The sequence below is a fragment of the Grammomys surdaster genome, unplaced genomic scaffold, assembly GCF_004785775.1.
Source record: "Grammomys surdaster isolate TR1022 unplaced genomic scaffold, NIH_TR_1.0 206, whole genome shotgun sequence".
NCBI classification, from domain to species: Eukaryota; Metazoa; Chordata; class Mammalia; order Rodentia; family Muridae; genus Grammomys; species Grammomys surdaster.
This window is the reverse complement of record NW_021604651.1, coordinates 2,259,071-2,331,159: the sequence shown is the minus strand read 5'-3', so window position 1 is coordinate 2,331,159 and position 72,089 is coordinate 2,259,071. Positions and strand designations below refer to the sequence as shown.

At 38.5% G+C, this 72,089-nt stretch overlaps 2 protein-coding genes across 2 annotated transcripts; one reads left to right on the top strand and one right to left on the bottom strand.

Moving 5' to 3' along the window:
- Window positions 1–31,262: 31,262 nt before the first annotated feature.
- Aasdhppt (aminoadipate-semialdehyde dehydrogenase-phosphopantetheinyl transferase) lies at window positions 31,263–40,964 on the bottom strand. Its single transcript, XM_028771381.1, has 6 exons — window positions 40,764–40,964; window positions 40,158–40,383; window positions 35,590–35,711; window positions 34,967–35,128; window positions 33,951–34,022; window positions 31,263–31,711 (listed from the first exon to the last, which is right to left on the bottom strand). The coding sequence occupies exons 1-6, from the start codon at window positions 40,944–40,946 to the stop codon at window positions 31,547–31,549; spliced, it is 930 nt and encodes a 309-aa protein (XP_028627214.1). The 5' UTR covers window positions 40,947–40,964; the 3' UTR covers window positions 31,263–31,546.
- A 287-nt stretch (window positions 40,965–41,251) lies between these two features.
- Window positions 41,252–54,568, top strand: Kbtbd3 (kelch repeat and BTB domain containing 3). Its single transcript, XM_028771348.1, has 3 exons — window positions 41,252–41,441; window positions 48,460–48,704; window positions 52,868–54,568. Exons 2-3 carry the CDS (start codon window positions 48,478–48,480, stop codon window positions 54,468–54,470), a joined length of 1,830 nt encoding a protein of 609 aa, XP_028627181.1. The 5' UTR covers window positions 41,252–41,441; window positions 48,460–48,477; the 3' UTR covers window positions 54,471–54,568.
- Window positions 54,569–72,089: the final 17,521 nt, after the last annotated feature.

The following is a 72,089-nucleotide window of genomic DNA, read 5'->3' as shown; positions in this document are numbered from 1 at the left end:
AAGGCAGAATCTCTTCATTTAACCTGGATCTCATTTCTTAGGCTAGCCTCGCTGGCCAATGAGTGCCATGGAATTTCCTGTCTTTGCCCATCTAGCCTGTGGCTGTAGTTACTGGAGACCATATCTAGCTTTTTACCTAGGCACTGAGGTTCTTTGCTTATAGCTTATGCTTGTATGACAAACAACCAAATCTCAAGACTTTAATCCAAGGAGACTTATTTGTAGGTCTTTTATGCTATAGAACATAGTCCAGGAGCCATTACTCAGGCAGCTCTGGTTTACTTTTTTATCTTTGTCCCCTGGGGGTTCAAATTACACATAAGAAATTCCTTTCTGAAGTATGCAGTTTGAGGAAGTGGCTCCAGGTATGCTTGGGTATTGTAAACAAACAATCAAGCATGGGCGTGCTGGGTGGAGTTTGCACATTTAGAGTAATGGTAAGTGCTAGGTCAGCATTAAAGAAACGTTGTAAATAAGAAAACCAGTTAACTGTGTATAATACAAATTAGATGCAACAACAATACAATTGCTCCATAGAATTTTTATGGCCCTAGTAGTTTACATTAGATTTTTAACATTCAAACGTCAATAAACAAATACCTTGAGTTGCAAGCACCATTGGATATCCAACATCTTCCTTGCGTTTTACTGATATAAATAAGAAGTATATAAGGCTGGGCATGGTATGCATAGATTAAACTTTAGACCAGAAAGTGCTTTCTATTTTCACTTACTAAATTTTCTCACCTCCAAAGAAACCCTTGTTATGATCTTTTAGTTTTGTAAATAATTATAAAGGTTTGCATGAAGCCACATAAATGTTCTTTGGAACAAATGTCTAACCTAAGGCCTGGAGAAATGGTAAACAGAAAATGTGACCACCTCCAATTACCTCAGTGTTCAGAGGAATGTTTTATCAATGGATCATTTCATCTTCTTCAACAACTCTAATTTTGTTTAGTTTCTCCAATTTAGTCCCATGAAATCTTCCTTCTCAATTCACAAAATTCAGACAATGGATTAAGGAAGATTTTTGAGTAATAGTAAATTTTGTTACTTATCAGAGTAATCCACAGATTAAAATTCTCCCAATTGCTTCCTAGTGTGCGTAAATAAAATTATAACACCCCATCTTAATATACCATTGATGAACACACTGCCCAGCACTCATTACTCCTTGAAGCCCTTCTCCCAGATTCATTGAAACCCTGAGAAGGTAGTTATTCTTCCAATCTACCCACTCTTAACAAACAGCCAGTGTCTCAAGATGTTTCCCACCTCATACCTCTGCTACCATCTCCCCTGAGGAAAAAAATCAATAAACAAATAATCAAACAAACAAACAACTCCAATATGTGTTGCTCATATAATCACTGGAGCATGGTAAATCTCCCAGGGTCTATCCTGTTAAAGAAAAGTGAGTTATTCCCTATCCCCAGCCCCACCAGTAGCCATCAGTTGTAGTGAGCTATACTTCAGCATTTTTAAGAGTTCTCTTCGACGGCTTCCAGTCTAGGTTGTTACTTTGGGGTAGGATGAGGGCAATCAGTGGAATTGTCACAGAAGCCCTCTATGTCTCTTTCTCAATTCATCAGTACCCTGCAAAAGAAACTTCCCTGCCCTTTACAGTCAACAGTAGCACAGATTATAGACTTCCACATGGTATTTGAAGACATAGTATGGACCAAGGAAGTCCACCTGGCCTCCAGTCATCACACACTATGGGTTTCAGAATTGTCTCCAGTGACAATCTTGCCAACAGACATCAACATGGATTCCAGAGGCAACACAGACCATGGCTTTTGGTGGTAACTTAACTATGGACATTATTTCAGCATTCAGCTGGAGCAGGACCATGAACCCCAATATGACCCTCAGCAAAGCACAGGCCGTAGACATCAATATGGCCCCCAGATGCAATGGGACCACAGACCCAGACATACCCTTTATTTGCCCTTCAAATTATTTTTATGATGGATTACATTGACAGGTTTTCATATGTTGAGTAATCCCTGCCTCACTAAGATGAAGCCTACTTGATCATAGTGGGTGATCTTTTTGATGGGTTCTTAGATTCAATTTGCAAGTATTTTATTGAGAATTTTTGCACCAACGCTCATGAGAGAGATTGGTCTGAAATTCTCTTTGTTGAGTCGTTGTGTGGTCTAAGTATCAGGATGACTGTAGCCTCATAGAATGAATTGACTGTGTTCCTTCTGTTTCTATTTTGTAGAATAATTTGAGGGGTATAGCTCTTCCTTAAAAGTCTGATAGAATACAGTTCTAAAACCAACTTGCCTAAACTTTGTTTGGTTGGAAGACTTTTAATGATTGCTTCTATTTCCTTAGGAGATTGAGTTCTATTTAGATTGTTTATCTAATCATGATTTAACTTTGATAAGTTGTGTCTATCAAGAAGATTGTCCATTTCTTTTAGATTTTCCAATTTTATGATACACAGGTTTTTGTGTTTTTTTTCATAATTTATTTTTTATTCACATTACATCCTAATTGCAGTGCCCCTCTCTCTTCTTCTCCCAGTTCTACCCTTACAAAGCCCTCCTCTTCTCATTATCTCCTCCCCTACTCAGCAAAAAAGGGAAAGCTCTGCTTAGTTACCTACTACACACTGGTACATCTAGTCACAGCAGGACTAAGCACCGTCTCTCCCACTGAGTCCCAACCAGGCAGTTAAGGTAGGAGAAGGAGATTCAATGTCAGGCAACAGAGTCAGAGACAGCCCCTAATCCAGTTGTTAGGGAACCCACACCAAAAGCAAGCTGCTCATCTCCTACAAAGTTCCTCTCTTTATCCACCTCTGACGACTATTTCCCCCTCTGAGTGAAATTTAATCATCCTCCCATAGGAATACCTTTGCACCCTGTTTCTTTGGTCTGTGGATTGTAGCATGGTTATCCAGCACTTTATGGCTAATGCTCAATTATAAATGAGTACATACAATGCATGTCTTTCTGGATCTGCATTATCTCACTCAGCATGATATTCTCAATTCCCATTTTTTTTTTGCCTGCAGAAATTCATTATGTTTTTATTTTTAATAGCTGAACAGCATTTCATTATGTAGATGTACCACATTTTCTTTAGCCATTCTTTAGTTGAGAGACATCTAGGTTGTTTCCAGTTTCTGGCTATTACAATAAAGCTTCTATGAATACAGTGGCACACATGTCCTTGTGGTATGGTGCAACATCTTTTGGGTATGTGCTCAGGAGTAGTATAGCTAGTCCCAGTTTTCTGAGAAACCTCCAAATTGATTTCAAAAGTGGCTGTCCAAGTTTGCACTCCCATCAGGAATGGAGGAGTGTTCCCCTTACTCTACATCCTCAAGAGCATGTACTATCATTTCTTGACTTTTTGATCTTAGCCATTCTAACAGGTATAAGGTAGAATCTCAGGGTCATTTTGATTTTCATTTCCCTGATGACTAAGAACATTGAACATTTCTTTAACTGCTTCTTGACTATTTGAGATTTCTCTGTTGAGAATTCTGTTTTGCTTAGTAGCCCATTTTTTTAATTGGGTTATTTGGGTTGTTGATGTTTATTTCCTTGAGATCTTTCTATCTTTTGGATATTAGTTCTCTATCTGATGTAGGGTTGGTGAATATCCTTTCCCACTCTGTATGCTGCTTTTTTTGTCCCATTGAGGGTGTTCTTAGCATTGTAAAACCTTTTAGTATCATGAGGTCTCATCTATTAACTGTTGATCTTAGTGCCTAAGCTATTGGTGAAGGAATTGAACAAAACCATCCAGGATCTAAAAATGGAAATAGAAACGGTAAAGATATCACAAAGGGAGACAACCCTGGAGATAGAAAACCTAGGAAAGAGATCAGGAGTCATAGACGCAAGTATCACCAACAATGCTTCTATCTCAATTCAGAACATCTATGCTCCAAATGCTAGGACACACACATTCATACAAGAAACTTTGCTAATGATCAAAGCACACATTGAACCTCACACAATAATAGTGGAAGACTTCAACACCCCTGTGTTCAAGTTATTCTGAATCTACCATTTACTCTCTATGTACATTCAAAGTTTCTGGATCATGTAATCTGTTAAAATGGATATTATAATAGCATGTACTCTGTGGGATTGACATAGTATGTATATTTTAAACAAATAAGGCATTGATATAGTAAACCATATAAATACTCATATTTTTATTTTAATAAACATGATTTGAATCCACTCATAGATGAAAATCTCTTTGGTAGAATGTTATACTACAAAAGGAAAATAGACAAACTGTTAACTAAACAACATTAAAGGTAATATCTCAGAAATCTGGCAAGTTGATACATTCCTTTAATCACAGCACTCGGGAGACAGAGACAGACAAATCTCTGTGAGTTTGAGGTCAACATGATCTAAAAATCAAGTCTCTGTCTCAAAAGATAAATAAATAAATAAATAAATAAATAAATAAATAATCAAAAGATAAATAATAAATAAACAAAAGACCATCTCACAAGAATTATAAAAATATAAAGCCATTCAAACTTTCAACAGTGAATTATTGAAGCTGTATTCAAAGAGAAATACAATAAGGGAAGGAGGAGGAGGAGGAGGAGGGGGAGGAGGAGGAGGAGGAAGAGGAGGAGGAGGAGGAGACAGTGAGCAATTACTAGATGCTGATTTGTTGATTTATTTAGTGATTTACATAAATACTGTTTGTATGATGTTTTTCCAAACATGATTTCACTTCTTACCTGGATCAAAAAGACCTGAAGAAAGAGATGAAACAATAAGCCATTGTCATTAACAACATTCTGACTGCCAGTAAACATCTGTAAAATCTTGCTTGCTTGTTCATCCGTTCTGGAAGCCTGCCTCGCCTGGAATGGGTTGAAGTAGAACACAGAGTTGGACGTAGAGGTAGCTTTAAAGACTGATAATCTCTATATGTAATTTTAAAGACTTATGGTCTCAGAGGTAGCTTCAAAGACTGATGGTCTCCAGCCTTCTAGCTCTCTAACTATACTGAATGCTTGCTGATAACTTCTAAAAAAAATCATAAAAACTTTGTTGCTCATTCTGAGGGTTAAAACTTGCTGGCTTGGGTGACTAACAATTATAGTCTAACAGCAGGAGATTAAGTAATTAATTAATTACTAATTAAGCTCTAATTGCTAGAGCTTTTTCTCTTTTGCCCAGAAGCCTCATCTACTGCTTGTCAGGGTGAAGAAAGGTTTGGAGCAATAAATTTTTATTGAACCAGAAGAGAGTTATGCATGCAGAAGGAAAATCTTTTACACAAGTAAATAAGCATAAACTCACTTAAAGTCATATACAAATTCATGCATATATATTCATACATCTTCATGCAAACCAGTTGGGCTCAACTTGTCTTAAGGTTTTACTGCTGTGAATATACACCATGCCCAATGCAAGTCTTATAAAGAACAACATTTAATTGGGGCTGGCTTGCAGGTTCAGAGGTTCAATCCATTATCATCAAGGTAGAAGCATGGCAGTGTCCAGGCAGGCATGCTGCAGGCAGAGCTGAGAGTTCTACATCTTCATCTGAAGGCTGCTAGCAGAATATTTCAGGTAGCTAGGGTGAGGGTCTTAAGTCCACACCTACAGTGATACATCTACTCCAACAAGGCCACACCTTCTAATAGTGCCACTCCCTGGGCCAAGCATTTACATTCCATCACACAGCTACATGCTTATCGCATAATGACATACTTACATATTCATAATTATCCATGCATACAGAGCAAAAGACCAAGTGCCAATGCAGAAATAATTCACTCATCGTGGATGAAAAATGAGCTACAATCTTTATTGCATAAAGAAAAAAAGCTTTCACCCTTTTATTGTTAAATGAATTAAACACAAGTCTTTAAGAAGAAAAATCGTCCTCTTTAATAAGACTAAACCTGCCTTGCAATTAAGAAAATACCTGTTCTGTCCCATGGCAAGGGTAAGCCTGCCTGCTCTTTCTGCTCTTTCTGCAGCTTTTTCTTTGTCCCTCTTTCCCTCTGAATTCTGCATATTGCTCTCTTAATTTCTAAGTTTCTTTTGAATTTTGCCTTCTTCTTCCTATCTTGCTCTCTCCTCCTGCTCTGATGTAATAATGCCCTTTCTTCAAATGCAATATCATCATTCCTAGTTTCTCATATCTTTTCAAGAGGAATAGATTATATCATTTTCCCAAGCATCTTTTTTTCTTTTTTCTTAAGAAAAATTCACTAGAAGTTCAACCAAATTCAAATCATAAGTTGAATGAGAAGTTTACAGCAAAGAATGTTTACATATGTATCCACTAAGACTAGGCACTCACTATCTGTCACTAGCTTTACAGCTCCATGGAGACATAAAGACCATAATTATTTAACAATAAAATAGTGAAAGCTTTTTTTTCTTTATGTAATAAAGACTGTAGCTCGTTTTTCATCCACGATGAGTGAGTTCTTTCTGCATTGGCACTTGGTCTTTTGCTCTGTATGCATGGATAATTATGGATGTGTAAGTATGTCATCATGGAAGTTTTGTATAAATAAACCCAGTCAATAATTTAGCTTCTATCCTTGAACCTACAATAAATCATTAGTTCCCTTTTTATGACCTTTGGTTAATTGTTTTACTAAATCTTGGAATGTATTCTATCTCAGAAGCAATTAACTAATGAAACTTGAAGACTAGCAGAGCTCTCATTGCAGTTTTAACATCAGAAAGGATTTAATGGCACTCCTATGTTGAGGATTGGTTCTAATACTTTGAATTAATCAGTCCACACAGATTGGAAATCTGTGTGTCCAAACACTGAAGGTCCTTGTCCCTAATTGGTTTTCTGATCAATCGGTAAAGAACCAATGGAAAATGGCTGGGCAGGTAGACTGAGGCAGAACATTGAGATTTAGGTGGGTTAGGAACCAGGAGAAAGGAAGGAGGCAGAGATTGCCAAGAAGAGGAAGAAGAAAGACCAGAAATAAAGACCCACTGACAGGTGAGAATCAGGGAAAGTGGCCACATGAGCCACTTCTCCAATTGTGTTTGAAGTAGCAGAAGTGAAATATAGATTTTAAAAGATGTTAACTCAGGCATATGGGAGGGGAGTGTTTGCTAGCAGCGGTAAGGATTAGAAAGCTCAGGCATTAAGCTAGTCAAGGCATATTAAAATTAACTAGTGTGTGAGTGTGTGTGTGTGTGTGTGTGTGTGTGTGTGCCTTTCATTTGTGAATCCAGATAGCTCTTGGGCAGATGTGCAAGTGTAACCCCTCAGGGTCACAGAGTGGTTAACTAATTAATGATACAGCCCTATTATAAAAGAGCTTAATAATTACTAATATAATTTTAAGAATTCTTATAGAACCATCATTATGAATTAAGAAATCGCCGGACGCTGGTGGCGCACGCCTTTAATCCCAGCACTTGGGAGGCAGAGGCAGGCGGATTTCTGAGTTCGAGGCCAGCCTGGTCTACAGAGTGAGTTCCAGGACAGCCTAGGCTACACAGAGAAACCCTGTCTCGAAAAAAAAAACCAAAAAAAAAAAAAAGAACTAAGAAATCATCTATTTGTCTATATAGTATCATCTTCATCGTTCTGCAGAAAATCTGCTCAAAGTGGTAGGCTGGCAGGAATCTTTTCACAAATGTAATCTCCTTGGCCTTGCCTAAAGGAGTGAATCCATCATAGCTTTACAGTCCAAGGTGGAACCATCTAAGGAAGATTACCTGCTAGCTTTTTAGCTCTTTCCAGATGACTCCTGGCACATCCCACCTTGTGGTTTCAGAATGTGAAATGAGAATACTAGCTGGAACCTGAATCGACGCTTTGAAGGAGCTATCCTAGCTTATTTCCACCAGTGACATCTCTCTTCCACTTTCATTGGTGTAGAGTGATTATTCCAGAAAAGTTCCCACAACAAAAGCAAGAGGAACACAGGTACTAGCAAGTAGATCATAGTCTCCATTCTCTTGAAGCTAACTTTTTAAATGGGAGAAAGAATATACAAATATACATGTAACATTACCTGATTTATCTGATCATAATAACAGGAAAATGAGGAAATAGAGATGGGATAAAACTAAAGAAAAACACTGTGATTTTTATCAGGTAGCTTAGGGATTTCTTGATGAAACCATATTCTCAGAATATACAAGCAGTAAGGGGAAAATGCAAGTATGTCAGGATGAAGACTATTAGAGTTTTAAATGTATATGTATTTACATGTAATACACACACACACACACACACACACACACACACACACGAATGAGATGGAAACTTACATATTTTTCAAGAATAGAAAAATGACCACGGGCTGGAGAGATGGCTCAGTGGTTAAGAGCACTGACTGCTCTTCCAGAGGTCCTGAGTTCAAATCCCAGCAACCACATGGTGGCTCACAACCATCTGTAATGAGATTTGATGCCCTCTTCTGGTGTGTCTGAAGACAGCTACAGTGTACTCATAAATAAAATAAATAAATCTTTAAAAAAAAAAAAAAAAAAAAGAAAAATGACCACTATAATCAGAGGAGAATAATAGAGAGAGAGGAGGGAGATACAGAGACAGAGACACAGAAATAGATAAGAGAGCAAAAAATAGTAAAAGAAAGATATGAAGATGGGAGCCCCAGGAGGAATAGGGAAAAAAAACCAACTTATTGGTGGTTTTGTCTTATATCAGACAGAGGCAGAGCAGATGGCAGTCCTTTATTCATCTTAACTTTGATGCTTGACTTGGTAACCAAAGCCATTTTATGCCTAGGACACATAAAAATCAAATCAAGTCAAATCTAGGCAGTGCAGCACAGGAGATGGAAGAGAGAGACTTTTGTTCCACCATGCCATGTGGTTTGGGTGGGGAAAGATGTCCACGGTGTGCTCTCTGCCCCATGGCTCAGGTAAGCCATCAACACACAAAGCCGCACCTGTCATCATGCAGTTCCAGCCCAGGAGGGGGAAGACAGAGATGTGCAGAGCATCATGCTACTCACTACTTGCTCTCCAGTACACAGAGCAGGCAGGCCTTAGACACACAGTTGCTATCATGCTATGCAGCGCAGATGGAGGATGTCACCTAGGGACCCACCAGCTGCATAGCTAGCCTGTAGCAGGAGCCACCGCAAAGTATGTGTAGTCAGATAGTAGAGAAAGAGTAGTAGAGCATCTAGATCATTATGAAGAAAAATGGAACTGAAGACTGGAGGGTGGTGAGCAGTAGCCTGATGTGACTGCCCAGCCCCACCATCTGTGGCCATGGTGCGGTCTCAGACTAATGTCATTGAGGGCCATGTCTGAATCCATGGCTACACAGTGGCAGTGACCAGTGTCAATGTCTGTGCTTCATACTACCACTAAAACACATGGAGATTCCCTTCGTTGAGGCAGCCGTTGTGGACCACAAGGATGTCCAGGGGCTAAGAAGAACTCTCCCTGCCCCTCATTAGCAGCAGCACTTGGGAGAAAAGGCTATGCACCTTGCCCAGCTAGCACAGTGGATCTGGCTCTGGGAGTGTGAGGAGCAGGCCCCAAGGATGTGAATGTGGGAAAGCTGACCTTGCCATGGTGAAGCCCCCCCCCCCCTATTGCCACCTCCAGCAGTCTGGAAAGATGCCCACAGGGTCATGAGCATGGGAAGCTCTCTCTGACCCTCACCAGCTGCAACACTCGGGAGAGCAGGCCCTGATCTAGGGGGTACAGGTGAGACAACCCTAAGTGTGTAGGAGAGCTTGTTCCACCACTAGTCTGGTCTGCCAAAAGGTGGTGTAGATGTGGGGATGGTGCCCTCCTTACCACCTCCTTACCACCTCCTTACCACCTGCAGCAATTGGGAGAGTGAACCCTGGAATCATGAGAGTGAATTAGCTGGCCCTGCCCCTTGAGGTTGCAGCACTCAGCCTCTCTCATAGGCAGCATAGTGGAGCTGGCCATGATGGTGAAGGCATGGGTAAGCTAGCACCAAGTGAATGAGAGCAGATGAGCTGTCCCAGATTCTCATAGGCTGCAGAACTTGGGAGACTGGTCCCTGTGCTTTGACTGGGCAGCCCAGTGGAGCTGGTTCTTTAAGCATGGATGCAGGTGAACTATCCCTGAGGGCATGAGAGCCGGAGAATTGATCCTGTCTGCTGCCAATAGCAGCATTAGGTGGCCTAGCCAGAGAAGTGCTAAAGAGCTTGCCCTGCTGCTGTGGATAAGGGAGAGCAGGCATGCTGAATAGCTCAGGTACCACTGGGCCCAGATCTCTGTGTTGGCCCACCCTCAAAATCTGTATCATCTTCGAATGATTGAGAGATGTGAAAGAGCCAGTCCTGCTGAACCAAAGCTCCAAGAACACAGAGCAACAATAGGATAACTGGGAGGAATCTCAATGAGGAACCAATATTGATGGTGTCACAGAAGCCAGAAACCTTAAAGCAGACCAATGACTCATTGCAGTGAACATCTGCCAGTGAAGATGTGTGGACAGAGGGATATACTGTGGGACACTGTGGGGCAGTGGACCATGCCAACACAGAGAACTGGTAAGGTAGTAGCAAAGTTCAGATCCCCAGTAACACTCATAATTGAGAATGCCAAGAGTTCGAACTAGCTCCAGACCAAATTCCTGTCCTGCAGCATGTGACCATGACACCCCAATAAGAGGACCATAACAATCAGCCAGGTACCATAGAACCTAGAGTTCTCCATGCTAATGAGATTTCTCAGGCCAAGTGTGTAACCAATTAGCATATCTTTCTAGGCATCCCTTCCTGCAAAATGTATTTAATCTCTAGTTCACCCTGAGAAAATGATACGCATTTTTATCCACCATGAATAAAGCAGTGTGGACAAACAAGTACTGTCTCTTTCATTAAGGACCACCGTGGGAGGAAACCTTCATACAGGTTTCCTAAGTCTCCTGCAAAGGCCCTTCTGAACTCTTGGCACTCACTCTGAGTTAAGCCAGATTCCCAATCCACCCACCCGCCACCCCCATCGCAGGTTCACTGTAGGCCTGAAGGCCCATTTCCATCTCCTCTAGGTCCCCATCAAGGTCTGGGTACCCTGGAGTTTGAGAACCACAGCCTCCATACCAGCTCCCACCATTTCTCACTCAGAAAAACATAGGCTCAAACCTCTGTCTTAGACTGCATTTCACCTCCATGAGCAATGTGTTAGTCTACCATGAGACTGGCACCCCAACTTCAAGGAAGAAATGCAGATTCGTGCCCCTGCCTCCGACTGGCATATCTGCAACATTCATAACACCCCAGTGGTAAGGATAAACTCAGACCTACAGGACACACTGACATATACAGCTTCTACAATGAGATATTTTGTATGTTTGTGTGTGTGTGTGTGTGTGTGTGTGTGTGTGTGTGTTATTGGGGGGGCGGTAAGAGCAAAGAGTGAACATAAGAGGATAGAGAGATGAGAAGGGTGCTTGATAGGAAATTCACAAAGAATCAATAATAAAGTTTAAAAATTAAGATGAAGAGAGTGGGGCAAAAATGAGGACAGCTAATATATATCTCCTTGCAAGTCATAATAGTGACCTTGTTTTTTAAATGTGAGAGAGTTTAAAGACCATAGAGTGTTTTAAGATAAAAGGGCCATTTAATCAGATATAGAATTATTTGTTTTTATCAAGAAATAAAATTATATATTAAACCAATGGAAATAAAAAAAGTAATGAGGCCAATGGTACCTTGACTCAAATAACTATGGGGATTAAAGGTATCAGTCTCACTTAGGCACATTTATTAAGGTAAAAGCAATAGTATCTATTAACAGATTAGAAGAGAGTGTTAGGGTATAAGTCAAAGAGAATCCAAATTTTTGTAATAAAAGTGTCTAAAGAAATAGAATTTGCATCTAATAGATTCAGAAGATTTTAGGTAAAAGCAATAGTAGCTATTAACAAATTAGAAGAAAGAGTTGGGGTATAAGTCAAATAGGTTTCAAGTTTTTTGTTTTGTTGTTGCTTTGTTTTTAACAAAAGCATCTAAAGAAATAGAATTTGCATTTAATAGATTCAGAAGATTTCAGGGAGATAAATACTTTCATTTTGGATATATTTAAGATGTTTGTTAGGTATCCAAGTAAAGATGTCAAGAGAAATATGATCCTGCAGTTTGGGTGAAAAATAGGGGCTGTGAGGCATGGACTGGGAGCTAATGGTACATAATATATTTAGAGTGAGCATAGGAAGAAGTATGAGAGTTGAATCTGGGACCTGCTAACGTTTAGGTCTGCAGAAGCCCTAAAAGACACTTAATGATTGATACAGTGTCCTGACGAAGCTGTAACCAGAAGGAGAGCATCTGCAATGAGCTAAATTCTATTGTCTAATGTAAGGCAACAACTCCCCAAGGACATAGTAATGTGAAGAACGGTGGTGACCCTTAGTAATGAAATGGGCCAAGAAGACTGAAGGGTGGTGGCTTCTAGAACTAAAGGAAGCTGGTGGTTGACATTATCTCCTTGTTTTGCAGAAAAGGGGAACATAATAATGAGACAGTATCCATGAAAAAAAGACAGTGTCAAGCAAGATTCCTTTGTTGTTTTTAAGATGGTAAAAGGAATGAAACTGTAAAATCAACGAACTGTTTTGTTGGCCTCCAGATGGCTCAGTGGGTAAAGGCAGTTGCTGTCAAGCCTGATGATTTGAGTTCTATTCCAGAGCCCACACAGAGGAAGGATAAAACCAACTATGGCAACTTGTCTTCTGACTTCTACATTCACGTGCTGTGCTAACTAACTTTACATCAACTTGACAAAGCTAGAGTATCTGAAAGAAAGAGAACCAGAACTAAGAAAACGCCTCCATAAGATCTCACTTTAAAGCACTTTCTTAATTAATGACTGATGGCAGAGGGCATAGCTCATTGTGAGTGATGCCATTCCTCAGGTGCTGGTCCTGGGTTCTATAAGAAAGCAGCCTTGAAACCACCATTTTTCCATGGCCTCCTCATCACCTCTTGCCTCAGGTTCCTGCGAGTTCCTGTCCTAACATCATTTACTGTACTGTGCTGTGGAAGTATAAGCCAAATAAACCCTTTCCTTCTCAAGTTGCTTTGATCATGGTGTTTAGTTACCCTAAGACAGACACAAGTGGAATGTGCACATTCTATGCACAAACACACACAGAGAGACAGAGAGAGATGGAGAGACAGAGAGAGAGAGAGAGAGAGAGAGAGAGAGAGAGAGAGAGAGAGAGAAAACCTAAATCCTTTTTCAAGAAAAAAAGGAACCAGGTGGTTTTTTCCAATGTCACATGGAAATAAGGGTGAGGAAATTGAATCTATTGTACAGGTAAAGAGGCTGACATAGCACATAATCACAAACAGAGAGGCTGACTGTGCAGTAGGTCACATGGGGAAAGGTTCTTTTCAGTGGGTAGGGAGTGGGGTCAACAGCAAATAGCAAAACATATATATACTATTTGATATTTGTGGTTATGACTAACTGAGACCAGTAAGTTGAGAAAGTGAAATGTAGAAAAGGCAGAGAGAGCGTGAGTTATGGTTTATGGGCAATGAGGAGAAGGGGTAGCTAAAGAGTGACAGTGGGATGAGCAAAACTAAGCTCAGTAAGCATGCTGAGGATTCTATTCCTGAGCCTAGAGTAAAGTGGGACTAATCTTGTTTTTATGTAAACCAATGGCACAATTTAATTAGATTTGCAAGAAAGACAATTCTGTAGGTAAGAATAGGATAAACTAAGCAATTATTTATGGATATATGAATTTCATCGAACTTAAAACTTCTTGGAACCAGAAAAGTTTGCTCTATAAAACTAACTAAAAGACTCTAACATAATATTGTTTGAAGGATCTGAACTCACCAGGAGTCCCTTATGAAGCTTCTTACCATAATGTACTTCTTAATTTTCCTTCATTCCCCCAGAAGTGTAAATACTACATGTTGAAATAAATGCAGAGCTTTTTCCTTGTCTCAAGGTCAACAGAAAGAAAATCATATTATCTTATGACTGGGTATGTCAAATAGAAAAAGAAAGAGGAAAAAATGTCTATTTGAAATAAGTGAGCAATTTCTTGGGACAGGAAAAGATTATTTTGGACATAATACATAGTATTTGTTTCTGACTGACCCAAAAATTAGTTAGGCTTTTAAATGATAAAATAACACAGTCACAAATACATTAAAAATAGCACAAAATGAACGCGATTAGAATATAGCCTCAGGAACTCAAGGCATAAAAGATTCAATCTCTGGTAAAATGGAAAATAACAGCTCTAAGAACATTTTTCTATTTTGATAGTCACACAAGTAAATTTATCTTGATTTATAGTTTATCAACTGTTTTGAGGGGAAAAAAACACAATAATGCTGAGGGCAAATGTGTGTAAAGCCTGGGAAGAAGTAAATAATTTTTCTCTTGGTAAATTAATCATGCCCTAAATTAAGGGAATGCCAGTTTTGCAAAATGCAATTTCAACAAATGCTGTGCTTGGCATTGAAGCCCAGGGAACATGACTCTTAGATTTAGAATCATAGAACTTCTGCTTGACTCAAAGTGATCTTCAAAGAATTACATTTATCCTCATTTTAAAAATCTTTTTATTTTTTTATATTTTTATATTTTATTTTATTTTTGCTTGAGATAGTATCTCGCTATGAAGCTCTTGCTGGCCTGGAGTACACAACATAGCCCGGGTTGATTCTGAACTCAGAGCCATCAATCCTGTCTTTCTTGTGTGTTGGTAGTCCAGGTATAATCCACTGTTCCCATCCCTTAGTTGCAATGCTAGGAGTTAAATACTAGGAATTCATATACACTTTTTTTTCCTTAAGAAAAATCAAACATTCAAAGTGTTTTCATTGGGCTTTTCTAGGCCTTCCTTTAATTCATTTGTCTCAAGTTTATTAAGCAGAACCCAAACTACCTAAATAGAATTTCATATTTACTCTTTGATCATTAAAGATAAACAAGTCACCAATAATGAAATAAATCAAATTTTGCTAGGCAGCATGCTATTTTCCTAAGTGGGTAAAAGATCTCTTTCAATTAACTTCATGGTTGGCTGCATTTACTAAATGTCTAGAAAAACGGACAGGAATTTATGATTAACAATTGGGGTTTTATTTGTCATTAACTGAAAGCATTTCATTTTTTACAGGTTTATTCTTAAAAATATATTTTTTTAAAATCACTAAATACCTCTTTTCAAGTATACTATCACCTAAGTCTTCAGCTTGTTCACAGTGGTCATCTGCTTTGAATAAAATTAATTTCTATAAAGTGGCTTATTCTTTTTAGGAGCTATTGATACACAGATATAAAACATCAAAAATCTTGTTTTTTGTTTTATTTCACTTTTGTTTTGAGATAGGGTTTCTCTTCATAGCCCCGAATGTTCTAGAAATCAGGTCTGTAAACCAGGCTGGCTGGCTGTAAACTCAGAGATCTACCTGCCTCTGCCTCTCAAGTGCTGCGACTATAGTTGTGAGTCACCACTACCCTTTTTTTTAATCATTTTTATTCATTTAATGTATGAGTGCTCTGTTTCATATACATCTGCAGGCCAGAAGAGGGCATCAGATCACCTTATAGATGGTTTTGAACAACTATGTGGCTGCTGGGAATTGAACTAAGGATCTCTGGAAGAAAGGACAATTCTTCTAACCACTAAACCATCTTTTCTGCCCATCAAAAAAACCTTTAAACATGGCCTATGAGTCAAAATAAACACCATCTCTGTTCTCTTCCTCACTTCATTGATTTAAAATCCATAATTAGATAGCCATCTGATTATCAACTACAAACACAAGGCAGTGGTTTGGAAATAGTGAAAGCCAGAGTTCACCAATTCTAAGTAATCACAACTACAGCCTATTGAATTTCCATTCATGTGTCAAAGTAAGAATTCTCAGCTATTTTCCTGGCAAAGTTAATGATTTCTCAACTAGTATAAGCTTTTCAATTCAACTGTGGTACTCATATGTATGTATATGTACATGTAAACTTATGTATACGATACAAATAATATACATAAGCATATCTATATATATGAACATACATTCAAATATATGAATAACATCCATGCTCAGCCTAAAATAGAAAATACTGTAACTGAAGACACAATTTGTTGCTTAATAAATAATCTACAGGAAGAAAAAACTATATAGACATATATATAGACATCTAAGCATAATAGTGTTCTGAAGTCAACTCTTGTTTTAAGGAATAAAACTGTCATTGTATTAAGAAGTTATGTTAGAATTTTCGAACAAAAGCAATGACCTTCTCATCTCTATTTTAAAATAAGATTATATTCATTGCTCTAGAATTATGAATTCACTGTATGACACTATAATGAGGAAACAAACAATGTTCTTGGCTGCTAACTTTTTCAAAGGGAAGAATAATGTACACTACAAAGAACAGATATTCCAGCAGTACAAAACTCAACCTATTTCTCCCTTCTAAACTAACTCCATTTCATGGGCCACCAGACATGCTTCAAAGGCAGCTTCAAGCCTATGTGGCAAGATTACAGTTTTACACCATTACTTTGAATAAAAGTATGGTATGTAAAGAAACGAATAGGTTTTTGGGCCAACACTGCCCTCTTGCCTTCCTTCACATATGCATACAACAACACACACACACCATGCACATGTGATATAGGCATTAATAAATTCAAAGAAACTGAGAGTCCAAAAGAGGAAAAAGGAGGTAGATACTATGAAATTATTATAAATGTATAAAGTGACAAATAAGAACTAGGATAAAAAAAGATTAGCTACAAAAAATTATGTGATCAATATAATAAATACTGAAATATATAAATAATGAAGAACGAATTGCAGGGGAATCAGAGGAAGTGTAAACAAGAATTAGAACCATGTTATTTTTTATATACCATTTAATTCTTGTATTCGTATTGTAACTCTTGTGTACCTGAAAATACATAAGGAGATTGGGCAATTCAGTGTTAAATTAGGTCACTAGGACAGCTATCATCAAAGTAGGACGAGCATCCCTCTCATGGTTTGACTGGGAAATACAATACCCCTTTCCCCAACTCATATGGTGGGACTATTTGGAAAGGCTGTCATCTTTATGGGCCAGAGACTGGCTGGAAGAAACAGAGCTTGTCTACAGACCTTCTCCTCCTCCTTTACCTCCTGACCCTTGTCCCTTAGGTGAAGAATTGCTACTCTTTCTGCTTCCTTGAGTTTTCCATGACGCCAACCATCCATGGACCAAATCCCTTGAAACCATGAGGTAAAATAAAGCCTTTTGGCCCAGAACTCAAGAGGCAGAGTCAAACAGATCTCTGTGAGTTCAAGGCCAGTTTGGTCTACAGAGCAAGTTCCAGGGCAGAAAGAAACTGCACAAAGAAACTGTCTCAAAAAACAAAACAAGACAAAACAAAACAAACAAAAAAAGGAATTAGTACATATAGAGACAAACAAATTATTTGGGAACACAAGGATAAGGTTAGATATACAAGTCAGTGGGAGGAGGTGTCTCAAAACCAACCTTGCTGCAGGCTGGAACTCAAAATCCCATTCTTCAGCAATGAGGGAAGTTTTCTGCTGTTGAACGAACGGTCTTTAGATTTTGTTTCCCCCACTAGGACAGCTCTAGAAAACCAATACAAAATCCCCATAATTGCTCATTCAACTGTTACTGAACTTCTGGATATAGAAAAGTAGGAGTAAACAAAAGCATTCCAGAGCCCTCAATGGAATAGAGCCATTAAGAGGGAAGAAAGTCACATGTCATGTTATAGTGCTAAGAAACAGGAGTAAAAATAGAAGCAAGATCAGAATGTTGGCAATAATAAAGATGGTAGTGTACCAATTTTGATAGAATGAGACACACTTAAGAGATGACATTTGAATGAAGACTTAACAAAAATAATAGTGGACTATGTAAACAAGTATATACAACATTCTATACGGGGGTAAGAGTGTGAATGAAAGTTCAAAAAAAAAAGGGAATTGGTGAGTAACTAGAAAGATCATGAGGCAAAAACAATAGAAGTTGTGTCAAGGAAGTAACCAAACCCAGTCCACACAAAGTTGTTATGGGTGGTAGGGAGACTCTGGCTTTTCCTACAGACGAGGAGACAGTGCAAGCTGAGTCCAGTCCTGAGGAGTCTGTGGTAACCATCCAGGTAAGAAAGCAGCTTAGATGAGAATGATAGCATTAAACATGGTTTGATGGATCTGCTTGAATATTATGTGCATATGTGTTGTTTTGGAGACAGGTTCTTGGCATGGCTTATTACAAGTCAGGGAGGTCTTCAACTTGTGTCAATACTCTCGACTTCAACCCTTGATTGCCAGGACTGCAGATGTGAGCCCCTATCCTGGTCCAAATCACGTATTTTTGCACATATTTATTGTACAGTTATGAGTTTCCTAACGCTCATGGCACTTTCATTAGTCTATAATGTAGTACCCCCAAACTTCTGCTTTTTTTGTTCACATACCACACTCTAATGTGCACACACACCTCCGCCCTCACACACACACTAAATCTAGGCTCTATGTACAAGAGCAAAATGTATTATGCAATTTTCTATGAAGACATTAATAAATATCTATTCATCCCACATAGGGCAGATCAAAGAAATGACTCCATCCAAGTGTAGGTTAGTGGACCAGGAAGTTTATTAGTTACTTAAGAGTGTTCATGTTTTCCCTTCGGCCCCTGCCTGGTCCCTTGGGCTGGAACAGACACAGAGTCGGTCTGCTCCTGTCCTGTGGAGAAACTGAATCCTGAGTCATCCAGGAGCCACTGCACTCAGAGCAGCTGGTAAGAACTCCATCTCACTCCCTAAGCCCCAGAGATGCATCTGGGAGCCAGGGACAGTCAGGGCACAGCAGCTACCCAAACCCCGCCCCTCCGGAATTCCACTTCCCTTTGGCCCCTGCCTGGTCCCATGGGCTGGAGCAGACACAGAGTCTGTCTGCTCCTGTCCTGTGGAGAAACTGAATCCTGAGTCATCCAGGAGCCACTGCACTCAGAGCAGCTGGTAAGAACTCCATCTCACTCCCTAAGCCCCAGAAATACATCTGGGAGCCAGGGACATTCAGGGCACAGCAGCTACCCAAACCCCGCCCCTCCGGAATTCCACTTCCCTTCGGCCCCTGCCTGGTCCCTTGGGCTGGAGCAGACACAGAGTTGGTCTGCTCCTGTCCTGTGGAGAAACTGAATCCTGAGTCATCGAGAAGCCAATGCACTCAGAGCAGCTGAAACTGAATCCTGAGTCATCGAGGACCCACTGCACTCAGAGCAGCCGAGGAGCCACTGCACTCAGAGCAGAAGGATTTCCAGATCCAAGAGGTGGCCTGAGTCCCAGGAGTTCTTCCACCCAGGAGATTAGGGGCATAAGACCACAGAGACCTCTGGACTCCGAGGAGCTCTGCAATAAGCATGATAACTGGAAATACAGATTCCAATCTTACACAGTGAGGGCAGGTACCACTAGAGTTACCCAGATGGCGAAAGGCAAGCGCAAGAACATAAGCAACAGAAACCAAAGTTTCTTGGCATCATCAGTGCCCAGTTCTCCCAGTATAGCAAGCCCTGAACACCCGATCACACCTGAAAAGCAGGATTCAGAATTAAAATCACTTCTCATGATGATGATAGAGGATTGTAAGAAGGAATTAAGTAACTCCCTTAAAGAAATACAGGAGAGTACAAGTAAACAGATAGAAACCCTTAAAGAGGAATCACAGAAATCCCTTAAAGAAATGCAAGAAAACACAAAGAAGGAATTAAACAAAAACATTCAGGATCTGAAACTGGAAATAGAAACAATACAGAAAGTTCAAAGGGAGACAACCATGGAGATAGAAAACCTAAGAAAGAGATCAGGAGTCACAGACGCAAGCATCACCAACCGAATACAAGAGATAGAAGAGAGAATCTCAAATGCAGAAGATACTGTGGAAAATATTGACACAGTTGTCAAAGAAAATGAAAAACGCAAAAAACTCCTAACTCAAAACATCCAGGAAATCCAGGACACAATGAGAAGACCAAACCTAAGGATAATAGGTATAGATGAGAATGAAGATTCCCAATTTAAAGGGCCAGTAAATATCTTCAACAAAATCATTGAGGAAAACTTCCCTAACCTAAAGAACAAGATGCCCATAAACATACAAGAAGCCTACAGAACACCAAATAGACTAGACCTGAAAAGAAATACCTCCCGTCACATAATAATCAAAACATCAGATGCACAAAACAAAGAAAAAATACTAAAAGCAGTAAGGGAAAAAGGTCAAGTAACATATAAAGGCAGACCTATAAGAATTACACCAGACTTCTCACCAGAGACTATAAAAGCCAGAAGAGCCTGGACGGACATCATACAGACCCTAAGAGAACACAATTGCCAGCCCAGATTACTATACCCAGCAAAACTCTCAATCAATATAGATGGTGAAACCAAGCTATTCCATGACAAAACCAAATTTGCACAATATCTTCCCACAAACCCAGCACTTCAAAGGATAATTGATGGAAAACGCCAACACAAGGAGGGAAACTACAACCTAGAAAAAGCAAGGAAGTAATCTTCCAACAACCCCAAAAGAAGATAACTATACAAACATAACTTTACCTCTAATAACAAAAATAACAGGAAGCCACAATCATTTTTCCTTAATATCTCTTAACATCAATGGTCTCAATTCCCCAATAAAAAGACGCAGACTAGCAGACTGGATACACAAACAAGACCCAGAATTTTGCTGCATACAAGAAACGCACCTCAGTGACAAAGACAGACACTACCTCAGAATAAAAGGGTGGAAAACAATTTTCCAAGCCAATGGTCCCAAGAAACAAGCTGGAGTAGCCATTCTAATATCAAATAAAATCGACTTTCATCCAAAATTAATCAAAATTGATAAGGAAGGACACTTCATACTCAGCAAAGGAAAAATCTACCAAGGTGAACTCTCAATTCTGAACATCTATGCCCCAAATGCAAGGGCACCTACATACATAAAAGAAACTTTACTAAAGCTCAAAACACACATTACACCTCACACAATAATAGTGGGGGATTTCAACACCCCACTCTCAGCAATGGACAGATCATGGAAACAGAAACTAAACCGAGACACTTTGACATTAACAGAAGTTATGAACCGAATGGACTTAACAGACATCTATAGAACATTTCATCCTAAAACAAAAGAATATACCTTTTTCTCAGCACCTCATGGTACCTTCTCCAAAATAGACCATATAATTGGTCACAAAACAAGCCTCTACAGATACAAAAAGATTGAAATAATCCCTTGCATCTTATCAGATCACCACGGAATAAGACTGGTCTTTAATAATGACAAAACCAATGGAAAACCCATGTGCCCATGGAAACTGAACAACTCTCTACTCAACGATGACTTGCTCAAGGAAGAAATAAAGAAAGAAATTAAAGACTTTTTAGAATTCAATGAAAATGAGGACACATCATATCAAAACTTGTGGGACTCCATGAAGGCAGTGCTAAGAGGAAAACTCATAGCTCTAAGTGCCTACAAAAAGAAACTGGAAAGAGCACACACTGACAAGTTGACTGCACAACTAAAAGCTCTAGAACAAAAAGAAGCAAATACACCCAGGAGGAGTAGAAGGCAGGAAATAATCAAACTCAGGGCTGAAATCAACCAAATAGAATCAGAAAGTACAATACAAAATATCAATAAAACCAGGAGTTGGTTCTTTGAGAAAATCAACAAGATAGATAAACCCTTAGCCAGATTAACCAGAGGGCACAGAGACAGTATCCAAATTAATAAAATCAGAACTGAAAAGGGAGACATAACAACAGAAACGGAAGAAATTAAAAAAATCATCAGATCCTACTACAAAGACCTATACTCAACAAAACTGGAAAACCTGGATGAAATGGACAATTTCCTAGACAGATACCAGGTACCGAAGTTAAACCAGGAGCAGATAAACCATCTAAATAGTCCCATAACCCCTCAGGAAATAGCAGCAGTCATTAAAAGTCTCCCCACTAAAAAAAGCCAAGGACCAGATGGTTTTAGTGCTGAATTCTATCAGACCTTCAAGGAAGACCTAATACCAATTCTCTTCAAACTATTCCACAAAATAGAGACAGAAGGAACACTACCCAATTCGTTCTATGAAGCTACAATTACACTCATACCCAAACCCCACAAGGACCCGACAAAGAAAGAGAACTTCAGACCAATCTCCCTTATGAACATCGATGCAAAAATACTCAATAAAATTCTAGCAAACCGAATCCAAGACCACATCAAAACAATCATCCATCATGATCAAGTAGGTTTTATCCCAGGAATGCAGGGATGGTTCAATATTTGGAAATCCATCAATGTAATCCACTATATAAACAAACTTAAAGAAAAAAAACACATGATCATCTCACTAGATGCTGAGAAAGCATTTGACAAAATTCAACATCCCTTCATGATAAAAGTCTTGCAAAGATCAGGAATTCAAGGCCCCTACCTAAACATAGTAAAAGCAATTTACAGCAAACCAGTAGCCAACATCAAGCTAAATGGAGAGAAACTTGAAGCAATCCCACTAAGATCAGGGACTAGACAAGGCTGCCCATTCTCCCCCTACCTATTCAATATAGTACTGGAAGTCTTAGCCAGAGCAATTAGACAACAAAAAGAAGTCAAAGGGATACAAATAGGAAAAGAAGAAGTCAAAATATCGCTATTTGCACATGATATGATAGTATACTTAAGTGACCCCCAAACTTCCACCAGAGAACTCCTAAACCTGATAAACAACTTCAGCAAAGTGGCTGGTTATAAAATCAACTCAAACAAATCAGTAGCCTTCCTCTACATGAAAGATAAACAGACTGAAAAAGAAATTAGGGAAATGACACCCTTCACAATAGTTGCCAATAATATAAAATACCTTGGGGTGAATCTAACCAAGCAAGTGAAAGACCTGTATGACAAGAACTTCAAGTCTCTGAAGAAAGAAATTGAAGAAGATCTCAGAAGATGGAAAGATCTCCCATGCTCATGGATTGGCAAGATTAATATAATAAAAATGGCCATCTTGCCAAAAGCAATCTGCAGAGTCAATGCAATCCCCATTAAAATCCCAACTCAATTCTTCACAGAGTTAGAAAAGGAAATTCTCAAATTCATATGGAATAGCAAAAAACCCAGGATAGCGAAAACTATTCTCAACAATAAAAGAACTTCGGGAGGAATCACCATCCCTGACCTCAAGCTGTACTACAGAGCAATAGTGATAAAAACTACCTGGTATTGGTACAGAGACAGGCAGGAAGATCAATGGAATAGAATTGAAGACCCAGAAATGAACCCACACTCCTATGGTCACTTGATCTTTGACAAAGGAGCTAAAACTGTCCAGTGGAAAAAGGACAGCATTTTCAACAAATGGTGCTGGTTCAACTGGAGGACAACATGTAGAAGAATGAAAATTGATCCATTCTTATCCCCTTGTACAAAGCTCAAATCTAAGTGGATAAAGGACCTCCACATAAAACCAGATACACTGAAACTAATAGAAGAGAAGGTGGGGAAAAGCCTCGAATACTTGGGCACAGGGGAAAAGTTCCTGAACAGAACTCCAATGGCATATGCTCTAAGATCGAGAATTGACAAATGGGACTTCATAAAATTGCAAAGTTTCTGTAAGGCAAAGGACACTGTCAATAGGACAAAATGACAACCAACAAATTGGGAAAAGATCTTTACCAATCCTTCATCTGATAGAGGGCTAATATCCAATATATACAAAGAACTCAAGAAATTAGACTCCAGACAACCAAATTACCCTATTAAAAAATGGGGTATAGAGCTTAACAAAGAATTTTCAACGGAAGAAACTCGAATGGCCGAGAAGCATCTAAAGAAATGTTCAGCATCCTTAGTCGTCAGGGAAATGCAAATCAAAACAACCCTGAGATTCCATCTCACACCAGTCAGAATGGCTAAGATTAAAAACTCAGGTGATAGTAGATGCTGGCGAGGGTGTGGAGAAAGAGGAACACTCCTCCATTGTTGGTGGGACTGCAAGATGGTGCAACCACTTTGGAAATCAGTCTGGCGGTTCCTCAGAAAATTGGACATAGCATTACCCGAGGATCCAGCTATACCACTCCTAGGCATATACCCAGAAGATGCTCGAACATATAATAAGGACATATGCTCAACTATGTTCATAGCAGCCTTATTTATAATAGCCAGGAGCTGGAAAGAACCCAGATGTCCTTCAACTGAGGAATGGATTCAAAAAATGTGGTATATTTACACAATGGAGTATTACTCAGCTATTAAAAACAATGAATTCGAGAGGTTCCTAGGTAAATGGATGGAACTAGAAATTATCATCCTGAGTGAGGTAAGCCAATCACAAAAGAAGACACATGGTATTCACTCACTGATTATTGGATATTAGCCTAGAACCTTGAAATGCCCAAGATGCAACTCACAGGCCACATGAAGCCCATAAAGAAGGAAGACCAAGTGAGGGTGATTCGGTCCTTCTTAGAAGGAGCAACAAAATACTCAAGGGAGCAAATATGGAGACAAAGTGAGGGACAGAAACTGAAGGAGGGGCCGTCTCAAGACCACCCCACCTGAGTATCTATCCCATGTGCAATCACCAAAGGTAGATGCTGATGTGGAAGACAGGAAGTGCATGCTGATAAGAGCCTGATATGGATATCTCCTCAGAGGCCTTCAAGAGTCAGACATATTCAGAGGCAGATGCTCACAACTAGCCATTGAACTGATCATGGGGTTCTCAATAGAGGAGTTAGAGTGAAGACTGAAGGAGCTGAAAGGGTTTGTGGCACCATGAGGAGAGCAACAATACCAACCAACCACAGCTCCCAGGGTCTAAACCACCAGCCTGGGAGCACTTAGGGGGGGATCCAGGGCTTCAGCTGAATATGTAAAAGTGGAGGGCCCTGCTGGGCATAGGTGGAAGAAGAGAACCTTGACCTCATGAAGGCTGGATGCCCCAGGGGGTGGGAATTTTGAGGGTGGGGAGGTGGGAGTGGGGGGGAATAGATAGAGGTTACATCCACAGAGAAGAAGGAGGAGGGGTGAGGGGATTGGGGGTTCCGGGGTGGGTGGGGGATGGGGTAAGGGGACAACATAGGAAATGTAAATAAAACATCCAATAAAAAAAAAAAAAGAGTGTTCATGTTTGAAAGTAGCTGTATCATTGTGGGTAGTTGAAAGCTACAACTTTCAGGTAGGTGGACTGGTCAAAAGTCCCTATATCCCAGCAAGTTTTTACTGTTATGTAACAGTAACTATTACATAATTAATATATGTATGAATCTTATGTTTCAGCTTTCTGGGACATTTTAAGCTTCACTTACTTCCTCAGTCTCATAAACCTGTTTCCTCTCTCCAGGATGGCTTCAATTCAAAAGAAACTGCTACACAACACTGGGAATATGATTTCTAGGTTCATTAAATTTTTCTTGCAGTGACAATTTCATTGTTCATAGCTAAAAAAAATCCTCACTGAATAAAATACCACATTTTGTATACATCTATCAGTTGATGGACATATACCAAATCCATAACTTGTCTACTATGAACAGTTTTAAAAACATTAAGAAATCATAGCATGCTTAGATTCCCAGAAGTAGTATAGCTAATACTTGATTTTCTTTTCCTTTCCTTTTTTTTTTTTTTGAGGAATGTCATTTTGATTTTCCATAGTTTAGACTAATTTCCATTATCTGATTATCAGTGTGTAATGGCCTGCACTCCTTCCCCAGCATTTATTTGTATTATTTTTGTCTTAAACCACTTTTAGAAATAATTTAAAACATGGCTAGAGATATTTAATACAATAATAATCAAACAGAACATGTATATTCAAGCTTTTGTCATAATTTGATTGACATCTGGACATATTATGTATCTATTAGAATGATACCTGAGGAATGTTTTCAGAGGGCAGAGAAAATTCTCCCAAGCTATATCCATGGTAAATGTCGAAGTTATGCTGGATGAATGCATTTAATAGATTCACTATGCTGTTCACATAAAAAGTCACCAGTAATTATGTCTTACCTATTTACTTCTAAAAGTCCTCTGATTAGCCCTTGAAAAGACAATATAAATAAAATCAGAATAAATCTTTAAAACACTTTTGATAAAGTATCAGTAATAATATAGCAGTATTATAAACAATATAATTTACTTTTATCCCAACAGATATTTTTTTAAAAATGCAATCATGGATGAAATCATGTTTTCTGGTTAATAATCTACTATAAGATAGGTACTTATAATAATGACTTGTAACTTGACTTTTGGTGGTTTCATACAAATAGATTATATTGTGACCATATTCTCCCCTCCCCCCATTATTCTTACTCCTGTTGACTCCATTCTTTCCAAATAAGCTCCATTTTGTGTTCATATCTTTGTGTGTAGGAATATATATTTATACAAATAACCACAGATACTCTAAGTGTTCGTGTCTGCAATGGCCATGCAATATCCAGAAGATTGTATTTCATTGTAATTTCTCTCTCCAATTTCCAGCTCATGAAATCTTTTGACCCTATTTTCTGTAATGTTCCCTAGGCCTTGAAGGTGGTGACATAGTTATCTCATTTAGGCATGAGCATTCAACAGTTATTCTCTGGACTTCACTTTCAAGTCTCTGCCTTAACTATAACCCTCGGCAAAACAAAACAAAACAAAACAAAACAAAACATTTTCTGACTCAGAGTAGCATTAGACTAAGGATACATACATAAATATATAGGAGGCATTTTAGCTACATGTCTATTTGGCAATACATCAGTAGTAATTCTCCTTAGGGCCTGTAATCTCAGCAGTCATGTATTTTTACAGATTTCATTCTCAGAAAGTCAGTCTCATATGCAATTAGAAAGTGGTTGATTACTCTCCAAACAATCACCATTAGTATTGCACCAGCAGTTACATCTTGTCTGGAACAATGGAACTGTAGCACATAGAACTCACAGTTCAGAAGATCATTAATTTTCTTACCCAGCAACCTACATAGTGCTTTCTTGCACTTAGTTCTAGTTGGATTTCTCTGACCTCTGTATCCAAACTGTACCATGTATTGAACAATAGGAACTCCAAACCATTTAGTTCTAGTAGATAACCTAAAGCAATGACAATACTACTTGAGGAGCCTCTGAGGGCTTTCAGGCCAACAATTCACAGGGAAGTATCTCATAATTGGTAAGTTACCCATGCTCCAGTAAATACCCTTACCCCAAACTTACAAAAGCAATACTAAGTAAAAAGAAAGAACACACAAAACAAAACAAGATAGCAGGGGGTCACTGGGAGTAGAGAGGGCAATATGAAAAGGGAATGTGGTTAAAAAAAAAACATTGTATATCTGTAAGAAATTTCTAAAAAGACTTTTAAAATGTATTGTATGTCAGTCATGAAACTAGAAAGGAGATCATGAGAGAAGAACAATACTCACTGCATCTTTCTTATTCCTCAAATAAATATAAAACAGAATCAGAAATCAATATGGCACTATGTGCTGTTTAAAAAATGCACAAGTCTTCCAGATTTTAACATACCTACCCCAGTATTCTCGGTTGTTCAATGTATACTAACACAACACTAAGCTTAGGATAGTTTTTCAGTTTAGGCTTTGGCTGTATGCTGAGCAGATATGAATACTAAATCTACCCACCATTCAATGGATGTATAATTGTATTGGCTAGTTTATGTCAACTTGACCCAAGTTATAAATAGAACCTCAAATTAAAAAATGGCTCTATAAGATCAGGCTGTAGACAACCCTGCAGGACATTTACTTAATTAGTGATTGATGTGGTATGGCCTATTTTGGGTAGGGCCACCCATGGGCTGGTAGTCTTAAGTACTATACATAAAAACAAAAACCAAATTAAGTAAACCATGGCAAGCAAATACTACCCCTCCATGGTCTCTGTATCAACTCTTAAAAGTTCCAGTCCTGCTTGAGCTCTTCCCTCACTCTTTTGATGATGAACTGCTATATAGAACTATAAATATAAACCCTTTCCCACCTAAGTTGCTTTTGGTCAAGGTCTTTTATCATAGTAACAGTAACCATAATTAAGTCAATAATCATTACTACGTTGTTCTCTATTACAGTACTTTACCTTCCCATGATTCAAATAAAATTAACAGTACTTCTACAATGATCAAATGGCTGACAAATATAAAGTACTTACACTGGAAGACACCATAAGACTCTACCATAGATGATCTTGAGTAAGATACACAGGCAGTTTGTTGATAAAAATAGGAGATGCACCTATCATCTTTACTAAACTCATTGATCATGCTATGGTCATATAATTATCCATCCTCCCTCCCCCATTCAGACAGATAGAACTTCATTAGCTGTATTCACATCTTATTTAAAAATAAGTAGTTGAGCTACTTTAAGGATTTTTTTTTGTTTTTCCATAGCTCTATGTATATTCATCTGTTTCATTTTCAAAAGTTTAGATGGCAACATTTCAACTACTGAGTGTTGGATTATATAAACCTAATTGTTTAACAGATTTTAGATAATGAGCAATAAAATTTTTATAATTTTTAACTGAAAAATTACTGAATGTATAAAATAGTGTGCACATACATGCAGACACACACACACTCACACACGCAAACACACCCTTTTTATATTTTAAATCAACTCATGGGAATTCCTATGTAAGAAATTCTTAATTAAGACCCACCATGCCATACATTGGGCAGTATGGTAAAATGTGAACAGTGGTTTTGAATCAAGGAGATAGATACGAACCAGCACTGATTTCCAGGCCAGAATCAAATTCACTATTCGGCTATACCAAATACTCAGAAAAAAGGTCAAAATAAATATTGTTAACAAGGTAGACTTGGAGTACAGAAGGGTAAATGATTTATGAAACAGTTACATTCTTACAGCACTCTGTACAAGAAGCTTTCTCTTTCTCTTGTAAATTCTCAAACAAAACTGTTTTGTGCCCCATGGTTATGAAGAAGTTACTGAGATTTATACACCACAGAAAGGAGTACATGTAAAAGTTACCAGAAAAAGGAAATACAAAACATAAGACTGAGGCAAACACTCCTCAGGCTAAGTTATGGAATATAATGTCAACAATGAAAAATGGGAAGTGAAGGGGGTGTAAGAGAAGGTACAAGGTGCAATGTTAAGGGAAAAGATTTCTATCTGGAAAAAGGAAATCAAAGCCTAAAGTTTAAAAACCAAGTAAAAACAATATAAACCTTATCTGCAATAATAAAAAATAAAACATACCAAGTAAGAGTTGACAGTGTTTGTTATAGGAATGGAAAAAGTTAGAAAATTTCAAAATAGTGAAAAAAAAAATCTGATCTATTATTCTTTTTAAACTATGTGCACCATGTGACTTGATTAAAAATAGAACAGTAAAAAAAAAAAAATCTAACATGCACAAAATCTGGCACACTGTCAAGCCCCTAAAATTCCACAATTACTATCATTTTATTAGAGTAAGACAAGTGACTTTTCATTTCATTATTATACTCATACAGGGGAAAACAATACTTCATCTATCAGAAATGCTACAAAATTTTCTATCCTTTCCATAATTAAGCATGCTCAATAAAATAAAAAAAAATCACTTTTACTGAGTAATTTTAGAGCATGTACACACAATATTTAATGTTAGTAATAAAAACAATATTATTCTACTTCTTGCTATTTAACAGTAACAAGACTAACTCCTGAAGACATGCACTACAAGCATAAATAGATTCCCTCATCAATATGATGGTCTTGGCCTCTTAATATATTATATTTACTTTAAGTCTATTTAGTAAATAAAAACAAATGAGGATGAGCAATAGGTTCATAAAAAGGAAATACAAATAACCAATAATAATGCCATACTAACCTCACTTGTAATGAAAGGAATGTAAATTTAAATGTGATATATCACTTTTCAGTTATACAGTTATCCAATACAAGGAAACAACAACATCAACAACAAACCAACACACCAATTGTGAAATAAAAGCAAGGTAATACCTGCAGTTAGATCAGAGGGAAAAGTGGTGCACAAACATGACTAATTGAAGGATAAACTGCAGTTTTTCAAGAGCAATAAGGTAATACCTAAAGCTACTTAAACTCTGAACCAATCACTCCTGTCTAAAGGGCATAAAAATATGTCTCAGAAAGCCACAGAATTTTCACTGTAGTACTGCTTACAGTAACAACACAGACACTTAAAACTCCTAACACGGAAATGAGTACGCTATGGTACATTTTTGTCAACCACAGTAGTATGGTGTCAATGAAATTCTCCCAAACCACACCAGCTATGCTGGTTTGAATATGCTTGGTCCAGGCACGGCACTGTTAGATATGGCTTTGTTAGAGTTAGGTGTGGCCTTGCTGGAGGAAGTGTGTCACTGTGGGGATGGGCTTTGTTAGAGGTAGGTGTGGCCTTGCTGGAGGAAGTGTGTCACTGTGGGGGATGGGCTTTGTTAGAGTTAGGTGTGGCCTTGCTGGAGGAAGTGTGTCACTGTGGGGATGGGCTTTGTTAGAGTTAGGTGTGGCCTTGCTGGAGGAAGTGTGTCACTGTGGGGATGGGCTTTGAGACCCTCCTCCGAACCACTTGGGATCCAGTCTTCTAGTTTCTTTCGGAACAAGAAGTACAACTCTCAGCTCTTTCATGGCTATGCCTGCCTAGAGACTACCATGCTTCCTGCCATAATAATAATGGACTGAACTTCTGAACCTGTAAGCCAGCCCCAATTAAATGTTGTCCTTTATAAGAGTTGCCGCGGTTGTGGTGTCTCTTCGCAACAATAAAACCCTAAATAAGACAACAGGCTTAGTTTTTTCTTTCCAATAATTTACTTTTGACAGTGGTTAAAAAAAAAAATCTGAGTTGATGGAATCTTTGGGAGGCTAATTTATCACTGATAAAACAAATGTTACAACTTTATGAAGTCATAAACCTGGAAGTTCCAACAGCAGTTTGTCTTATTGCAGTCAAGGCAAAATGAGTGTTGTAATGGTGGCAACTTAAACCTTGTGCTTATGTGACAAACAGATGTCATACAAGACTGTAACTTAGAACCACTAAGTTGATGCAGCAGAAATAGTTATGAAGGGCAAATGTATTTTCTTATAACTACAAAACATTATGTCCCCACTTTCAGAAAAGTTAATATGGATTAATTTGCAACAAAAGTCTCTAGAAAGATAACAGAAATTTCAGAGTAGTTCACTGCAAAACAAGGTGAAATGCTTGCCTTCTGCATGTTTACACTTTATTTTTTCTTTCTAAAATGTACATTTATCCTTGGAAGATTCTGTCATCATTTCTATTACAGTTCTGTAAGGAAGAAGTAAATATATGCAATGGAGCCAATGAAGCCACTGAAGTGGAAATGTGGTCTTAAAAAGCATGTGTCTTTAAAACTGTTTTGTTACATAAAATTTGATCTCATCAGGCAACTTATTTCAGTGAATGCACAAGATTACCCTTTTAATTTATTTTCCTTACGAAGAGACTCCTATCATGACTTGCTCCCATTTCGTATTAGAATTTCTTCTGTGAAGCAAAAACAGTCCCAAAATGAAGGATCCTCAGGTGTCATAGGAATAGCAGATGCTATCAAATCATTAAAGTTAAGAATAGTAAACTGCCTCTGGGATGGCTTAGAATCATCTTGATATGAAACCTAAAAGAAAAAAACAAATATCTTTAATTTCAGGTAAGCCAAAGTGTATCACCAGCAAAATTTCTGAAACACTATTGAAGTGTAGGCCTGCTATGAAAATCTGCTTTAACTACATAGGAATGACACTCGTGCAGGAATTACTGAGTACCAACAAAGCACCTTAGTTCCTTTGACAAGCCAATCAAAACACAAACATAGAAAAATCATTGTATAACACTGCCTTCAGACAGGATGTAGGTGGTATATATGAAATAAAAAATGATGTCCGTGTTTAACATTGGGCCCCAACTCCAAAATAGAATTGTATGTGTGTGAATATATATTGTATACAAAATATATATAAATGATGCGTGTGTGTGTGTGTGTGTGTGTGTGTGTGTGTGTTTAACATTACAAACTGAAATCCAGTATCACTTTGAGGGCAAAGTATTTTAGATGAGGGGCAATCAATTCACATTAAACAATACTTGAGCTTTATAAACTATCTTAACAAAGTTCAGTAGGTCATGCTATAATACAGTTTTCTCAATTTTATAGATGGGAAACTGAGGCTCGGGAATATCAGACCAGTTGAACAAGCTGACCACATAAGTTAAACTGTGAACTTAGATTTAGAACCTAGCTTTCCCACTACACATGCTGCAGTAGGCTCTACTCAAAGAGGCAGAAGTCCTAAAAGTACATCTAACCAATGGCGTAATAGTGGCATGACAGTTACGGTGGTAACTAACCACTTGGGGTCTCCACCACAGGATGAATTTCATGCTTGTACTGTAAAAGTGGGCCAAAAGCTCATGGCTGGAAAGAGCACAGGCCCTACCAGAGGACCCTACTATTGTTATTATGTTAGGCAGTCAAACTGCTTTCAGTTACATTAACATCCACAGATTTCTTGTGCTCTTCCCTTTGGTCTTTCTGTCACGGGTAACAACCAACAGCATATGCCATAATAACATAAACAACAGTGTGTGCTCATTTGTAGATGAAGCATCTATATTAATTTGCCCACATCTAAGGCTCAGAGAGAATCAAGGAAGAATAGACAGAATTTGAGAGCTGGCATATGAAGAAGAAATCTGTGAAATGCTGACTTCTGGACATGGCATGGTGGTGCATACAACTCACAGTGCCTGCGGCTACCAACCTGTACAAGACCTGCACAAAATCAAGCATATCAAAATACCCATACAAAAAGAAAAGAGCCCCTGATATCCAGCCCTAACTTGGGGAGGGAGTCAATCTATTTTGGGGATCATGACTCAAGTGGATAGCCCCAAACCCATGTATGTATGAGCAGCACTAACTTGAGCTAAGGTTACCAACAACTACAACAACAAGATCCGGAAGCACATGAAGCAGGGAATGAAGCAGAGTAGATGACTCTATAGAAAGAGGTAACGCATGCGTATGAGTACACAAAAAAGTCAAAGGAGCACGAAGCTGAGACTTGTGAGGAAGAATAGAATGAATCGTACCATCTTATACCAAAAGATTCTTAAAAGACACCCTAAGACAAAATTATTATAAAAGAAATTATCTGTGACCTACATTATTTTTCTAAAACTAATAACAGGATGTGTGTGCACACACATATACATGTTTTCTCATACGTATTTCATAAAAAAAAAAAACGAAGGCACAAAGTTTTGCTAACAGAACACAATAATGAAATTATTCACAGAGCTACAGCTATGTGTACATTGAGTCTCTCAGTGTTCTCCCTCATTTACTAGATAACAATATTAAAAATATAAACCAATTATGATTGAAAGAACAAAGTGAGACCAACCTTAAATCCCAATATAATATAAGGTCTCACATAACCGCTGGGAACAGTTTAGAACATTAAGAATATGTTTAATTTCTAAGGTATTATCAGTATTTATGTTCAATTTAACCCTAATTCACCTAGAAATAATTTATGGTTACAACTAAATAGTAGTGATACTGAATTTCTATTGGAAATATAATAGTACTATCAACATTTTCCTTTTTAACATTTAAGGGTATTTAAATATAAAAAAAGATAATGTGATCTTATAATGTTTTATGGCTCTTTTTGGGGGGAGGGGACAACATACCAGTTAATCTTAAAATATTTGCTACTCATAAAAAAACCTTGTAAACTATATCCCCTACCCTGATGCAAGATAAATTGCAACTTTGATCACTATAACCAAAAGCATCATTGATTCCTTCTTACTTTTTAGGAAGACTTTACAAACAAACAAAGTCTTACATTTTGATGTCTCGATCCATCAGGCTTTCTAACAGCCACTGCGACAACATGGTGTGCATCTATTTTGCTTTCCTAAAAAGTAAAAAAAAAAAAAAAAACCATAAATTTAGATTTTTTTTTTTTTACATTTTCAAAACCTCATTTACTTTCTATACACCTCTACATACACTAAAACACTCTCTCACCTCCCTTGGAACAATGCAAACAGGACTAAGTATTTCATATATTAATACAGCATACACCTTGTTAATCTCTACTATGACCATGTACTGACCAGTTCTGTCAACACAAGCTGGAGTTATCAGAATGGAGGAACAGTCTCAACTGTAGGGGAAAAAGCATCCATAAGACTGGGCTGTAGACAAGCCTGTAGGGCATTTTCATCAGTGATTGATGTAAGATGGTTGCTAGGTTCTGGGTTCTACAACAAAGTGGGCTTAGCAAGCCATTAGGCAGCACCTCTCCATGGCTTCTGTATTAGCTCCTGTCTCCAGGTTCCTACTCTGCCTGAGTTCCTGTCAAAACTTCTTTTAGTGATGGACTAAGATGTGGAAGTATAAGCCAAATAAAATAAACTCTTTTCTCCCAAATGCCTTTTGATCACGTTGTTTTATGATAGCAATAGTAACCCTAACTAGGACACAGAGTAACATTTTAAGACACAAGTCCTAATTCCTTTTATTATACAATGCTGCTCATTTTTGGATTAAGGAATTTTTGTAGTTTTTTGAGATAAGGTCTCACCATGTAACTGGCTGGCATGGAACTCCCTATACATACTAGGCTGGCTTCCAATTCATAGAGATCCCAAATACTGAAACTGAATGCAAGCACCATTATGTCTTGATAAAACTGAAGAATTTTAATGATTTTAATTATGTATTTTAGAAGCTACACAGGCTCATAACAGATACATATATGTCTTCTTATAAATTTCAGGAACAATCTAGATTATTTGCACATATGTGAATAAATATGGAAAGTCTTAGCTATGATAATTATAATAAATTTCTTACCTCAAAGGCCCATTCTTTTTCTTCTTCTCCATCCAAAGTCAAACGTGTTTCCTTATAAACTTGGCCGATGTCCATGTTTAATGGAGATACATCAAATTCGAGCCGCTGCATTTCAAATCCCAACCCAACACCAATGGCTTTTATGAAGCTTTCTTTCAGTGCCTAGAGAAAAAGGGACATTTTCTCTTAGAGAATTCAATAGCTAAAACTTTTCATAACATTGATACAGTACATTTGGATTTCTATGTTTGTTACAGCTGTAAAGTTGTGTTTATTTTATTTTGCTCATTGTAACAGCATTGAAAACAGCTCATCTTAGTAGTAAGTAGTCTGTGTAAATTATTTAAGATCCCTTAAGTGTAAACTGTAATGACCAAACAATGTCATCCTCAACAGGTGACTAAGAAAATTAACTAAATTATAAATACCATGAAGTGACATTTTCTGTTAAATAAGGCTCATGTGTTTCTATACAGTTATATAGATTTAAAAAATCACAAAGTTCTCAAGAAACTGTCCATTTGTATCAAGAACAGTATGGCATTATCAGGTAACTACAAGTCTCTCGTTCTTATTTCTAGTGAAGACAATGGAATGATTATAGAATTGCAAAGAAATTATACCCAATGCCGGTAAAACATATCCAGTTGAGTCCATTCATCATTAAAACTTCTGATTGTTTCCCATTCCTTGTTGGTAAACTTTCTTTTCATAATATGGAAGAATTCTGAAATTGAACCACGACCTGTCAGATCAGAGAGTATAGAATTAAAAAGTTTTCCTATTAAAAAACATAAATAAAAACAAAAGTTAAAAAGCTGTTGTATCACTGAAACTACTGAGGACTACCCAACAAGGAAAGACAACTTATTCAGAAAACAACCCTAAGTGAGAGTGGGATGTACCTCAGTGGTAGAACACTTGCCTAGCATGTGCAAAGCCCTGAATTAAATTCCTATTACTATAAACAAACAAAAGCAACAAAAGAAATATTTTTATATAAGATGCTAGCATATCAAAGCTTAGCAAGAAATTAAAAGAATAGTTCACCATAACAAGTATGGTTAGCCTAAAAGAAGCAGTTTAATAGGAATTTGTAAAATTGTGAGTTAAATAATTAAGCAGAAGAACATTAGCTTCTGAAACATGTTCCCACAACCTTAATATTTTATAGTCAAACCTATTCTAAATTTTAAACAACTAAAGGAGAATTCTTATATAGGACAAAATATTTTTCAGAAATTCACAACAAATTCTCCATGTCATATTTTGACCCTGCTACATTACTGAGGGGGAAAAAGAAAACTGTTTTATAATATTTTATAACTAGAAGGCAGTTAAGGAATGTATACTGCTTACTTGAAATTCCTACTGGGAAAACAAAATCAATATACACATATAGACAGTCAAGTGGTAGAAGCAGGAATCTGGAACACAACAGACTGTATTCTTTTGTACTATTTAGGACTTTTGCAGTGAGCACATACCTCTCATAAAGTAAGTCAGAGAAGGAAACAATATAAATTAGTTCTTGTGCAAAAATGTTTATGACTCTCCCAAGTTCCCACTTCAATAGTCAATTCTTCAAAACAGGTCCTATTTCTTTAACCCAGAAATCTGTAGTACTCAAGATCGTAGCTACGACTGAACGATCTTGGGAATCCTATAACAAGAGGCTATTACTATGGATCCTTTCAGTGATCCAAAGCTCATTTTCACTGTACTGAGAATTACTGAATGCCTCTCAATAATTAACTGATTCATTTATTGTTTCTGGCATCTAGTCTTAAAAAAAGTGACGGGGCTGAGGAAATGGCTCAACAGTCGTTTGCTAAGCAAGCATGGGATCTGATCTTGGATTCCTCAGAACCTGTAAAAGGGATAGAAGCTGCCAGTGTCCATAGCTCAATACTGTCAGAAAGGGCATTTGTCAGGGCAGGGTTGAGAGGTAAAGCTGATCCCCAGGGCACGCTGGTTCACTAAGAGATTATGTCACAAACATTAAGAAAGGTAAGAGTGACAAGAGGAAACTGATGACAGCTTATGGCATCCAAATTTATAAACCTACACAACCCACATCCACAAAATTTAAATGATAAACTCTTCTTGAGTAGACTCTGATAATAACAAGCATATATGAAATGAAGAGGAGGAATATCTTTACTTGTATTTGGGATATTGGCAATCAAGGAATAGTATAACTCATTACTTATGGCTGAAAAAAATATCAGTGTACACTTTCCTATATATTTAAGCACAAAATAAACAGCAAGCAATGGTGAGTCTCTAAAGACTCGACTAAAGCACAGCAGCACCACCCTGTGGTGTTGTGGGAGAAATGCACACTGGCTAAATATTCTATTTTATTCCAGTTTACATATGAAATTAGAAGAAAAACTATTAGAAAATCCCAGTAGAAAAAGAAATTTGTCTCTCAAAATATCAGCATAATTACTGGGCATACACATAGGCAAATTCTTAATATTATTCATATATATTAATGTCTACTATACTCTATTTAATCATCCCATAAAATATTAAGAACATAGGTGTATACATATTAAAAAGGTATAGGACTGAAAAATGAACTGTCACTTAAGTTTTGAAAAATTTTATCCTTCTTAGAGCTTAGTTATTAAAGAAGAATGTCAGCTACTAACTAAATATTCTATACAATCAAAATCACACAACTGGTTCATTTTAAACATAATAAAAACCCATAACAAAATTACCCACAACTGATACCTTTAGCTACTATTCTAGGCCTATGAACTTTAAAGCCCATCTACCTCATTCTAAGGTCTCCAGTACACGTGTAGTTTAATAGCACCTCAGTTAAACTATTCAGCTGTAAGGAAAGCTCAAATAGTGCAGTGCAAACACGGAGACCTAATCGTTAGAACTTATGTAAAAATACCAGCCAGTGACAGCCCAGTAATTCCAGTGTACAGCCCAGTAATTCCAGTGACAGCCTAGTAATTTTAGTGTACAGCCTGGTAATTCCAGTGCTGGAAAGAGGAAATAAGTGAACCCTAAGGCTCACACTACCTAGCTAGTCTAGCTTAATCAGTAAGCTACAGGGTGAAAAGATCCTGTTTCAAGGGGTAGATGGCATTTCTGAGGATGACATCTGCTGTGGGTTGTCCTTTGGCCTCCATACATATTATCAGCACCACAGCATACATAAACTAAAACCAAAGCAGTGAAATTATCCATTCTTCTCAAAGAATATGAAACTTATCAAGGGGAAGATGGAGGTAAGGAAGAGTTGAGCAACATCTAATTAAAGGCAATAAAAGACTAGAATGAACAGAAAACAACGATCATTGAAAACTAGAAAGAAATAAGGAATGGTAACATGCTTGAGATAGAAAGTAGAAAAGAAGATGATCAGCAAAATGGCATTTTTACTTTGTTAATACTGCCAATCCATGAGCATGGGAGATCTTTCCATCTTCTGAGAGCTTTAATTTCTTTCTTCAGAGACCTTTTGTCATACAGGTCTTTCACTTGCTTGGTTAGAGTCATATCAAAGTATTTAATATTATTTATGACTACTGTGAAGGGTGTTGTTTCTCTAATGTCTCTCTTAACCTGTTTATCCTTTGAGTAAGCTACTGATTTGTTTGAGTTACAGAAAGGCTACTGATTTGTTTGAGTTAATTTTATATACAGCCACTTTGCTGAAGTTGTTTATCAGCTATAGGAGTTCTCTGGTAGCAGTAAAAGCAATATACAGCAAACCAGTAGCCAACATCAAACTGAATGGAGAGAACGTGAAGCAATCCCACTAAAATCAGGGACTAGACAAGGCTGCCCACTCTCTCCCTATCTACTCAATATAGTACTCCAAGTCCTAGCCAGAGCAATTAGACAACAAAAGGAGGTCAAAGGGATACAAATTGGAAAGGAAAAAGTCAAAATATCACTATTTGTAGATGATATGATAGTATACTTAATCGACCCCAAAAATTCCATCTGTAGGGTCTTAGAGTCCATGCCCACAGTGACACACCTATTCCAACAGGGCCACACCTTCTAATAGTGCCACTCCCTGGGCCAAGCATATACAAACCATCACAACACCTCTCTATGCTGTCTCTATCTCAGGAGTTGTCAATGCATAGTACACAGTAGGTTCCCCCTTCTATCCAAAATTATACCTTCATCATTCAGTAAGACTGAAGAATACCCCTTGACCAACTATCTCAGTCTAATAAATCACCAGTGAAGCAAACAAGTGTTTACTTCGCATAGTCACTAAGGAAGGAAGCACCCAATCACAATTTGAAAATGGTAATGACACAACACTAGTCCCAACTGAATGGATTTCCTCCTCTGTGTTACTGGGCATATAATAAGCTTTGGGCCAGTTAAACTACAAAAGGGAAGGGAAAAGCTTTATTCAAAATTGATGGGTGTCAAAGGATTAAGAATATATAAACAGGAAACAGAATCTTCAATATCTGATCAATACTTTCCCACTGTTAAGAAACCTCAATTAATAATGACTTGCTTACTCAGTATTGACTATAGTCACCACTGCACAAAATAGGTTGTAAGATCTGTTCATTTCCAGGCAGGCTCTAACTATGCTACCTTTTTTCTGACTATCTAACAGCCTCACCACTAACTTCTAGTTACAGGGAAAGATCATATGAAGCTTCCCCAGAGCTACAAACCCATGTGGACTACTCCTAAAAATTGTCCTGACTCCTCTGCAGCAGCAGTCACTTTAGAACAAGTCTTCTACAGTATCACGTCCTTTCATTGGAGCTGGGTTTCAAAAAGGTTTCTTACCTTCAAAAGTCATGTTGAAATTAAATTGCCAATACAAGAGTACTGCAAGGCCATAGGGTTACCACCTTCATGAATAAATTTATTATCCCAGTTCTCAAGGATTTCCCTGAACCCAGAACAATGAGCCTAAAACTCAACTTTGTAATTCAGCCTCATTTATTTTGGAATAGCAAGAAGAAACAAAAATACTTAGATACAGTAATGTAGAATCTACTATATCTATAAGTGCTAATGTTAAAAGAAATACATTATTTTTGGTTAAATGCTTTTGTTAGTAAATTAATTATTACCAGTACCTGTATTTATATAGTAAGTCTCCTGGTTTACAACTGTCTAATAGTTAAGATTTGAGACATAAAACACTTAATATGTCATAAAAATAAACCATCACCTGGAAAACTAGTCTTCATGATATCAATGCCAACTTGTAGCTCAGGTTCTGCAGCAAGAACGGCATAGTCCCCTTGATGAGAGATGTTAAAGTTGAAATTGGGATAGGGATTCAACGAGTCTTTTGCAAGAACAGGCTTGCCCTTTGAAGTTCTCTGAAGACGGATATGATCCCAGGGGATATTCAATTTCTCTGCAACTAATTTCCTTATCATCAGACGACCAGCCTGTTCAGACATAAAACACACGGTATGGGTATGTATTGCTATCTACTAATCGCATTAAGTACAGTGCTTGTGAAGTATATGTATTACTTCTAAGCTTTTAAGTTTCAAAACATACATACGTATGTTTGAGATATATATATGTAAACAAACGATTACTCCATAGGCCGAGCCTCCAATTTTAAGGTAAGGGTCTCCACTGGCAACCTCACAAGGGAAGACTAGTTGTGAGTGTCCCAGGCCTCCGAAGGTACGAAGGACGAAGACGGTCGCAGGGACTTCGGAGACCCCATCCCGCCGGCGGCTCTGAGCAGGCAGTGCCGCGAGCGCACGTGGGGTTCCTCAGCCCGGCCCGCCTCCCAAAAGCCGCAGGCCTCAAGTACCATGGCCGCCTTGGCGTCGCGGGCAAACACGAACTGGCCGATGCGCTCCTTCTCCTCGGGCTGGATACACCGCACCGCCAGAAGCCATTCGGCTCGACTTGGCAGCCAGGTGCCGCAGGAGAAGGCCCAGCGAACGCCCTCCATGGATGGCACCACGCACAGCCTCTTGGCGGGGAACACCATACAACCCACTTGGACAGAGGATCCTCAGGGCAGGTAGAGTAGACGCTGACGTAACCACGCCCCCTTTGTCCCAGAGTCTGCGCAATGGAGCAGCGCCTCGCAGCGGACGTCGCCAGGCTCCGCCCCTCTTCAGGCTTCTGTGCGAAGTAGGTGGACGCTGGGCTGAGACGTTTCACAGGCCTCCAACCCCCACCTTTAGTTCACGGTTGCGCGTGGGGGCGTGGCCTACGGTGCTCCGCCCCCAAACCCGAGGTCTCCTACGGAAGCGGACAGGGCCATTTGGGGAGGAGATTCAAAAACAGCGCAGAGCTCTGCGGCACCGTCTGACGTCTGTGCTCGTAGCTCGTTAGCCTCGGAAAGGGCGGGACCAGAGTGTCTCAGAACCGTTAAGCCGCTCACACTGGAGGAAGAGTTAACGGGACAGTTGCAAAAGCCAATCGCAGCCGGAGTTTGCAGGCTGGGCCTGGGTGGAGACTTCACTGACTGCAGTCGCAGGTGGGTGAGCTGTGGGGTCCGAGGGAGGAGTGGGCTTGGATCCGGCTGTTGGAGGCCAGGCTCCTACGACCCTAGGTTGCGGTGCAGCTCGTGAGCGCTCCGGAGCGCAAGGGTCCACAGCTAGGAGCCTTGTGCCCCGGGAGTTCTACATGGCGGCGGCCGGGAGGTGACCCTTCCCTGTCACTTGCAGATGGACCCTCCGCGGACCTCCTTGTCTGTCCCGGGCTAGGCGACAACACTATCGGTGCAAGTTCTCTAAGCTTTGGTGTGCCCCGCAAGGGTTAAAGGCGCGGCTTCTGCGCATCTTGATGCCCCATGCTGTTCTTCCTGCAGTCACACCGGTGCATTTCTGTTTCCTTACTTCCTCGTGTAGATGGATGTCAGTGCTTTTCTCTGAACGTCCATTTGAGTAAGTCAAGGACGAGTTAGGGCCCATGGAAAAGTTGGTCTCTGCAGATGAATGTGGATTTCGCACATGATGGTAGATAGGTGTCATGCTGATTCAGCCTTTCTTCTTTCTAAGGCTGTCGGGAAGGATCTGGGAAGGCTAGCAGTAATCTAAACTACACAACCACTGTCCATTAGTTGTGTATTCCTAAAGATGGGTTTAGTCTGACCCGTGCTTATTCCCATTAACATTTTTTTGTGATATTACACATCCCTCGAGTCTTCTGCAGCTACATGGAATTTTGAGTGTGCACTTACACACAGACATTGCTATCTTGATATAACACCTTACCTGTTAAGAGCATGAGTGAGGTGCTCTATAAGATCTGAATATTGCAAAGACCTCATAATGTGACAAGGTATCTGGAACACACAGAAAAAGTTATAGTAAGCAATGTGGGTATGAATAAAGACAGCAAGCACTGATACCCTTATCAGCAAATACAATAATCCAGGTTTCTGTTTTGCATCCTGTGTAGCTAATCATCCTATTATAGTGTCTTTCCCTATGTTTTTAATGATAATGTGGTGACATGGGCCAGGGCAGTCTGAGTAGGACTAAAGAGGAACATGACTAGGTTCATGATGACTGGAGGTAATGGTACCAAAAGAGTATTGTCGAGCTTGTTTTCCTGGATAAAAACTAAAAGAATACAGTGGTAGCTAGGGGAGAATAAGAAGTCAAGGGATGGGAATTTTTTGTTTGATGTGTTTTTAAAGATAAGAGTACTGGAATTTGCATGTTATGCTAAGTGCCTAACAGGGAAGGAGAAATTTTTAGTGTGTATGCCAAAGAGAGACAGACAGACAGACAGACAGACAGACAGACAGAGACCAAGACCTGATCAACATTCTAGCAATCACTCCAGAGTGATGGGCCATATTTGGTTTTTGCCATGTCACTGAGCTGAAGATGCAACTTAATATTAAAACTCATGTCTAAAGGGTAGAGAGATGGCTCAGCTGTTAAGAGAACTGTCTGCTCTTCCAGAGGGTTTGAGTTCAATTCCCAGCAACCACATGACTGCTTACAGCTATCTATCCTGGGATTTGATGCCCTCTTCTGGCATGCAGGGGTACATACAGATAGAACACTCATTTACATAAAATAAATCTTTAAAAAAAAAAAAAAAACCTCATGTCTAACCATGGACTGTCCTGTGTTTAAAATAGTGCCTTCAACAATAATTACTCCACAAATGTTCCAACAAATAACCTTCTTTCAACTTATGTCACTTATGAGCTAGAAATATATTCTAAAAGTGGAACTGCCAGATTTGAAGTAAATGGCTCTTGACACAATTTTTTACTTCCTTTCTTCGTCTCTTGTCTTCTGGAAACTATTGGCCACCTGTAATTTTTTTAGAACCAAAAAACTCCTTTTTCACTTGAGAAGGGCTTTATATAATTTCTCCTACCAATGATTTACCTTCTCATCATTTAGGTGTCAACAATACATCCTCAAAACGACTAGTATTGTAGTGAATGAGGGCAAGGCCTCCAGAGTCAGACTATTTGAGTTCACATACCAGCTTCCCACTTGCTCACTCATCTCTCCATCTATAAAATAGAGATAGTAATAGTTTTTGGTTTATATAAGTAGCTAGAGGATTTAAAGAGAAAACAAAGTATGCAGAAGCAGCAGCACTAGATAATGCACACAAAAAGAAAGAAAACCTAGAAAGTGTAGGTATATGTCTGCCATATTCTCCAAAACAGCTCTAGTTCCACTACAGCATATCCATTTCTTTACTGGCACTGGAGCCTACTTCTTCAGGATTCCAGCATATACAAAAGACCAGCTGAAACATCCAGCCTTGTGGTACTGAGCAACTGCTAGATTCTTGGATTTTCCCTTCACAGATAGCCATTGTTGGTTTAGCCTGTACATCATTTCAAAACATATACATTATATAAAATGTGGGGGAGGGAATAATTTAATAAGTTCTATGACTAGAGAACCCTGAATAATACAGTGCTTTTGCATAGCTTCTATAGTAAACTCTGTATCTAGACGTTAGTGATTGGATGCTCTAATGAAATAAAACCCAGATGAGGTAGAACACAGCCCAGCCTTAATTTATTTTATAAATAGCTTAATAAAGTTATTACTTTATAATAAGGATTTGTTGTTAAGCCTAATTCTTGAGCTATTAAGTTTTTAAACTGATTTTTATAACTGATCTTTATTTTTTCAATATAGTCTGTTTTGAAGTCACTTCCATGAATACATACATAGCATATGTGTTTTGCATAGTAGTTAGTGATGAAGGAACAGTGCAGAGAGATTGTGTGGATTAATTTGGAATCATGCTTAAGGCACAGGATGTGACAGCTCACTCTTGTGAAAGGTTGAATAAAGGATTTCCAACTAAAAGCCAGCCTGCTAAATATAGTGAATTCTTCCAGATGCCTCTGGCTATTCTCTCTCTCATATCTATAATGAAAACCTTAACTGTATTGTAGAGTAATGTCAGCAGTTTCTTTACTGTACCCCCTCATATGTATCTAGTGCAGAACCCCAGGATGTATATGAGAGTTTTGTCACAGACGTATGAAAGAGAGGTGCAGTAAAGAAACTGCTGACATGACCTCTCTACAGTATGAATAAGAGGAAGAGTTTAGTATTTTTGGTGTGCAAGAGAGAAAATATTCCGAGGCATCTGAAAGAGTCTAAAGCAGAGAGAGAGAGAGAGAGAGAGAGAGAGAGAGAGAGAGAGAGAGAGAGACTGGGACTGAACATGGCCAGATGAGATGGCCAGCAGAGTGGCTATGGCCAGGGCTATCTGATAAAAGGGAGACTAGCCAAAGAGAATAGAGTTTAGGGTTGAGGAGGAAGTGAGAATGGCTAGGATGCTTGTGTGGGGAATTGGAGTTTCCTTTAAACCTGACAATTATAATAAGGCAATAGACACAAACCTCCTTGAATTCAAAGCTAGCCAAGGCTACATTGTGAGACTCTGTCTCAATGGTGACGTCAGTTTACTGTGGCACCATTTGAGCAGAACCTTATGAGAAGATCTTGTAAGTGAATCTGCTTTTTCTTTGTTGTTGTTGTTTTTATTTATTTGTTTATTCTATTTTTTGAGACAAGGTTTCTTTGGGTAGCCCTGGCTGTCCTGGAACCGCCTCTGTAAGCCAGGCTTCTGTCAAACTCTGTCTCTGTCTCCTGAGTGCTAGATTTAAAGGTGTGTGCCATCACTGCCCAGCTGTAAAACTGCATTCTAAGCTTTTGGTTGATGTTGAAATGGAGATTTTAGAATGCTCTTAAAAGCATGCATTTCAAGTGTGTTCCTATACATTTTGTGTTCTTAGACATGGTGTTTTATGTAAGCCTAAACTTTCTATTTTAAAGAAAGCATTACTAGTAATACTCCTAAAGAAGTATTATCAACATTGAGTGAGAAGCCCATAAAGACTAACCAAAGTCCTACTGATAATAGCCTAGGGTCTCAGTCAGGTTTGTTTCCTCTGCCAGTTAAAAATCTGAAGCACAACAGGTAGCTGCTGAGAAATCTCACACAGGGCAAAGGAGCAGATGAAATCAGCAGCTGAAGAACAGTGTGTACTAAGGGTGAGGAAACATATTATGCAGCACCACACAGAGAGAAAGACCCCCCACCACCACCAAACTGGAAAATCCAGTCTCTTCTCCAGAACTGGGGTGTTTAACATCACTGAAGGGTTTTCTTCTCCTAATTTAAGTTTCAACAGTTTGAATAAAGATTGGATGGTTGACTGGCTGACAACTGTTATGTAACCTGTCCTGATCCAGCCTTGAACTTGTTGAAACAGCAGGGGGCCTGTGGGAAACAAATGGCTACAGAGTCTTTATTTTATGCTGCCAGGCTTTTGTCTTAAGTCAGGAAGGTGAGGAAGCCAACCATCTTGGAAATGTTCTAGCTTTATGACCTAGCCATGATTTCTCTTCCTTGTCTTTCTGTATACCAGGTAGTCTGTCTGACTCTTAAGTCTCTCACTGGTACTGCCAGGGTTGTTGTATCACTAAGCAACTACAAAAGTCTAACCATCTGTTGGTCTGCCAATATTTACCTGTTAACAGGAGTGAAAGTTTTACATATAAAGTCATTGTCCAGTTTATTGTATAAGGGTCCAAAGACTGCTTTGAGATATAGATACAGATGCTGAATTTAAACTCTTATCATTGTCAGAATTTCTTTTCAGCTCTGCATCTTTTCTTTGTGTACTGACATATTCCATGTTTTCCCCATCCAAAACAAAAGAACTGAGTTCTAAAGTACCTACTTACTCTTCTAAGCCTTACCTTGTTCAATTTCTTTACAAAATAATTGAGGGACCAAAGACTAAAGAAATGGTAGTGGGTAAAGCATTTGTCTTGCAGCCATGAGGAATTGAATTTGATCCTTATTTCATGTCAAGTACATCTGTAAGCCTAGTGCTTCTCAGAAGAGGTAGGAGGCAGAGAGAAAAGAATCCCAAAAGCTTGTGGATCAGCTATCCTGATGTACACAGTGCCAAATAACAAGAAACTGCCTCAAATAAGGTAGAAGATGGAAGACAGATACCTGAGTCTGTCCTCTAATCTCAACATGCATTGTGGCGCATGCAACACCACCACCATCAATAAAAAAGAAAATTTATGCAAACCATGTCCTTTCCTTTTAAACCCATTGTAGTGCTCTACACTCCCCACCTCTAATTCTTCAATGGTTCTTATTTATACTTTCCCTTAAAGAGGCCATTGAAGATGTCAATTATCAGATGACTCCAACCACAGCTGCCTGCAATCGGACTATCTTTAGTTCTGTGAAAAACTAAAGCAATAAGCTCCAGCTAAGCCCCCAGAACCCTGAAAGGAATAAACAGTCCTAAGCCACTAAGTGTTGGGAGATTTTAAGGCAGAGGATAATCATGAAAGAGAAATACTAGGGAATCTGTTTTCCTATTTCTCTGATTTCCCTAGTCCTCAGTCTTTTTTTTCCCCTATTTCTCATTTCTTTAATTTTGTGTGTTAACACTTTTGTATTTTGAGTTGAACATATTTGGAAAGTTAATGAATATCTGGCACTTCTGTTTTGCATTTTTTACCTTATATTTAGAAACCCTTTTTACAATACTTAGTATGCTGTTTTCCTTTCTGCTTTCAAATAGGTCAAGTGGGATGAATGTTTTCTTTTCTTTCTTATTAACAGCCATTGTCTTAGGGTTTCTGTTGCTGTGAAGAGACAGCATGACCACAGCAACTCTTATAAAGGAAAACATTTAATTGGGGCTGGCCTACAGTTGAGGTTTAGTCTTTTGTCATCATGGCAGGAAGCATTAGCGTGCACAGGCAGACATGGTGCTGGCACAGGAGCCCAGATTTCTAAACCCAGATGGGAAGACAGCAGGAAGCAAGAGAGTGACACTGGTCCTGGCTTGAGCATTTGAAACCTCCAAGCTCACCCTCAGTGATGCATTTACTCTAACAAGGCCACACCTACCTCAAAAAGGCTATACCCCCTAAATAGTGCCAAGCCTTTATAAGCCTTGGGGGGGCCACTTTTATTCAAACCACTATAACTATAAAGTGGCTAATACCACCAAACTCTGGTGGCCTTTTTTCCCTTAAGCCAGTTCTCTTGTGAAAGTCAGGACTAGGGTTAAAGTTAAAAGATATGTAGTATGTACATCACCATCAACATTTTAATCCTGATTTTGCTGGAGTAGATCATGCATATAAGGATGATAGCTCCGGCAGCGCTGCCCGCGGTACCAAGCTCGGGTGTAGGCCTGGGGGATTAAAGAAAGACTCAAACTCGGGTCATCCATTATGAGAGAATGCCAAAGCTTTTACTGGGCAGGTTCAATATATACACCAAGCCTGGGAAAGAAAAACACAAACTCAAGGAAAAACAGGAACTCAACTGGGGGGCAATGGGATGTCAAGTGTGAGTTCCCTTCCTCCGGCATCATCCTTCAACAGGATGTTTTGTTCTTAGAAAAACTACAGAATGTTCCTTTGCAGACATCAGCACACGGAAAGTCTCAGCCAGGGCATAGCAGCCCTTCGCAGTCCTACAGAAGGACAGGGATGTATAGAGTAGATACTAAAATAAGAACTACTTCAAGAGTAATACTTTAATAACAATAAGATGAAGCATGTAGTGAAGGCCTAAAGAAGGTAGGTATTCATTCAGACAGTTTATACAGTCAGTCCTACAACCATAATTGTCAGGTCTCAATTACATACTTCTCAATTCAAATATACATTTATGAAAATTCAAAAAAGGATTTAGTATTGGATATCAAAAATAAATGTTTAAAGTAAGGTTTACTATCATATTGCTGTTGTTGAATATTGTTATAATTTCACACCATGAGTACATTTTTAAAATACTCATTTTGGGGATTATGACAAACATGGAATGTTGAAAGATAGTTTTATGGAGTTGATTCTCTTCTTCCACTTCATATGGTCTGTGAGTCTAACTTAGGTCACAAGCTTGCATGGCAAAAGCTTGTACCTGATAAGCTATGTTGCCAGCCTGAAGAGGTCAAATTAAATCTGAAAATTTCATTAGCTTCCTATCACACTTTTTTATTCTAGTTCTAAGAACAGGTGGAAATGGCTATGGATAATTCATACAATTTAAATGAACAAAACTCATGGAATGGAATCTCATCTGAGAAGAAAAAGAATTTTCTTGCATCAGAAGATCATGGACAGAAAATCTTAAGTGTACTACAGAGTTTTAGAGAACAGAATGTCTTTTATGACTTCAAAATAATCATGAAAGAAGAAATAATCCCATGTCATCGTTGTGTGTTGGCAGCATGCAGTGACTTTTTCAGGTACTGTTAACTTCCGTCTGTGCCTTAGATTTTGTATGAGAAACTGCGTTATATTTTACAACCATATTCACTGCCCCTGAGCATGCTTAAATAATGTGTAATTATTAATAAAAAAAGAATTAATTGGAACTAGATTATTAAGAGCTTTTGAGTAGGGAATCTTAAAACTACAGCTATAAAAACAAGAGTCCTCCCAGGACAGTTTCCCAAAGATCTTTAAAATTAGTGCCTTGAGCTATTTTGGGTGGGATTCATATGGGGTTAACTTTGAGGAAACCCTGAATGATGCCTTGTTAGCAAAAGATGAAATGACAAGTTGAAAAAAAAATTAGAAGCTGAGTTTAAAAAATACGACCAAGAAGAAAACAATTTAGTCATGTCTGTGCCATTTCCCAGGGGAAGAACTGCAGCCCAGAAAACTTTTCTTTTTTTTCTTCCTTCTATGCATGTAATGTCAGCATTGAGAGGCTGAGAAAGGAAGATTGCTGTGATGATAGTAGTAGGCTTCTGTTGCGATAAGGTCAGGTGTATTATTACAATACTGTGGCGATTGTCTCCTGGCCAATAAAGAAACAGGTATCCTTTGCTGACACTTTGCAGTCAGTCATCCTCGTCATACTGCAGTAAACTCAAGTCCTCACTTGATACTTTGCATTAGGTCCAGTTTTGGAAGAAAAATTAAGTAGGGTTTTAATCTCCCAACGAATTGGTAAAAACAGTAAGATTTAGTATATGAAGCAAAGTGGTAGTTATATTCCATTTATGATTTATTTAAGTTGCAGACTGACTCAGGGCCTTGTGCTGTTCTATTTTGAATCATTAATTCAAAACCTGCTTTATATAAATGTGTAATTTAAAACCTGCTGTATTACCATTAGAGTAAATCCTATAAGCTAGATTTTATTTAGCAAGCAGTTCTTGCTATTGCTGCTTGCTGAACACCTGCCTCTTTGGGGTTTTGCTTTGAATTTGGAGCTTAGTGATTCACAATGTCCTGGGCCAGGGAAGCTCCAGCAGTATTGAACTAGCTGTTTTCTTAGTGTAACTCCTCTCTTTTTGTTTCTTCATATACTCTGAGGCATCCTTTGAGCTCTATTGGGGCCCCTAATCTTAGACTCTGTTGCTCCTAGGCCCCGTTCGTTGTCTTCACTTCTTTTGAGCACAGCTTTCCTTCCATGTAACTTTTAGGGTGCCTCTTGTTCTTATAAATGTGGCCTCTTATTCACAGTCCTCAAACGCTTAGGGTTTTTTTATTATATATGCCCTAATCTAAATCTCAGGTCTCCTGCTTACTATTCATGTGACCTTAGGCAAATCACTTACCCTCTTCAGATCTAGGTCTCCTCACTAATGATAAGGAAATTAGAAAAGTAAAAAATAGGAGTTAATACATAAGGTCATTCTGGAGGTTATAAAGGAAATAATATATAAATGGTTAGCATATTTTATTTTACATTCAATTAATGTTAGTCAATAAAGTTCTTGTTTTATAACATAGGAAAACACAGTAAGATCCTGTTCTGCGTACTCGGCATGATTTTCCTGCAGTGTTTTCAAGCTAATACAACAAAAAGTTCTTGTAAACATTTGAATTTGTAATCCTCTGCTCATATCAAACTTACTTTTTAGTTAAATAGCTCTATAAGTTAATCCTTTGACAGTTTTCTTACATGTGTATAATGTGTGCAGATGGGCAGTTGTCAATTATACAGATAAATAAATTTAAGAGTACTAGTAAATAATACACAACAAAATGGAAGCTCATACCCTTTCCTCACTTTGTGTCTCATTTCATTCTTAAAATTACTATTAGAATAGGATAATCGTTTTCATTTTTAATTTTAACTGTTTTAAATAGAAGAAATGACCAGTCTTTATTAAATTTAAATGAATACATAGTTCATATGAAAGTATGTACAAACATGGCTAGAAATTTTTTTAAAGAATTGTTTTGTGTATATGAGCACTCTGTCTTCATCCCTTCGGAAAAGGAGAGCAGATCTCATTAAAGATGGTTGTGAACTATATATGGCTGCTGGAAATTGAACTCAGGACCTCTGGAAGAGTAGCCAGTGTTCTTAACCACTGAGCCATCACTCCAGCCCTGTGGCTAGAAATTTAATCACTTACCTCTTAAAATAAACCATCAGTTTATAGTATCTACAGTTTGATAAAACTAACTACATTGAGAAAATGTAAAGTAAAAGTATCAAAAAAGTTTGCACTACATAGCAAAAATTATTATTAAGATATAAAATCAAGGAACTTGTCTTATAGAAACCACTTATAATAACATGCCATATCTGAGAAATAAGTAGGAGAGTACTGTAAAGTATAGGAATTTGATCTTACATGTGTCTTCTGCAAGGGTGTAGAAGCTGATATCAAATTAAAAATACACATAATCCAGGGACTGAAGAAGTTTTTCAGTGGTTAAGAGCACTAACTACTCTTCCAGAAGACCTGGATTCAATTCCCAGCATCCATAGGACAATTATAACCACCTATAATTCCAGTTCCTGGGAATCTAATTCCCACTTTTGTCCTTCACAGGCATTAGACACATATTTGTACACATACAGATATGCAGACAAAAGCACCCATACACACAAATAAAATCTTAATAGGTTGGTAGACATATACATAGACAGACAGACAGAAATGTGGGGAGAGGGGTACTATTAGGAAACATTTGATTTCTTAAAATAATGGCAGTTAATACTCCGCAATGATTAAGTTATTAATTCTTCTAAACAACTTGTTTAATCCATTTATTTTGCAAGATTGCATCATATATATAATTACAAGGTATAATTTCTAAACTGGCATACATTGTTAAAGAACTTTATATTAAGATATAGCATAATTAGAACTTTGTCACTACATTTGGGTTTGTATTAAGAAGTATATTGAGTAACCCTGGAAAAGGCCTCTTTATCATTGTTTTCCTTTTTTATTTGAAAGACCTCTCATATTCTTCAAGTAGATCTTGTCCTCACTAATTGATTAATTTATTCTCTGGGACAGACTCTAAGCAAAAAGTTAGCCTCAATATATCACCAAGTACAAGTATTTGGATACTCATCGGTGAAGCACCCAAAGTATTTTTCTTAGTTTTCTAAGCTGTGGTAAGACAATGGGACCACAACAACTTATAAAAGAAAGTGCCTAATTGGACTTACAGTTTAAGAAGGTTAGAGTCAGTGACGGGAGAGAAAAGGAATAGTAGCAGTAACGGGAGAACACACTCATAATGGCACCACTGTTTTGAAAACTCATATCTCCCCCATTGACATAGGTCTCCCACAAGGCTAACCCTTCTAATCCTTCCCAGATTGTTATGCCAACTGGTGACCATGTATTCAAATGTTACCCAGTGGGAGTCATTCTTAGTCAAATCACCACAGCATTTTTTATATTATCAGCATAGTTATGAAACTAGGATAAACAATAAAATACATTTATTCCATGAGTAGATACCTCCAAACAACCTGTATTTTTGTCTCACCTGAGTTCAAGATTGTCCCAATCCCTTAGATTTGCCTTTTCATTCCCAAGCTGGCATAATTACTCAAATTTAGGGAACAATTTCTGTCTTTCTGTGGTTGTTACCTCAAAAATGTAGGTTTGGCCTTTTGGCTTTGTGTGGTTTAGGTTTTGGATATTACTTCACTGGTCCCCTTTTTCTATGAGTCTGATTTGGCAGATTTCCCCACAGAGCAATATAAAATCATTGGCAGCAGTGGGTCTCTCGTTATCTGTGTTTCATGTAAATGTTTTAAGCATTGAGCAGTTTATGTTGAGAAATTTTAGTTATTATCACAGATATAATTAATTTGCCATTGAAAAAAACTGAGTTATAGGTAAGAATTAGCCAATATATAAAATTTGAACCACTTTACAACCTTTCGTTATTTCTTTCTGTATATCAGCTCCACTGTATATGTTTTTGTTTTGTTATATTTTGTTATGTCAACAGATAAGTATTATACCTTTTAGTTATTTTAAATGTTAAAATAATTCATTAAAATTCCATTAAATCTTATAAATGTATTCTAAATTAAGTAAATGGTAAAGAAGCATGTGTATAGTGATATTGGAAATTGTTATAGTTAAAATACTTCTATTTACTTGTGCATCTTTTTTTCTTAATCTTTTTTCAGGGCTATGTTCGAAGTAAACATGAAAGAAAGAGATGACGGAAGTGTTACCATTACTAACTTGTCCTCCAAAGCTGTAAAGGCATTTCTTGACTATGCCTATACCGGAAAAACAAGAATAACAGATGATAACGTGGAAATGTTCTTCCAGTTGTCATCCTTTCTTCAGGTTTCCTTCCTGTCCAAAGCTTGCAGTGACTTTTTAATAAAAAGCATCAGTCTGGTCAATTGTTTGCATTTGTTATCTCTGTCAGACAGCTACGGCTCTACCCAGTTGTTCAGTCACGCTTTATATTTTGTGCAACATCATTTTCATTTGTTGTTAAAATCCAGAGACTTTTTAGAGATGAATTTTGGAGTGCTGCAGAAGTGTCTGGAATCAGATGAGTTGAATGTACCTGAAGAAGAAATGGTCCTGGAGGCTGTCCTCACATGGATTAAATACAATTTAGAGTCCAGGCAAAAGCACCTGCCTCACTTGATTACAAAAGTAAGATTACATCAGTTATCTGAGGACACACTACAAGACTGTTTGCTCAATGAAGAGAATTTACTCAAAAGCACAAACTGTTTTGACACAATCGTGAATGCTATTAAGTGTGTGCAAGGTTCTAGTGGCCTCTTTCCTGATGCTCGACCATCCACAACTGAAAAATATATATTCATCCATAAAACTGAGGAAAATGGACAAAATCAATATACGTTTTGCTATAATATTAAAACTGACTCCTGGAAAATATTGCCACAGTCACATCTGATTGATTTGCCAGGATCTAGTCTGTCTAGCTATGGAGAAAAAATATTCTTGACAGGTGGTTGCAAAGGGAAGTGCTGTAGAAAGATCCGACTTCATATTGCTGAGTCTTACCATAATGCCACTGACCAGACGTGGTGCTACTGTCCAATTAAAAATGAGTTTTTCTTGGTTTCAACTATGAAAACTCCAAGAACCATGCATACATCAGTCATGGCTCTTAATCGGTTATTTGTTATAGGCGGAAAGACTAGAGGATCCCAGGACATTAAGAGTCTCTTAGATGTTGAATCTTATGATCCACTGTCCAAAGAGTGGACATCAGTTAGCCCTTTACCCAGAGGCATCTATTACCCAGAAGCCAGTGCATGCCAGAATGTCATTTATGTCCTTGGATCTGAGGTAGAGATTGCTGATGCTTTCAACCCATCACTTGATTGCTTCTTTAAATACAATGCTACCACTGATCAGTGGTCTGAACTAGTAGCAGAGTTCGGACAATTTTTTCATGCTACTTTAATTAAAGCTGTCCCAGTAAACTGTACCCTTTATATATGTGATCTTTCCACCTATAAGGTTTATAGTTTTTGTCCTGATACTTGTGTTTGGAAAGGAGAAGGCTCTTTTGAGTGTGCAGGCTTTAATGCAGGTGCAATTGGAATTGAGGATAAGATTTACATATTAGGTGGAGATTATGCCCCAGATGAGATCACAGATGAGGTGCAGGTCTACCACAGTAGTAGGTCAGAGTGGGAAGAGGTGTCACCAATGCCAAGAGCTTTAACTGAATTTTACTGTCAGGTCATTCAATTCAACAAATACAGGGACCCATGGTATTCTAATCATTTCTAAAAGTGATATTTGCATGAGTGCTCTAAAATTATGCCAAGTAGAATTGGTTAAAAATATGTATATCCTAGCACAATAAAATGTTCCTTTTATTAAAGAACGATTATAGATGTATGCTGTCAATAAATAGACAGTTTCCAGAAGTTTAAAGTATGAAATATTTTCCAAAGCTTTATTGAATATAAATTCATTTTGAATAATCCAGAATACATAGTATTTTCTTATGTAAGTAAAAATTACAGATTTATGCCCATTTAAGTTAAAGGATAGAAAAAAGTCAGTGTTCCCAGATGTGTACTGTGTAGAAGGGAAAAATTTCTTGAAGTGAAAATGGCTTATGTACTGCACATTGTGTGACATGAAGATAAATTAGAAATAGATGAGAAATTCACATAGAACACTGTAGGTGTAAGAATTGTTGAATCCCTACTGTTTTCTGCTTGCTGGTTAAATGATTTCATTTCACCTTTGTGTGGCCAGAAATTTTCCACAATGCACGTTTTCATCCATCTGGTCAATATACTAAGAACAGTTTGGCTTTACTATTGTTGTATATAATACTATGTACATGCAATATATCTTTGTTATTAAGAATATATTGGAGCACATTACATTACTAAGACATTGCAGTTAATTTTTTTTGTTTGTTTATGGTTCTATTTGTTTTCACTGTCACCTTAGACTAATCATTCTAGATTACACCAAGCCTGAGTGTTGTATTAACATATAACTCACTGAGTAATGTCCTTACAATCTGAAATGATACTTTTAAAATGCTTTTTTTACAACATTAGTGCCTGTTCCCCAACATAGAGGATATAGAAATTTTTACCTCTAGAAAACGTGGTCATTATTAAGTCAGCATACAAAGTAGTGGGTTTTGTTGTGGCCTTTTTATACATGTTTGTCATTATACTTTAGTTCCTATTCCATATCTCTCTCCCACTGCCCCCATGCATTCTGCAAGTCCTACTCTAGCTGCTTTCTTCCTGCCAGATAGATTTCTTCCTCCTTTTGTTCCCAGTTCACATGCATTCTGTAGTGTTCTCTTCTCTCTTATAATGTCTTTGTTCAGAGTCCTCTCTCTCTCTCTCTCTCTCTCTCTCTCTCTCTCTCTCTCTCTCTCTCTCCCTCACGCACACACACACACACAAAACATGATATGTGTGTGTATTTATGTGTGTGTGTGTATATATATATATGCATATATAAAATGTTTAATACGTTGCACAGATATAGAAACATCTAGATTTAGTATGAGAGAAAACATATATTTGTCTTTCTGGATCTGGCTTATTTCATTTACCATATTGACCTCTAGTTCCACTCATTTTCCTACAGATGCTTTGATTTCATTCTTGACAGCTAAGTATAATTTCACTGTGCATATACCCAACATTTTCTATAACCATTCACTCACTGATGGTCATGTAGGCTGATTCCTGAGTGTTGTGAACAATGTAACAAAAAACCTAAAAGTTCACTAATCCTTTGTGTGTTTAACCAGGAGCTGCAGTGAGGTTCAATTATACCTTACCTGGTATGTGCACTAGTTTTATTTAAAGCACCATGTTGTTTTACAACTTCAGTAAAATATTCCAAGTGAATTACTCTCTCAAAGAAATGGTAGGACTTTTGATACAGATAATTTCAAAACGTATGTTTATGTCAGCCTTAACGAGAGCATGAGCATCCTTGTTCCTGAGAAAAGTTGGTCTGCTTTGTAAGAGGCATGCTTAGTTAATTGCTCTAAAAGATATTGGCATTTTAGGTTTTAAGACCTCTGATTTACATCTCAAAAATCATATAGTGTGCACAACTCAGAATTAGTGTGGTTTCCTATGCTACATTGTAAATCTTAATTTGTAGTAACTGTATGATTAAAATTTACCTAAATGAAATTTCTTTTACTTTACCACATGTATTTTCCAAATCAAAGTATATTTTCATGCACCTTCAAAATCAGACTCTCAGATGTCAGTCACAGAGTATATTCTTTTTAAGCACACAATCAGGTGGCTCTGCCCTTTGTTTTATGTGTACTTAAGAAAGCTCAGTAGATTTTTCTCTGGCATTCTTAAAGCCAGTAAGAATAAGTCACCTATATGGGGCTGTTAAGTATTTCTTAGTGAAGTGAACTTAAACAATAGTATTAGTGAATCTAGGAATTATTCATTTCTTCCAAAAAGGAAAAACTAAAGCAAAAGTGTTACATTATCAAATCCTCTTCATTTCTACTATTCTCATTGACCATTGGCTTATCATAGTGTCTCTGGGCACATCCTTGTTATCAAGACCCAACTGCCTGACATGGCCCCCAACCCCTACATATACAGCTGGAGCCATGGGTCCCTCCCTATGTGCTCCCAGGCTGGTAAAACCCATTTCTTTACCACAGGCATAGGCTTGCCTCCACTAATGTCATGATTCCATTTCATCTAACTGCACTGATGGGGAAAATGGTCCTATGATCAGCATCTCTAGGACCCTACCAAACTGGATCCGTGACTAAACCAGTTACATCCTCTGTCACATGACTAAATTGGTACATCCTGTGGTCTTGCCAGGCACTATGGCCTTGCTACCTAAGAAAAGAATTTATCACTATGACTCTTGGCATTCTTGTTTTCCAACATGCAAATCTCTGAGGTCTATTCTCAAATTATAGCATCCTTTTATGACTTCTCTCAGTTTTTTTTCTTTCTTTTTAAACTCAGCTTTCCTTTCATTATGGCCTTTATGAAGTACTACAGTGTGGCAGACAAAATAATGAAGCTCACTACTGAGACCACTGTCATTCCTGTGGGGGAAAAATTGTTTGACATTTCTCTATTCATTATCTTTTGTTTTACCTCATTAGAGTATGCATATAGAAGTATTTGAATATCTCCTAAATTTGAAAGTATGTATATTGCATTATTAAATATAGAAAAGTAAATTCAAACATATGAAATAAATTCAAAATTAATGGACATTCCTGTAGTGATCGTCAAGCCTGAGGTAAAATGGTGGTATAGCTTTGTTCAGGTAGTGTCTTAAGGAAGAGTAGTTGTGTAATCAAAATTAACTAAAATCCCATAATACTTAACTCTGCATTGGTATAGACTACTCATGAAAACTGGTTTATTTGAGGCCAACCACAGATTGCAACAATATTCCATTTTTTCATATACTAAGAAAAATCGAATATGTGTTTATTGTGTTTGGCTCAAGTATGCATTTGACAACCAAAGTCTAAGAGAGAGGGATATATCTGTTTAATATCTCGATATTCGGAAGCAATAAATATTGTACTGATTACATATATACTGGAATATAGAGTGTTACTTTGGGATCATTGTTCTCAGATTGATTGAATCCATTGTGCTGGGAGCTTTTCAATTCTGGATTTGAAATTAAAATATAAGTTTAAGAAATGTCTCCAAGAGACCAATCCCAGAAGGTAACCCTTCAAAGTAAGGGCTAGACTTTACAGGAAAGCATATTTATATTCATTATAAGAAACAATAAGTGTACTTTGTGATCTCCTTGGGATGAGACTATTACTAAAGCACTTTACCTTCTGATTTTTAATTGTTTTACATACTTGAGACTTTTTAAAAATTAGGACTTGATTTTATTAAAGGGAAGTTTTCTTCCATTCTTCTCTCACTCCTTCTTTCTCTTTCTTCCTTCTACCACTCAGGAAAAGCTCTTAACTGAGTAAAAACAAAAACCAAATAAAAAAAAAAACTATGAATTTTTATTTCCCTGACATGGCATGTATATAAACAAAGGCGGTGATCGCCTATCTTTATATTTTAAATTTTAAAGTGTGTTTATAGATTACATTTGATGACCTAATGCCTACTCAAATTTGTACCAAAATAGGGAATTTAATCAGGGTGATAATAAACATTAACTCTCTTAAGTTAGAGATGCACATTCAAAGTGAAAATAATCTTGGAATGAAATATGATGTAGAAAATCTTTCTACCTTACACATTTTGGACACATGATTTTTGTCTTAGAGTTTATAGTTCAGTGGTTTCAGAAACAAAGAATTACTGTACTGATTCAAAATGATTACCCTTGATAGTTCTGCTAACACTGAAAGTAACTGCCAGCAATAATGTGAACTTCCATACTTGCTCTCAAGTTGTTCTCTGCATGCCAGTCATTCAAGTACTTGGAACAGTACCATGTCTCTTGCTGCTGCAAAATTCATCCTCATTTTCTCTTATTTAAGGGCTCAACACCTTGACTTCTGCATCAGTGGCCAGGTTGCATTTCTCTTCATAAAGTTGCCATGGAGAACTTCTCTTCATTGTGGTGCTGCATTGTTGGGTTGAGACTAGCAAGTCTTGTAGAATCTTTCACAGAAAGATTTTACCTCACTGTCTAGTACCAGTGAACTTGGTGATTCAAAACATTTTATTCTGGTCTAGCTCTCTAGGTATTAGTACACTCATAGAGTCCAGAACAATGGTTCTCAACCTTTGGATCACCTAAGACCATTGGAAAACATAGATATTTATATTACAATTCATGATAGTATCAAAATTGCAGTTATGAGATAGCAGCAGCATTAATGACAATTTTTCATTATTAATGTTTTCAAAATTTTAAAGATACTTTTAAAAAATCTTTCAGAAAGTCTTCAAAAAATAGAAATTGTAGATAGAAGTTACATTATTAAGAGCAGGACAATTTGCTCACAGATTAGTATAGACTACCCTTATTATGAAAAAAGTCTAAATTTGGAGAATCATTTGTGCTATCAAGTTGGATACAGCATATTTTCATAAAATAAGACCATAGTTCCATAATTATCAATCATGAAACATTCACCTCATTACCTTTGAGAACATTCCCAACCATACAGGTCTAACTAGCTCAATAAATTGTGTTTCTGTTTTTAAGGGTAACAGAGCTGCTGAAATCACTCAGAGTACAGCTATCTATTATTAAGTATCACACTAAATAAATATTTCTTTATATTTCTCATCTACATAGAAGTTCACAGAAATTGAGATGTATCTTCATCATTTCAGGATTTAGCAATTATCACAGTGCCTGTCATAGAAATATGTCTCAGAAACTAATTGTATTAGCAACACATGATGCAAGATGTATTTTTCAGTTATATCATGACTGAATATGTCTGATTCTTCCATACCATTAACCAGTTGTTTTCTGTAGGTGATGTTACAGCTTCTAAGTAATTTCTCTATCTATTTTCTCATAGTTAATTATTGTTCAGTAGCTATAACAGCTAATCCTATGTTTCCTTTAAGTGGCAATAATGAGTAAGACACTAAGTACAAATTCCATTAATATATTTGCAACCCCCATTTTCTAAGTGTAATTGCTTCAGTGATATTCTTTTTCCACTTGTGGTAGGTAATGCCCAATGCTATTACGCAGGTAACTTATTTGCTTTCTCTGATAGTGAAATGTGGGGCTCCTGTCATATGCTATGAGAAAAAAAAAGAGAAATAAAATGAACTTTTTTCATGTTTGGATTAACCTTATTATGTAGTAAAACATCACAGTTCTATAAAATGTTAATTTATTGAAATGTGTCACAAACATATTCCCTCTATCAGTATCAGAAATAAAACAGAAAAAGTGAATGCCAATGACTCTTCTTTTCTTAACCCTTTGCACATATTCTAGGCTGATATGCAACCCTGATAGGTCTCAGATTATTGAGAATGTGGCATTTCAGTGGGAGGGTTTTAGAAACTCCCCCTGTTCAAGAAAGAAGACAGAAAATCTCCATGGCCAGAGATAATGAAATCAGAACCTCTTTGTAAACAGGATCAGCAGCTGATGAATTCTGCCTCAAGGAAAGCTAGGCCTATGCTATTTTCATATAACTGTCATCCACAGACTTATATGTTGAATCCTTGGTCCAGATAAAGATTCTATTTGGGGCTTAAAAGGACCAGTCACTGTAAAACTCATAAGGTCTTTGTGCTCACAGATAAACACTGGGGAAACCAGAAATGTTAAGCAACAGGCTTGTCTCTTCAACAAAAAGGATGTGTCTGTATATTCTCCACCTCAGAAAGCTGAGAATGGATGCAGTTAATAACCTAGTGATAATTGCTATCTGTAAGACCTAGCCACACCTGAGTCTCCTGGACTACTATGTTTATTTATCCCCAGTTCTTCCTCACTAGATCTTTATCATGAGCATTGTTCTTCAGTCAATAGAACCCATCCTAAGGGGAGATGTCACACATTCTTTATAGACTGGTGACCTCTACCTCATCAATTTAATGGGGACTACACCAGATGGATGCTCCTAAGCATAGTAGAGGCCACCTGTGCTTTGCAAAAATAAAATAAAATAAAATAAAATAAAATAAAATAAAATAAAATAAATAAAATAAAATAAAATAAATGCTTTTTATGTAGCCGTGCTTTAGCCTTTATTGTGTACATGGGATTGAGATAATTATTAGCAAGAAACTTTTTCCCAAAATTTAACTGTATATAAATATGTCTAAATCAAGCTGCCCAGTGTGCACCTTTAGGTGTTTGAAGCAGTAATGGCTACTTAGGTCATGTTGAAGTAGAGTTCCTTCTTGCCTCTCATGATTATTTCTTTATGAACAGTATGCATTTGCAGGGACCCCCACAAGTACATCTTCTGATTGGGGCCATCCCATTTCATACCAGAAGCTCATAATAGAGTTAGAAAAGAGACCCAATGCCTGAGAGTCTAAATGGAATTGCAAACAGTATTTTTTAAGCACTAGCACTGGATAAGTGTTATCAGGGTCCTTGGTTCTATAATTTCTGACAACAACCTTATCTCTCATTTTTTTAGTTTTCCTAAGTGATGATTTATAGTTTACAAAGAGACCTTGACTCCTAAACCCATATTTCAAACAACAAAAAAAAATAGCGTTTTCCCAAAAACAAAACTTTAAAAATTATGTATATTGACTTGCTCTTTGACAGTTGTCTCTCCCTCTCTCTCCCCCTCTGCCTTCTTCCCTCCCTCCCCCCTCTCTCTCTCTCTTTCTCTTAAAAAAATCTACTGAACCCAACTAGTGCTGTCTATATGCTCATGAGCAACCTACCAGTGGCCACATTCATTTAAAAAAAAATGACCACCCCCCACCCAGTAACATCAGTTGCCTCCTCTTGTGCAGGTGATCATATCTGCGGAAGTTCCCGCATGCAACCTCCATGTCTCCAGCTCTTACATTCTTTGTGCTTTCTCTTCCGAAATTTTCTCCAAGTCTTTCGAAAATTGATAGTGTCTAATTTAAGGCTGCACACTCAACAGTCACTTATTCTCAACATTTAGACCTGTTGTAAGTATAAATTAACTACTACCTACTTCCAAAAGAACTTCCTCTGATCAATGTTAAGAAGAGCAGTACTGATCTATTGGTTTGAACAAATACTTAGAAGGTAGTTTAACGACATGTGTATTTAGCAAAACAGCAGTATTAGGTCCCTGTACTTGAGCTGTGGGCTTTTGACCAAGTTTATAGTCATGGGCATCAATTACCTCCTGTAATTGGTTACTGTCTTAGGGTTTCCATTGCTGTGAAGAGACACCATGACCTAGGCAACTCTTATAAAGGCAAACCTTTAATTGGAGCTGGCTTAGAGTTTCAGAGATTTACTCCATTATTATCATAGCAGGAAGCATGGAAGCATGTAGGCAGATATGATACTAGAGAAGGAGCTGAACATCTTGCATATTGATCAGAAGACAACCAGGAGAGACTGCCATACTCAAGCAGGTATGAAGAATCTCTCTTCTGCAAAGGGTAGAGCCTGAACATAGGAGGAGACCTCCAATGCTCACCCCAACAGTAATACACTTGCTCTAAAAAAAAGCCACACCCCAACAAGGCCATTATCTTTTAATAATTCCACTTTCCATGAAGAAAGCATATTCAAATCACCACAGTTACCTTTATTACAGTCATGTCACTATTACATCTGAAGGCTCATCTTGCTCGGGAGTTCAGCATTGTGACATATGAGACTTATGACTGTTGAATTTTCTGCCTCATCAAGAAACCCAACCCTTGAAAAGTGAAGTCTTAGTGTCTTTACTGGTTGCTGTTATAAAAATCCCGTGACAAAGACAAGTAAGAGAGAAAGGGTTTGTTCCAGCTCACAGATCAGGGGATAGTCCATCAAAGCTGGGAAGTAAAGACAGCAAGGGCTTAGAATACCTGGACATTATAAGAGTCAAGAAAAGAGATCAGTACAATTCACAGACCACATGAAGCTCAAGAAGAAGGAAAACTGAAGTGTGGATGCTTCAGTCCTTCTTAGAAGGCATAACAAAATACTCAAGGGAGGAAATATGGACACAAAAGTGTGGAGCAGAGACTAAAGAAAAGGCCATCCAGAGACTGACCTACCTGAGGATCCATCTCATATACAGACACCAAACGCAGACACTATTGTGGAAGCCAAGAAGTTCTTGCTGACAGGAGCCTAATATAGCTGTCTCCAGAGAGGCGCTGCCAGCACCTGACAAATACAGAGGTAGATGCTTGCAGCCAACCACTCGGCTGAGCATGGGATCTCCAGTGAAGGAGTTACAGAAAGTACTGAAGGAGCTGAAAGGGTTTGCAACCCCATAGGAACCCCAACATCAACCAACCAGACTCCCTAGAGCTCCCAGGGATTAAACCACCAACCAAAGAGTATACATGGAGAGACCCATGGCTCCAGCCACATTTGTAGCAGAGGATGGTCTTATCTGGAATCAATAGAAGGAGAGGCCCTTGGTCCCATGAAGGCTCCATGTCCCAGTGTAGGGGAATGCCAGGGCTGGGACGAGGTAGTAGGGGTGGGTGGGGAAACACCCTCATAAAAGCAAGGAGAAAGGGAAGGGGATAGGGAGTTTCTGGGGGGGAAACCTCAAATGGAGATGACATTTGAAATGTAAATAAAGAAAATATCCAATTAAAAAAAGAATGAAATCGGTGAATTAATTAATTCATACATAACAGTGAGCATCTGGCTCTCTACAGTTTTAAGCAGTCTTAGATCCCATGCCCAGGTTAATGGTGCCACCTACAATATAAATAAAATAATCTGTACAGATATTTTCTAAGACCTTCTCCAGGTGATTCTAGATTTCATTGATTTGACAACACTAGCCATCTCATGTCTGTCTCTGTCTCATATATTTTGAAAAGACCTCTTGTGTTATTTGAATTTCTCAAGGTGTCTACTATATGCTGGTACTAGATAAGTATGTGTTGATTCAGAATCCTTTCAATACATCCAATTTTTCCCTGATTCTTCAGCTTTCTGCAGTTCCCTTTGACTTCAAACACTATCCCAGTCCCTTCATTTTAATTCTTCTAGATAGAAACTGTTGTAGGTTTCTATTGCAGTGAGAAGACATCATGTCTGTGGCTACACTTTTACAAAAACACATTTCATTGGGGCTGGCTTACAGTTCAAACATTTAGTCCAGTATCATTGTGGCAGGAAGCATGGTGCTGGAGAAGTAGTTGAGAGTTCTACATCTGGATCCACAGGCTGGAAAAGGAGAACTGGCTTTCCCTTCCCCCTGCTGATTCCATTTCCTTTCCACCTCCTCTACCCATCTGCCCTCCGAATCCACTTCCTGTCTCTCATTAGAAAATATCAAGCTTCTAGGAGATAACAACCAAACATGACAAAATAAAATATAATAAGATAAAACAAAACTATCATATCAAGGCTGAACAAGCAGCCTAACAGAAGGAAAAGAACCCCAGGAACAAGCACAAGAATCAGAGATCTACTCATTCAGAGATTCAGGAGTCCTATAAAAATACTAACTTGAAAGTCATAATATATATGCAGAAGACCTGGTACAAACCCATGTAGGCCCTGTGCTTACTGCTTTAGTCTCTGTGGGTTAGTCTCTATGCATCTTGCTTAGCAGAAATGGGAATAGGCTGAGGGTACCTTATTTCCAATGCAGAGTCCTGTCTCACTACTGATTGTAGGGTCAGCTTAATGAAGTCATCTTTAATGGGGGCTTCCAGTTTATCTACCCAGTAGATTCACATTCCACAACAAAAAACATATCCTAGACCTCTGCATTTGGTTCGACGGCTGCAATCCCAAGAGTGTCCCTGGAAGACATAAAAAAATCTGAGGCCATGTATCCCTTCAGGTGGGGTAAGTTGCAACTGTAGCCATAAAAGGGCTTTCGATTAGAAGGAGTCCCATCCCTCATCCTCTAGGACATAAAGCTCTATATGAAAGTCAGGGAACCGATACAGGGCTAGCTGAGACAGAGGTATAGATGGCAATCTTACTCACTACAGTATTAACTCTCTGCCAGATTAGATTCAGAGGCTAGTGGAGGATAGTGACTGGTGCGTCAAAGTATGAGCAGCAAGCAAGCAGGATCAGGAGCACTGGAGTTGTGAGGAGGGGGTGTGGTGACCATTCCAAGATGGCACCTGGGACGGTTGCCAAGTCTTATGACTAGCACCTGACTTCCTTACACACCCCTGAAGAGCCACGTCCACAGGCTATACTGCGCAGACTTGCTGCTATGCATTATCAGGCCATCTAACGAGCAACACCTTGGACCAATTGAGAGCGCCTGCGTGGCAGGATCTGAGTGGTGCAGGCACAGGGATTTAGGGGCAGACAGGGAGAGGCCTGGGGGGCTGTTTTGGACATTGTTAAGGTTCCCGAATAAACTGCTGTGAGAAGAACTCCGCATGGTGTCGCTCCTTTCTGCGGGTCGGATCGAGAAGCAACAGGAGTCGCAGTTTCAGTGGATCAATAGGATGTGGGGTGACCTTCCATTGCTTTTCTGGATGTTTGTCTAGAAGTCTTCTCCAATGGGAGGGACCACAACTGCTTGGGTCATCTCTGTTCTGGTAGGCTTAACATGGGAGTGATGTATCCATATCCTGATCCCATTCACCTTAACAGCCAGTCTGCATGGTCAGGATCACAGTGTGAGGTCCTTTCCACTGAATTTCCAGAGTCTTGTAGTTATGCCTCTTAATCCAGATTTTCTCAGCTGGTTCAAAGCAATGGGAGTTAGGGGAAGGAGCAGACTCATAAACCCAGTGAATGGCAGGCCAGAGTTATTTCTGAACCCTATGAAGGGTTTCTAAGGATTTTAAAAACTTATGTTGGTTATATTCATCTAAGATATCAGACTGGAAGTTAGGTAGCATGGGAGGGGATCTCCCCTATAGGATCTCAATGGGAGGGGAGCCCTAAAGTCTAGGGGGTGTTCCTAGCCCTATACAAGGCATAAAGTAGGAGGGACACTCAGTCTTAAGTATTAACTTAGGCAAGGCCTCCTTCAGTATATGATTCATCCTCTCTACTTGCCCTGAACTCTGGAGTCTATATGCGCAATGTAATTTCCAGTTGGTCCTCAGAACCTGTGCTAGAGATTTAGTTACCCGACAGATGAATGCTAGTTCACTGTCAGACTCAAGAAGGATAGGCAAACCATACCAGTGTATAATGTCTTCCCGAAGCTTCTTTGCTACTGTGTTGGCAGTCTCCTACTTTATAGGGTATGCTTCCACCTATCCTGAAAAGGTATCTATAAAAACTAGCAAATACTTACATCCATATATGTTCCTGGTTTTATTCTTGTATTATCTATTTCCCAATTAGCCCCTGGCTGTTGACTCCTGATTCTGGTTCCTGGAGTGGCTCCATGATTAGGGCCTGAGGTGTTCATAGCCTGGAAGGTGAGATTACCTGATCAACCAAGTGTCCTAAGTCAAATATTTTATACCCTGCCCCTCAGAGCAATTCCTTCAGATTTCAGTAACCCAGGTGTGAAGCTTGATAAATCTGATGAATGATTGCATAGCAAACTCCTTAGGTAGGATGGCCCAGCCTTCAGTGGTCAGCAACTAGCCATCTTTTCTGTAAACTTGGCCTTGTTTGTCTTCAGCAGTATATTCAGGGATGACTGGGAAGGCACAACAAAGCTACCAGGATGTTGGCATTGGGCAGCCTCCCTTGCTGCTTTATCAGCTAGCTTGTTTTCTCAGACTATTTTTGATGTCCCTTTCTGATGCCCAGGACAATGAATTATGGCCACTTTGAGAGAAAGCCATAATACCTCCAATAAAGCAAGTATTACTTCCTTATTTTTTTGTTTGTTTGTTTTTCGGTCAGCAATCAATAATCCCTTTTCTTGGTATATGGATCCATGTACATGAGCCATAGCAAAGGCATATATGCTATCAGTGTGAATGTTAGCTATGGCCCGTTTTGCCAGTTTTAAAGCCTGGATTAGAGCCTTTAGTTCAGCTTTCTGGGCTGAAGTTCCCAGCAGCAGAGTTGCCTAGATAACAGAGTCCAAGTCCAGTACCACTGCCCATGCATACCTGATTCCATTCTGAATGAAGATGCTACCATCCATGAAGTAGATACTTTCCTTGTCTGGCCAGGGCATGTCAGTCAAGTCAATCCTGATGTTCTGGATGTGCCTTAGAACTATAGAGCAATCATGTTGCACAACTGATTGATGGGTCAAGTAGCAGGGTGGCTAGGTTTAGGGCAGATGATGGATTATATCTTATTCCAGGGGAAATCAAAAGTAGAGCCTGAAAGTGCACCAGTCTGACATTGAAAAGCTACCAGATAGGTGGATTCTCGTAAATTCTCTCAATAGTATGGGGTGTAGTGATAACAAGTTCCTTCTCCATGTTTATTTTGTCAGCACCCTTGTCTAGCAGGGCAATGGCAGCTATGATTCTATGATCCAGAGGCAGGCTGACCACCCTTGGGCCACTAGGCCCAACTTCTTCAATAAATAAGCCACAGGTCATTTCCATGGTCCCAAAGTTTGGGTAAGCACCCCTTTCTCTCATCCACATACAGGTGGAAACATTTCTGAATATCCAGAAAGGCCAAGGTCAGTGCCTCCAATAAGGCTTTTCTTAAGGTCTTAAAAGCCATGACCATCTCAAGGGTCCATTCTATTTTATCTTCTTGGCCCCTGGTGGCCTCATACATGGTTCGGCTATGTCAGTGAACCCTGGCACCCAAAGTATACAAAACCTGGCAAATTCCAGAAATTCCCTTACTTCCCTTCGGTTTGATGGAACTTAGATGCTAAGGATGAGTTGATTTTGAGCCAAGTTTACTCAGCTCCTATAGCAGGCTTGGTGTGGCCTGCTGGCATGTCATCAAGTCAGAAGCTGAAATCAGGATGTTATCTACATACTAGAGTACAGTTATTTGTGAGTGGCCAGTTGGTACTCACTGAAGTCCTCATCCAGTGCCTCGTCAAAGATAGTAGGTGGGTTGTTGAATCTTTGAGCCAGATTTGTCCAAGTTGTACATCAAAGCCTCTCTCCAAGTCTTGTTATTCAAAGGAAAATAGAGGCTGGCTTTTGGGTGCCAGAGGCAGGCTGAAGAAGACATCCTTCATGTCAAGGACAGTGTACATTGTGTGCTCAGGAGTGAGGCTGTTTAGCAGGGTGTACAGGTTTGTAACTCTGCGTTGGATGTCTCCCACCTGATTGTTTATGTCTCTGAAGTCCTGCACAGGCCAATATTCAATGGAATGGGGCTTCTTGACCAGGAGAGGAGTGTTCCATGCTGATTGGCAAGGAATCAGAATCCCTGGTTCTCCGAGCTGGTAATCTGTGAGATGTGATCATCCTGGCTTCTGTGGGCATTGGATACTTTCTGATTCAGACAGAGTAGCCCCAGCCTTTAATTGGACTAGAGCTGGGGCCCAATGTTGGGCAAGTCCCATTGAATTTTTTTTTTCCTGCCCAGACCTTGGGAATGTCTGCTAGGAAACTCTGGAGTAATGTGCTTGGAGAAAGGGCTGGGTGAGGGAACAATTTGTATTCCTCTTCTAGGGCCAAGGTCAGAACATGGATGGGGCCATTCTTATCCAGCACTTCTATTCCCTCTGGGCTAACATTGATTTGGGCTCTCATTTTGGTGAGGAGGTCTCTTCCAGCAGGGGGTATGGACATCCGGGAATGATCATAAATGAGTAGATTACCCACCCTTCTCCCAAGTTCTCCTTTCTTCAGATAGTCCATGGATAGGGCTTAGTGCCCACTGCCCCTTGCACTATTTTCAACTTGAAAATAGCCTAAACACTTGTTTCAAAACAGAATGTTGTGTCCCTGTGTCCACCAGTGGGCTCCCCCTCTGCTTTTGGGTTACCCAGGGTTCATGGAGCAGGATTGAGCGCGGACACCCTCAGTTATTTAGTTCTAATTACAGAACCTTAGGGCCCTCTGTCTGATTTTCTTAGGGCACCCATGCTTTCAATGGCCTTTTGTCTTGCAATAGGCACATTGGTCTCTCTCTAATGGAGGATGAATTTTTCCTTCAATGGGAGCTGGCTTACCTTTGTCTCTTCCATGACCTAGGTTTTTCAGTTCTCTCTTATCAGTATGGCTGGGGCTCATGGCAGGAAGTAGCACTTTCGTTAGACCTCACCTGTGTCTATTACCTCAGTCAGTTTCTTACCCACAAAGCCATCAGGTGCTGAAGCTTCTGGCTGATGTCAGGGGCAGTTTGGTTAACAAAATCCATGTTTACAGCTGACTGGTGATCTCTGGCTTCTGGGTCAAAAGCAATGTAGGTCCTATAGGCTTCAAAAAGTCTTTCTAGATATTCCATGGGGCTCTCGTTTTTCCCTGTATTACTTGGCTTACCTTAGATAAATTTGTGGGTTATATTCCTTCAGAATCTGGATGTAGACCTGGAATCTTGCTCTACCTTCAACAGTATTAAAATCCCAGTCAGGTTGATTTAAAGGAAAGACTGCATCAGTATCAGCCTGGACTTGTGTGGGCAACCCTTTTGCTTCCAGGCAGCTCCCATGATCCTCTATGTCATGAAGAGGACCTGGAGCAGTTTCTGACAGTCATCCCAGGTAAGCAGGAATGTCAACATGATTACATCTGTAAGACCTGTGATAGCTGATGATCTTTCTGAAAATGTGGGTTCTGTAACTTCCAACTGTAAAGATCCTTACTGGCAAATGGCATGTATGTCATGAACTGTCTCTCCTGGGCATCTAGGGATCCCATAGTCTGGAGGGGTAAAGCCATAGTAGAGTTGACCATCTGGACAGAATGGGCCCCAGTGTGAGGTGGACTCCAAGTGGAGTCAGGAGAGTCAGAGAAATCAGGGGCTGTTCCTCCCTCTGCCTGGGCTGACTGGGTAGGGACAGAAGTGGCAGGAGCAGGAACATAAGAAGGGGGACAGAAATCCTCCTCAGCAACAGAAGAGGGGAGCAAGGCAGGGGCCCGAGGCCAACACCCCCCTTTAGAGGAAGAAGGACAGGGAACAGAGTAGCTAGTAACAAAAAGGGTCTCATCCAAACAGGAAGCTTCTCTACAAAGTATTGCCATGTAATGATATATGGCGCTTGGCCCAGATAGCCCCTGGCCTCATAAACTACAGCCTTTACCCTGTAAATGGTGGGGAGATGAAAAGTTCCTTCCTCAGGCTGCCCCACTTTGTAGGGGGGCCATTCATTCCTGCAAAAGATGGTTACCACATTTTCTTTGTCCACTCTTCTGTTCCAGACCATTTAGAATACACTGAAGTTCTTGAAACTATTATTTTTTTGGTAATATAGTACTAATATGGTCTATATAGTGAACATTACTATTTTGAAAAAAAATTTACTAAATAATTTTAAAGCTTAAAATAAAGTCACTTTGCATTTATAAATTTTGTGGTTCAAAAAGATTTCTGCAAAACTTAATGAACCCAAATCTAAGACATCCAATGAATTGATTGCTACCTCTGTGTGTGTGTGTGTGTGTGTGTGTGTGTGTGTTTTGTGCTTCTTCCATGTTCTGGTCATGTCTAGTAATTAGTGAATTTTTATTACTGAATCTTTCCATGGGAAGTTAATTACCCCTCACCAAAATGTTGAAAAATGAATTTACAATTGTTAATCAAGTACAGCCCTTCCCTATGGGCATTTCAGATTTAAAAATCCAATTAGCTTTAATGTTCTTTTCTTTTAGAGGTTAACTACCTTTTTATGTTATAAAACATTACTTAGAATTCAAACCATTTATAGCTTCAAAAAAGACTTTGAACATATGAGGAAAGTTTTATTTCGTTTACAAATATTATTCATTTCCCATCTCTTCCACCATATCATTTATTTAGCTATTGTTCATTTGTCTCTTGTGAGTACAAATTAAAATTCTCTCATGCCTCTAGGAAGTTTTAAAATGAAAAAGTTTCAATAGGTTAAAACATCTACGCTTCTTACTTTTATAAGAGAAATGTTGCAGCTCCAATGAGGGGGTTATATTTTTATTTCTAGTTGTATATCTGTGTCTGTGTTAGCAGCTGTCTCTGTGTGTCTGTGTTGTGTATGTACATAAGTAAAAGTATCCTCAGAGACTAGAGTCATTGGATACCCTGGATCTGGAGATGAAGATACAATGGTTGTGAGCTATGCAGTGTGGATGCTGGGCACCAAAATCAATAGCAGTATGTACTTTTTACTGTTGAGCTATTTCTTCATTTTTCCCCTTCAAGCAAGACTTTTATATAATGGAATATCTATCATGAATGTGCAGTGTCAGTACATTTTCCTGAAATTAAAAATAAAATAATTAGGAGCTGGGGAGATAGTTCAATGTTGTACAAGCATGTAGATCTAAGTTCATTCTCAGAACCCATGCAGAAGCTAAGCACGGACACAGGCATCTCTAACCTCACTGTTGGAATGTGCTGAGACAAATAGCTCCTACTAGTCATTCAAAAAATAAGATGGAATGTGTTGAGGAAAGACACCGCAAATCAACCTGTAGTTTCCACATGTGAGTGCATGGTGAAAACACTAAGTAAACAAAGAAATAAACAAACAAACAAACAAGATAATTTGAGAAGTGCCCATTAGCAAAAAGACCAAACCCAGGAGGTATTTCTTTGTGTATTTCTACATTTAGGACCTCGGAGCTTAAATATCTCACAAGCCCTACAAATAATTTTATTATTAGGCAGTCTGTGGAACATTCTTCAGGAGAGGTTGAGAACGTTGCTCTGAAATAAGACAGGCATGGTTCCAATCTCATTTTTTTTCCTTGCAGAGCAACATGCTATATATGTAGAAGCTTGAGCAAGGTCCTTCAGTATTCCTTGCCCCAGTTTTTCTGTTGTTGTTATTGTCTACAGTGAATATGTGTGATGTGTGCACAGTATAGAGAAATGATCAAAGAATGGCTCTTTATCCTACTAGTCATTTTGTCTTGTGAGACAGGATCTTACCGTGTCTGAGTTTGGCTTGAGTTTGTAGTGAAACTTCTACAGTAGCCTTCCCAGTGCTGAGATTACAGGCATACCTCATAGGCTCAGCTTCGCTTTATCTTTTCTTTGATTTCAATAGAAGCCATCTTTCCTTGCCTTTTTTAGTTCCACAACTAATCATACAAATTTAAATGTGAAAAGTGCCAATATCTACCTTGACAGACGGAATTAAAGCGACAAAAGCTTGGTTGATATGCACTTTTGTTTTTAGTGTTTTTTCCCTCTTTCCCTCTCATAAAATCATAAGTATTAATTTCTTAGCTATTAATTTATTCACTCAACAACTTTTTTTAATCCTTGACATTTTTATACATGTGCTCACTGAACTTTGCTCAATCTCATTCC

Bases quoted from the DNA above. Each gene is read 5' to 3' on its own strand.
- Aasdhppt (XM_028771381.1), bottom strand. From the start codon at position 40,946: ATGGTGTTCCCCGCCAAGAGGCTGTGCGTGGTGCCATCCATGGAGGGC. The intron at 35,129-35,589 runs GTATAATTTCTT...CTTTTTCTCTAG, and splicing joins ATATGTTTTACCGGCATTGG to GCACTGAAAGAAAGCTTCAT. The intron at 34,023-34,966 runs GTAAGAAATTTA...TTTACTTTTTAG, and splicing joins AAAAAGAATGGGCCTTTGAG to GAAAGCAAAATAGATGCACA.
- Kbtbd3 (XM_028771348.1), top strand. From the start codon at position 48,478: ATGGCTATGGATAATTCATACAATTTAAATGAACAAAACTCATGGAAT. The intron at 48,705-52,867 runs GTACTGTTAACT...ATCTTTTTTCAG, and splicing joins GCATGCAGTGACTTTTTCAG to GGCTATGTTCGAAGTAAACA.